Raw genomic sequence first — 60,948 nt, 5'->3', positions numbered from 1 at the left:
TGTCCTGAATAGGAGGCAACCAAGACTGCCCAATCATTATTTGTTGCTGCCAGGGTTTGAACTTGAGGAGAGGTATAATGCACAATTAGCATGAGGTTCTTTCCCAAAATGAGTAATAGCTGCTTTTATCCCCCGAAGTGCAAGTTGAGCAACTGCATTAGGATACCATTCAATGATTTTTGCAGGGGAAGCATTAGGATGGACCCACAATAAGGGTCCATTTTGCCACAAGACTGCTGTTGGTAACTGTGCAGTTTTTAATACGCACAATTCAAATGACTTCGACTCGTCAATGCATTGTAATTGAGCATCTTGTAAGGCCTTTTCTACATTTTTTAAAGCTTGACATGCAGTTGGGGTAAGTGCTATGTGGGAGGAGATGTGGGTATCTCCCTCTAATATATCAATTAAGGGCTTTAATTCTGCTGATGGAATTTGCAAAAATGGTCTCAGCCAATTAATATCTCCCAGCAATTTTTGGAAATCATTTAAGGTTTGTAGTTGATCTTTGTGAATCTCTAATATTTGAGGAACACATTTGTCAGGATATATGAGTGACCCTAGGAAGGTTCCCATTTGAGCAACTTGCACCTTTTCGGTGGCCACCTGCAATCCCCAATGCCCTAAAATTTTTATTAATATAGGGTATGAATCTTGCAATAACTGTGAATTTTTATAGCAAATCAAGATATCATCCATATAAAGTATCAAAAGTAATGATGGAAAATGATTTCTAACTGACTTAAGTGCCAATTGCACATATAGTTGATACATGGTGGGGCTATTTGCCATTCCCTGAGGTAGGACCTTCCATTGGTATCTTTGATCAGGCTCTAAATGATTAATGGCTGGGATGGTAAATGCAAATCTTTGCCTATCTTGAGGGCATAAAGGTATAGAGAAAAAACAATCTGTAATGTCTATAATTATAATTTCCCAATTTTTAGGTAGGGCAGAAAGCAATGGTAGCCCTCCCTGAACTAACCCAAACAGGCACATTTGTGCATTAATTGCTCTAAGATCACGTAATAAGCACCATTTGCCAGATTTTTTTCTTAATTACAAAAGTAGGTGTATTCCAGGATGAGGTAGAGGGCTCTAAATGACCCAAGCGTAGCTGTTCAGAGATCAGTTTTGTGGCTGCTTCTAATTTTTCAGAGGAGAGAGGCCATTGAGGAATCTATGCAGCTTCCTCTGTAAGCCATGGTATGGGCATGGAGCCCTCAACAGCCCCTAGGAAAACCCAGACCTTGTCTCCCATTATTACCTTCTTGAGGGAGAGGTTCAAGTCTACCCTGCTCTCCTTTCCCTAATCCCCTTCCTTCTTCATAGCCCATTTTCTTCATCATTTGAACAGCTTGTGGAGAGTATTCATTAGTCAAGTTCATTCCCATTGCCTGTAAAATGTCTCTCCCCCAGAGATTTAATGGGAGTGGTAAAACATAGGGAGTGAATCGTCCCATTTGACCTTCAGGCGCTTGCCAGCTCAAAGAACGGGAGCTAATAGTGGGGCAGGACTGATAGCCTAACCCTTGTAAAGAATGTGATAACTGAGTAACCGGCCAGGCTTTTGGCCACCAGTGAGAAGAGATGATACTTTTATCTGCTCCTGTGTCTAAAATTCCTTTAAATTGTTTCCCTTCTATAACTAATTCTAAGGATGGCCTTGAGTCAAGAGGCATTATTAAGTAAGCAGAATCATTTCCAGTAGAGCCAATCCCTCTGGCAGCTCGAGGGACACCAGAGGAGGGAAAACAGCCATGTAGGCTTTGCAAAATTATTAACTGAGCTATTCTATCCCCTTTTCTAAACCCTCCCAGGGCATACTTTCCCTTGTTTCTCTTTTCCTTGCGCTCAAGGTCCATGGAAAGGCTTTTTTTCTTAGGTGCACCTTGTTTCCTCTGAACTCCTAATCTCTCTCCCTGCTCTGTCTCTGATAGACTGTCTTGGACCTCCTCCAGGACCCTCTGCCCCGCCTTAATCATTTGCTGACAATCCTCGCCTTTTAAGCACAATCTTACCAGCTTCCACAACGCATGGTCCCTGCTTTAAGTTTGCCATTCTGCTGTTCCCTATCTAGTTGTCCTTTTAGTTTCGCCCAGGAGGCGATAGTTAATGACCCTGAGCACACGTACCACGGTGCTATGCAAACTATGTCTTTAACAAAGCCCTCTATAGTCTTAGTGGCAATCTTCAGGCCACACTGCCTCAAGACCAACCGTAAGGCAGTCACCACGGAGTGGAAGGTTCCCATACTGTCCTTTTATCTAACTGTGTCTGACCTCGACTAAGAATCAGTCAGCAGTTCCACCGGTGAAAGCAGAATGCAACCAAAAGAAAAAGAACAAGCCCCGTGAACACAGACAAAAAGGCCTCTAATGCTGGAGAAAGTTCAAGCCTGAACATACCTTACAGAGCTTATCTAGTCCTGCAGTTCTGAATCCGCCCCATGAACGGAGGGTCCCCTCTGCGCCTGGCGATGGTATGGCTTTCCCATGTTCTTGGCTCCAATTGTCCCGAGCTTATGCCTCGCCAGCAAGAACACACTCAGACAACCGGATTCTTCTGCAGCAAGCTTTATTGCTTCATTAGGAGGAAGACCCCGAACCCCGGAAAATGGTGCTGCTTATATACACCTTGGAGTGGCTTGTCAGCACCTGATTTGTTGCTTGCCAATCACCTCATTGCTATGCCCTGGGATGGGCAGTGACTTGGCACAAATTCACTCTTGCACCTGCGCACATTACTTGTTTACCAGTTAGGCACAGTGGAAGCCAGTACCATCTTGTAATGGCAATTGCTCACGTCTCTCCACAACAAGGCATTATTTTAAATCTCTTGTGTTTGTTGAGGCTTGTTTAGTGACTGACAATATCGTCAACTTTGGAGAAAACTTATATGCTGAGAAAAAGCATATAAACTTTTGTGCTTGGATAAAACATTCTATAGGTTCTATTGATATACTTAGGTACTTTTGATTCATGGTGTCTGTTTATTTCATTATTTTTCTTTAACATTTTTCAGGAGGATGAGTGTAGTAAGCCAGCCTGCGGGTTACATGAACCGGTACACCTGGGAGGCTGGCTGGGGCTGAAAAAGACAGATGGCTAGAGATTAATGGAGCCAAGAGGATTCCCTGTTCAAGGCTCTCTAGTTTATTAAGAAACCATGGTTATAAGGGGGAAGGCCCATCCCCCTTTCCCCCTGCCAGTCCACTCTTTGTGCCTGGAGCCATTCCTTCAGAACTCAGTTGCCAGGCTTCTTGAAGTATTGTTGCCAAGTTGTTAGTACTAGTCTGCCAGAGCTGTTAGCAGTAAGTCACCAGTTCCACAGGTAGTCAGCTATCTCAGGGACATCTTGGGAAGACAGGTTCAGCCTCTCAGCAGGTAGCAGAAGAGCAGGGCAGTTGTCACTTCAAAAAGGAGCCAGGCAACTCAGAAAGCTGCACCGAAGGTGGCCTCACCTCAGTGGCGGCCTGGTGTGTACGAGCCCACTTCAGGCTGGGGGAGCTTACAGATGTGTCAATAGATGAGAATGTGGTGTCGAAGCCTCCCATTTTTAATGTGTGGGGTTATATGTGCAATTTAAATTTTAGCAATGCTTATTGTACAACTGTGAGTGCACTTAGGAGCATAGATGTTCATAATTAAGATATAATCTTGGTAGATTAATACTTTGGTAGGTATGAAATCCCCTTCCTTTTCTCTTTTGATTAATTAAAAAGTCTATTTTATTAGATAATAGAATGGTTACCTCTGCCTGTTTCTTGTGCCTTCTGAATGGAAAATAATGTTTTATCCCCATTTACTCTGAAGTAATGTCTACTTTTTGCTGCTGTTTTTTCTTATATGTATCAGAATTAAGGCTCCTGCTTTCACATCTGCGCTTTAACCCTGTATCTTTTAACTGGGGAATAAAGTCCATTAATGTTCAAAGATATTAATGACCAGTGATGGTCAATTTAAGTGTGTGTGTGTGTGTGTGTGTGTGTGTGTGTTTCCACGAATATGTGCGTGTGTGCAGGCATGCATCCCTTGAGTTTGATTGTATGAAATTTCTTATTTCCTATATTTTCTTGGATGTAGTTATATTTGTTGAGTTGGAATTTTCCTTTGAGCACTTTCTGTAGGGTTGGATTTAATAGATATTTTTTGAATTGGGATTTGTTTTGAAGTATCTTGTTTTCTCCATGTATGATGATTGAAATTTTTTCTGGGTATAATATTCTAGTATAACACATGTGGATTATTAGACATTTCAAGGAATTTATTCAGGCAATTATAGTGTTTGAAATATCTGTTTAAAACGTGTGTTTAATTCTGATAGATGTGCCTTTGTATGTGACCTGGCCCTTTTCCTAAGTCTCTATTAATATTTTTTACTATGTTGTATAGGTTTTGTGTTGTTATTTTTATGTTGTGGGAGGTTATGTTTTCTGGTCCATCCTAATTGGTCTTCTAGAAAACAATGCATATAGGCATCTCTTTCTTTAGGTTGGAAAAGGTTTATACTCTGGTTTTGCTAAAAATATATTTTGGGTCTTGGAGCTAAGACAGTTCTACTTCTATTCCTATTTTTCTTAAATTATGTCTTGTCATGTTGTGCAACACACAAAACTTTTTACCCCAAATTTATACTGTCTTCAAGCAATTCAGGGATAGTAGATGCTGCAGACTTAGCAAATAATGAGTCAATATCCTTCCCAAATTGAAACCCATCCCATGGTCAAGTAATGATACCTGACACTGTTAATAATATCTTATTATGTATGCAGACAGAAGTCTAGATTTGCTGTCCTGAGAGAGTCTCCACACAAAAACTAAGTCAGACAGATACAGAAAACTACATCCAAACAATAGATGGAGCTTGAGGACTTTTATGGAAAAATAGGAGGAAGAACTGGGGGCCTCTGAGGGGGTAGGAACTCCACAGGAGAAATAGAGTGAAATAACCCAGAAATCTTGGAGCACCCAGAGACAGAACCACCAAACATAGAAGTTTCACAGTCTGGATCTTGTCTATTCTCTATGTTCATAGTGTATATGGAGCTAAGTCTTCTTGTGGATCCTAAACAGTTGGAGAAAATGATATCCTTTTGCCTGCTGTCAGATATGTTCTTGTAACTGGGTTAACTTGGTTTCCCTCCATGGGAGAAGATGTAAATAGCATAGCACACTTGATATACTAGAGTTGTTGGATAGCAAGAGGACCCAACTATTGCTCTGAGCAGAAGGAGAAGATGTTATGGGGAGAAGGATTGTGGAAAGAGCATACCTAGAGGGAATACTGAGTAGAATGTAAAAAGAATAGTTAAAATAAATAAATAAATAAATAAGACAGAAGAAAGGAAGGAAGGAAGGAAGGAAGAAAGAAAGAAAGAAAGAAAGAAAGAAAGAAAGAAAGAAAGAAAGAACAGAATAACTTTTCCCATTATATAGGTTGCCTTTTTGGACTGTTGATATTATCTCTTGCCTTATAAAATATTTTGGCTTTATGAGTTTCAATTTCTTAACTGCTGATCTTACTAACAGAACTGTTCATGTTCTGTTAGAAAATTGTCTCCTATGCCAATATATTCACCCTCTTCTCCAGTTTCTCTGCAATAAATAAGATTTAGTGGATCATGTTTTATTTTGATGTATTTGATCCATATAGACTTGAGTTTTTTCACAGCAATAAATATGAATCTGTATTCATTCTTCAACATGCAGAGATCCAATAAGGCCAGCACCATTTGTCAAAGATACTTTATTTTCTTCATTGTATATTATGACTTTTTTGTCAAAAAATCAAGTGTCCCTAGGTATATAGCTTTATGTTTGGGTCTTCAATTAAATTTTATAAATCAATTTATATTTCTCTTCACCTAAACTATATAATATTTTATTATAGCTGTAAAGTATAGCTTGATAACAGAATGTTGATACCTCCAATAGTTTTTTTATTGCACAATATTGTGGTAGTTGTAATGATTTATTTGTGTTGAAATATGACACTGAGAATTTTTCATTTAAGGTGTATAATAAATTGTGCAGAAAATTTGATGTGAATTAAATTCAATCTGTAGATTGATATTAGGAGGATGAAAATTATTTCTGTTAATCTTCCCAAAATATGACAGAGAGATCTTTCCATATTCTGATATAACTATTTTCTTTATTCAGTGAATTGAAGATCTTGAAACATTGGACATACACTTCCTTGGTTACAGTTACAACCAGATATTTTATATATTTTGTAGCTACTTTGAAGGGTGATGTTTCATTGATTTCTTTTACCATTTGTATAAAGGTGGGCTAATAATAATTTTAAGATATCTTTGTATCAGTATACTACCCAGTAACCATTTCTCAAGTGTGGCAGTCACCTGGTTGGATTTTTGCTTTTGCTCATTTATATTATTGTATCATCTGACGATTGTACTTTGACTTTTTTTTTTAATTTTGCGTCCCCTTTGTCTTGTTGCTCTAGCTATAATATTAAGTTATATAGTGAAAACTCCTTGAATGAAAATTCTTGTCCTATGCATAATTTTGATGGAACTCCTTGAGTTTCTTTCCCTTCAATTTATGTTGGCTATTGGATTCTTATATGTTGACCTTACATAGATTGGGTATATACATTTTATCACTAATATCTCCAGGAAGTTTAAAATCAAGTGTATTTGATTTTTGTACAATGATTTTCAGCATTTAATATGATTGCCAAATTCTCCAGTTTGTTTTTATAGTGGATTACATTGACATATTTTTTTTAACATGTGTCTCTGGAATGAGGAACTATGATTGATTATGGTATATAATCTTATCGATATGTTCTAGATTAATTTTGTCAGTTTTTAATTGAATATTTTATGTTAACATTAATGAGGAAAATTGATGTGAAATTCCACTTTTCATCCCTGAGTTTATGTTGTTTAGATATCAGGGCCACTATGCCTTCATAAAATTAATTTGTCAACTTCTCTTTGGTTTCTATTTTATGGACTCATTTGTGTGTTATGATGTTGGAATTTCTTTGAAAGTCTAGTAGAATTATGTGATAAAACAATATTCCCCGGGCTTTTCTTGGATATATGACTTTTAATGACTTCCATTTTCTTATGAGTTAGAGGTATATGAACTGGTTTATCTGATATTGACTTAAATTGGTAAATGTTCTTGTCTAAGTTTGGGTTTTATTGCTGTGAAAAGATACGAAGACCAAAGCAACTCGTTTTATAAAAAACATTTAATTAGTGCTGGATTATAGTTTAAGAGGTTCAGTCCATTACCATCAGTGGAAGAGCACAACAGCATCTAGTCAGGCAGTGGCGAGAGTTCTACATATTTATCGGAAGGTTGCTAGCAGGATACAGGCTTCCAGAATGTTAGAACAAGGATATTAAAGCCCAAACCTATAGTGACACACCTACTCCAACATTTCCATGCCTCCTAATAATACCACTCTCTTGGCAGAGCATATCCAATCACATTCCACTCCCTTGCCTCCATGAGTTTTTTCAAACATATGAGTCTATCAGGGCCATACCTAAACATAGGATAATGCAAAATATATTTAGTCTTTCTTCAAAAGACACCATAGTCTAAAATAGTCTCAACAATGCTTAAAGTCCAATGTTCAAAATCTTCTCAGATTCATCCAATCTCTATAATACCCAAATCAAGACAGGAAACCAGCTGGAAAAATTCCAAACTCTGCATCTCTATGTCTAGTGTCAAATTAGACTTTCAGTCTCCAAGTCCTTTTCATCTAAGTTGAGTGCAACAAACTTCTTTCTTCTGGGATGGTTCCACACTCTGTTACCAGATTTCCTGAGCAGATAGCCTATGTCTCTGGCATCTCTAATATCTTGCAGTACTCAATGGAACTGCAAAGTTCCAGGTCCCTATTTCAACATACGGGAAACACATAGGATCTTTTGGGGTCCACTAAAGGGCTGGCATCCTTTCTCCAGATCAGCCCTCTGCAACGCTTTAAGCTTAGTTTGATTCACTCCACTCCTCCTGCTTTCTTGTTGATCATCCAAAGGTTACAGACATCTACAATATGCTGGTGCCTTCTACTGCAACCAGGATTCACCAATAGCCTCTTATAGGCTCTCATCATGGTGCTAATCTTCAACTTCTTTGGATTACCCCTTCAGTCCTGGAACATCAACTTCAAATTTGGCTGAACCTTCACCACTTGCCTTCCATGGTTGCTCATAGTCCCAATCCTCAGATTCTCCTCATTGCTCCTTCATGACTTCAAAACAAGTACCACCTGGATGAGTCTTACACAATACAATGTACAGCTGGAGCATGAGGTACAACTTTGGCATTTTCTGGAACACAGCTTGTTTATGGGCTCAGAAAATACCACCCAGAAGATTTCACCTAAGTGATGATGATCTCTTCTAAAACAATCAGTAATTTCTTAGTTCCAGCTAACCAGCATTGATTGTCCCGTCAGTCTCCTTCTCATCTTGATTATAAACCGGAGCAAAATGACAGAAGCTGCTGAGTTCTGCTTCTTCCTGGAGCCAGAACATGGTTATCTTGTTATATTACATTATCATTAGCTTACTTTTTTCTAACTCCTTCAATGGATATGTTTAGATGTACTGGAAATTCAGGTCTGGCCTACACCATTCCTATCATTTTCATCAAAGAAATTTTCATTTTCTTACTTGGATAGCCCATTAATCCCCACTTAAAGCATACAATTGCTTTCCAAATTCAAAGTCCAAAAATCCACATTCACCCAGAGAAAAGCATGTTCAGGGCTATCACAGAAATACCCCAATAACTGCTAACAACTTCTGCCTTAGCTAGGGTTTTGTTTGTTTGTTTGTTTGTTTGTCTGTTTGTTTTGTTCTGTTATGTTTGTTTGTTTGGTTTTTCGACACAGGGTTTCTCTGGCTGTCCTGGAACTCATTTTGTAGACCAGGCTGGACTCGAACTCAGAAATTCACCTGCCTCTGCATCCTGACTACTGGGATTAAAGGTGTGCGCCACCATGCCCAGACCTTAGTTTTGGTTTTACTGTTGGGGACTGTGGGGAGCCGCCCGCACATTCACTGTTACAAGATGGCACTGACATCCTGTGTTCTAAGTGGTAAACAAATAATCTGCGCATGTGCCAAGGGTAGTTCTCCACTCCATGTGCTCTGCCTTCCCCATGACGACAACTCGGCCCATGGGCTGCAGCCAATCAGGGAGTGACACGTCCTAGGCGGAGGATAATTCTCCTTAAAAGGGACGGGGTTTCGCCATTCTCTCGCTTCTTCTCTTGCTCTCTTGCTCTGGCTCTTGCTCGCTTGCTCTTGCTCTCTGGCTCCTGAAGATGTAAGCAATAAAGCTTTGCCGCAGAAGATTCCGGTTTGTTGCGTCTTTCCTGGCTGGTCGCAAACGCGTGTAAGAGGGGACAAACACCAAGACCAAGGCAACTAATAATTTTATTTGCTTATATTTCAAATGATATCCACCTTTCAGGTTATCACTCCATGCCAACTCCCATCCATATCTCCTTTCCCCACTCCTCTTTCCTTGCTATGTGAAAACTAAGAAAATAATTTTTACAACTTATCACACAGTAGAAACTTCAAATAAAGTATATGAAAATAAAAAAATGTTTTCAGTTTCCAGCAAATTGGTGAAGAATCATCAACAAGGTAGTATGCAACAGGCATAAATGAAACTTTGTTGAGTGATATGTAGAAACTTCTACTAAGAATTCAGTTAGACACTATGACCCCAGTATAAAGCAAACTCAAATTTCCTGCAACAAGGCCTAGATAGGTCTTGTGTTGTACAGAAAAGTAATATAAAGAAAGCTATACTTAAGTTTGGATACTAACCAAGACAGAGGTAATAAGCATTACAGTATTAAGAAGTGTGGGGCTCTCTAACTGTAACAGAGATATCATGTATGCTAGTTAGGTACTTCCATTGATATATGCTATATATTTTGTATTCCAGACTTTTTCTACACATGTTGCTGTTTTGAATATTTTAGAAACTTTGAGATCTGTGAATATTGAGGGGACAGCAACCAATAGTCAGAAAGCATTGACATTTATTTTATATTTTGCTTATAGACAATTTACCTGCTCCTCATTCTCTATGGTGTGAGGAGTTGAAAACAATCTTTTTAGTCTGATCCTTCCATTACTCTTTCTCTACCTTGATAGACTGAAATCTATCGAACACGACTATATAAAATAATATTGTCCTCTTAAGTGCTTTATATAAGTTCATTTCTCATGAGTAAGAGATACATAAATTACCTAAATATAGAATATTTTTTAAAATATAGGACAACTCATATATCTGTGAACTGATATATTGATCAGATTTTTTTATTTAAAAATCAATTATTAATTATTCTATCAATTTTTATTATTTCTTACTAAGTATGAGTCTAAACTCAAACAATATATTTGTGGAATAATTAGTTCATGTGTCCCCAGTACCTGTGATATATACATATATTTGGGATAGAAGAAAATACAGAGGAAGACATAGATTATGAATGGATGATAGACAGAAAAAAAGTCTGAAAGATACAGTTCAAAGACAGAGAGTCAGAAATAAGTAGAGAGAGAGGAAGAGACATGTAATATGATCTATTTGATACTTAGGGATAGAGAGGCAGCACCGAGATAGATACGTAGAGAGCTGATAAATTACATATACGTACGTGAATAAACACATGAATACATATATATTTACATACAGACATATAAACATACAAATATGCATACATTCTCATATGCATAGTTATGTACAGAGAAAGCAGAGAGACCGATAAACAGAGTAAGAGAAACAATGAAGAAAATAAGATCCTTTTTAAGTTTATTATTGTTTTTATTTCCCCCTCCAAAATCCTTCAAATTATACTCCCTACCATTCTCCTATAAATGGTGGGGGCTCTCCTGGGTATGCACCCACCCTGGCATGTAAAGTGTCTGTTAGGCTGTGTATGCCCCCTGCACTGAGACAACACAAGACTTTCCAGCTTTTAGAACATATTCCATTGACAGGCAGTAGCTCTAGGGATATCCCCCATTTCATTTGTTTGAGGGACACATGGAGACAAGCCTTTTCATTTGTTACACATGTATAGGGAGGCCTACTTCCAGCCCATGAATATTCTTTATTTTGTAATTCAGCCTTTGAGATCTGCAAGGGTGGAGATTAGTTGACTCTGTTTGTCTTCCTGTTGATTTCCTTTTCCATTAGATGCTGCAAAAGTTCCTCCTGTCCTTCAATATCTCCATATATGGTTTGGTGTGGATGTCTACATCTCTCTGAGTAGTTGCTGTTTTGAGCCTCTAAAAGAACAGTTATGGTAGACTCCTGTCAGTAAATATATAACTAAGTGTGTGAGAGTTAGGTACTGTCCCAGAGCATGTGTCTAAATTATGGCTGGTTATTGTTTGGCCATTCTCCCAGATCTGTTCCATTCGCTCTCCCTGTATTTCCTGTATATAGGTTAAATTTTGGATTAAGAGTTAGGTGAGTGTATCAGAGTCCCTATCACACTATTGGGTTTCCTGTCTGGCAACAGTAATCGGTACCTCCACTGTCCATAGACCCAATGCTGTGAATCGCATTTATGGACATCCCCATTGATTGCTGGGTGTTACTATGTCCAAGGACTATGTCACTTGGAGAGGTGCTCTATGTCCTCATCCCCATCAGTTGTAGGTTACCATTCATTTTGTCAACTTCGTTTTAAAGCACATCAACAACAACAAAAAATGAGACAACAGAAGGCAACCAAACCAATCTTGAAAAAGAACAGAACTTTGTGAAAAATTAACATCCCTGATGTTAAGCAGCACTAAAGTGCTGTAGTGATCAAAATATAAGAAACTGGTACAAAAAAGAGACGCATTGACCAATGAACTTGTATCTGAGGCCAAGAAGTAAATCTTCATACCTGTGAACATTTGATTTGATAAATTAACCAAAACCATACACAGAAAAGAGAGAATCATCAAAAAATGATACTGGTCTAACTGGATGTCTGCATACAGAAGAATGAAAATAGATCCATATTTTTCACCCTCCAAAAAGCTCAAGTTCAACTGGATCAATGTCCTCAACTACAGTAACAACCAAAAGGTACACTAAACCTCACAGAGGAGAAAGAGAAAAATTATTGTATTCATTTTAAAAGGGGACAGTTTTGTGAAAAAATCAGCAATGGCTCAGCCTCTTAAAAAAAGTGATAAGTAGGAAACCATGAAATTGCAAAGCTTCTGTAACACTAAGGACACTGTCAGTAGTACAAAACACAAGATTCCACATTGTGAAGGGACAGTCATCAATCCTTCATCTGACAGCAGCTATAATCCAAAAATTATAAAGATTTAAATAAGTTAAACACCATCAACACAAATAACCCAATTTAAAAATGGGCACACCCAGATCTAAACAGAGAATTGTGACCAGAGGAATCTCAAGGGACAAGAAACACTTAAAGAAATGTTAAATGTCCTCAGTCATTAAAAGTTAAAAGTTAAAAAGTTAAAAGTCAGAGAAAGGCAAGTCAAAATAAAATCTTAAAGCAAGGAAAGAAAAGTTCCTAGATTCAAGTCCACAAAGAAAATTTCATAAGTGTTGAGATTCTCAACAGTGCTGCATGAGTAACCGAGATCAAATGAAAGTAAACATAGTATTCTCATCATGCACAAAAGAAAGTAACATAGACGCAAATGACGGGACCATATGTGGTTTAATGAACAATAATCTTAACCACTGCCTTTTTTCGTTCAATTTTGACTAGAATGTGTTTTCTTCTATTTAGATTTAATATCCTAACATGACTGCTTATTGCTTTCTGAACATTACTTAGTGGTCTGTAGCTCTTTATGTATTGTCTCATTATCTGTCTACATTGACAACAGCATGTATATATAGCTGCACTTTTTCTGGTCATATATTGACAGTCATGTTGGTGATATTTTATATAATTTTACAGGTAGCTGCTTCTTATTCAGAGATACAAAACTCATACCAAATGTTCTGGTTTCATGGCTCTTGAAATTTTCTGACCAGTTTTTACCAATTAACCCTGAGCCTTTGTTTCTTAGTATGTTGCAGATATATCAGTATTAATTTGATGTTCCCAATTCTGAATTTTTAGTGACTGTGGTTTTCTTTAATGATTTGAACTTGTTACAGAGAGACATTCCTTTATTAGTGAAGGAAAAAAGATATATGTGTGAATATGAACATCACAATTTACTATGTTTTGAGACAATGTTGTGCTTGGGGCCAGCATCAGTAGCTGACAGTATTTAACAGAGAAGAGATAATAAGAATGAAAGAAATAAGTGAGCTATACAATATATTTAGGAGAATCTTGCAACCTTGACTGCCTGATAATCAGAGTTCCTTTTTAATTTATTTATATGAAACCTTGTAGCTAGAGATCTGTTCCTTTTTTGTTTTGTTTTGTTTCATTTTATCAGTCTTTTAAAATTTATCTTGTTTTAATTTTTAATTATTCACTTTAGTTAGTGCTCACTGCCCCCTCCCAGTTACTCTTTCTCACTATTCCTCTCACTTTCACCTGAACTTCTCCTAGCAAAGATTTGGAAACCGTGGTTATGTTCCCATTACAGCACTTCAAGTCTCCATGAGGCCAGACAAGGCACCCCAACAAGAAGAATATTTCCCACTTATAGTCAAAACCTTTTGTTCCTGTTGTTCCTACACACATGAACACCCAGCTGCACATCTACTACACATGTGCAGGGAAGCCTAGGTTAAGCCCTTATATGTTCTTTACTTTGTGGTTCATTCTATAAGATCCCCATGGGTACAGATTAGTTGACTCCATTGGACTTCCTGTGGAGTTCCAATACCCTTGGGGCCTGTAATCCTTTCTCATATTCTACCATAAGAGTCCCCAATCTACACCACTGCATGGCTGTAGGTGACTGAATCTGGGTGAGTAATCTGCCTGGGGTGAACCTTTAGAACACAACAGAAAGGTTATAGGGAGGGGAAAGAAGGTTGCAGAATCTGGTGTGTGAAAGCCTATGTGAAATGGTTAATTTACCATTAATATGACTTGAAATCTGCAACTACTAGAATAGAGGAATTGGCAAGGGGCAATCATCAGGAAGCAACAGAGACCTGGGATTACAGAAGCACTCAAGAATCAATGGGATTACCTTATATGTGCTCACTCTGTTGGGGATGTGGAACCTGAAGAGGCTACCTCTTGTTCTCAGGAAGGAATCCAGATAATTTCAACCCAAACTATATTTTCTACAAGAAATGAAGACATGGTAGATGGAACAGAGATTAAGAGATTGACCATCATATAAATAGCCCAAACTGAGAGCTGTCCTATGGGTAAGTTCCAATCCACGTAGCTACCAATGATACTATCTTTTACTTGCAGACATGAGCATATTGTGTTCTGACAGGCTATACCCAGAAACTGACTCACTTTTTTTCGCAAAACATATTGTGTATCATTTTTTCACTAACACATGTGTTCTGACATTTCCTTGACCAAAAGTATATAATTATAGTCATTATTTATAAACCTTTATTGAACACAGATATTATTTATAGTGATGTCTGGAGTTATAAGTTTAGTCGTTATCAATAAGTCAGGAAAGAGCAGAATTATCTATTACAACTGTTTCCCCTTAACAAATATATCTTAACACTTAAAAATATTGTGGTATGTTTTGTCAAGGCATAACATCCCATTCCTTGGCAAGGACAAAATCTGTGCACAGAGTGAAGAATGGTTGAACAAGGAAGGCACAACTTGGAATCCATTCCATGAGCATGCACCAAATCCCTGACATTATTACTGATAAAAATTGGTGTTTGCCCATGGAAGGAGTTACAGAGACAAAGTTTGGAGCTGTGACAAAAGAATGGACCACCTAGAGACTGCCATATCCGGGGTCCATCCTATAATCAGCTTCTAAACCCTGACACCATTGCACACACTAGCAAGATTTTGCTGAAGGAACCCAGATATAGCTCTCTCTTGTGAGACTATGCCGGGGCCTAGCAAACACAGAAGTGGATGCTCACAGTCAGCTATTGGATGGATCACAGGGCCCCCAATGGAGGAGCTAGAGAAAGTACCCAAGGAGCTAAAGGGATCTGCAACCCTATAAGTGGAACAATGTTATGAACTAACCAGTACCCCAGAGCTCTTGACTCTAGCTGCATATGTATCAAAAGATGGCCTAGTCGGCCATCGCTGGAAAGAGAGGCCCATTGGACTTGCAAACTTTATATGCCCCAGTACAGGGGATTGCTAGGGCCAAAAAGTGGGAGTGAGTGGGTAGGGGAGTGGGGGGGGGGTGAGGGTATGGGGGACTTTTGGAATAGCATTGGAAATGTAAATGGGGAAAATACCTAATAAAAATATAAAAGAAAAATTGGTGTTTGAAGATAGGAGCCTACACTGCATAGTCCAAGACCCCACATGCTACATCCACTCCAGTAGTGACAAGCGCAACAGGCCCCGAAAAACTGGGCGCTGTCCTGAGGCGAAAAGTTCATGTAAACTTAGTCTCCTGGAACCGTGGCATCCCCTATAAAGAATGCTTCAATGTCCTTGCTTTAGATGGTAAACAGATCTGTGTGCTTTCCCTTAATATTGCTTTATTACAAGTGCTCCTAAGGATTGATATTTTGACATATAGCTAAGTTAGATTCAAGGCAGTCCTTGATCCGACCTTGGACATGGATAGCTAAGTCACTGCCCTACACAGAAATTTAACATTATCTAGAAAGAAGGAAGTTTGTGACCTAAAGAGGAACCAGAGTAGATACTTAGAACTATAGATAGCTGAGTTACACACATACACAAGCAAGTTTTTTACAATGGCCTAGGGGGAAGGTGGACAATAGACTAGAGTAGGAACTATGGCAAGGGCATAGCCCTTGACCCTGGCTTCTAAGATAAAGGGGACATTAGGTGGAGCTGTTTTTGATCCCAGTTGTTAACATTGAGTTTTACCCCAGTTGATTGTTTTAAGTAAGATGTCTATTATTTGTACAAAATAATAATGAATCATGGAGGAATGGGTCATAGTAAAATAGATAGCTATAAGGGATTTTGGATTATGTTTGAGTATTTGTACCAATTTACAGAAAATTAGGTTATAGAAAATTAAATTACTAAAAAAAAAACAAATGATCAATTATCTAATTTATTTTAAAACATTAAAAATTCAACATGAACAAGTTCTGTTACCAGGAATTCTCAGATGAGTTGATGAACCAGAAACATAAATACTACATAATATATGTGTAAAAATCTAAAAGTAAATGTATGTGAGGGTATTCAGGAAACTTACAAAGAGTTGGACATATCACAAATTTTGTCAAACTATTAATGGGGGCAATAGACAGATTTTTCTGGTTGACTCATATTTTATATTGTATAATAAAATATTTTTTCTAAGTGGAACTTCACCACTAAGTTAGTATGTAACACATAATCTGTGAACTAGAATGCGATAGCATTATAAATTTTTTCATTTAAATTACGACAGGTGGTATATTTAATATAAATAATTTCATTCAAACAAACCATTATACGTTAATTAAATTCCATGAAATATTTACAAATACCATGTTGTTCATTTTAAATATGGTATATTGAAAATTAAGTATGTAATAAATTTAAGAAAACTATATGACAATTGAATTGTTAACAAGATTAAATAATAGAAATTAAGAAAATACATTCCAATGGAGTTTTTAAAATAATGTTTTATTATTTCAGGAAGAGCTAAGAAGTCTCATGAAGTTTGGATTTTTTGTTTTGTTTTGTTTGTTTGTTTGTTGTTTTGGTTTTTGTTTTTCAAGGCAGAGTTACTCTGTGTAGCCCTGGCTGTTATGGAACTCACTCTGTAGACCAGGCTAGCCTCGAACTCAAAAATCCACCTGCCTCTACATCCCAAGTGCTGGAATTAAAGGCATGTGCCACCACTGCCCGGCTCTCATGAAGTTTAATAAAATTAAAACAATAAATAAAAAAGAAGAGTTTCTATTGAGAAATGACACAAAGATTTTATGTGATTGAGGTATGGAGCCATCAGGTCTTAGACTCAGGGAAACCATATAACATATTTTAGAATGATATATGAATGATGCCATTTATGAAGTTGTTAAAATAAAAGCTAAATGCTTTTTTTTTTCAACTATGTTTTAGGAAAATTCTTACTTCTAGAGGGTGTTTTCTTCTTGATATGATTAAATGAATTCTTGTCTGGTTTCAACAAGATAATGTAACACTTGGGACCAAATATGAAGGCAAGGAGTGCTGTGCTGGAAGCCAAGATAGAGAAGACTTCCATAGCCACCATGATCTTCCCTTTAGTGCTGTGGTAAACAGGAAGAAAGGTGACCCAGACACAGAAGAACACCAGCATACTGAATGACACAAATTTGGATTCATTGAATGTGTCAGGCAAATTTCTAGACAAGAAGGCCATGGCATAACTCCCAAAGGCCAAGAAACAAAGGTATCCCAGGACTGAGTGGAAGGCAACAACTGAGCCCTTGCTGCACAAAATGATGATGTGTCCATGTTCAGTATGAGCATCTTGGTCAATGAATGGTGGAGACGTTGCCATCCATATTCCACAAATAAGAAGTTGGATCAAGGTGCAGATAGGAATGATGTAATTTGGACCCCTTGATATCATTAGCCACCTTACCATTCTCCCTGGAAAACTGACCTTAAAGGCAAGGACCACAGCAATAGCTTTGGCCAACACAGTGGCAAGAGCCATAGTGAAAGCAACTGCAAATGTGGTCTGCTGAAGGATGCAGGCAGCTGTGTTTGGCTTACCAATGAAGTTCAAAGAACACAGGAAACAGAATGTGAGGTTGATGAGCAAAACATAACTGAGAGCTCGATTATTGGCCTTGACAATAGGAGTGTCTCTGTGCTTCACAAAGATGCCAATAACAAAGGCAGTGAGTGCAGACAAGCACAAAGCTATGCTTGCCAATGCCAGCCCCAAGGGGTCTTCATAGGCCAGAAAGCTCACAGATTTTTGGAAGCAGTTGCTCTTCACTGTATTTGCATAATGACTTTCTGGACACTTCACACACTGGTCTATATCTGGTCAAAAATATAGGTTATCTTGAGATCAGGAGTTCAGTCTATGAAGATTTCTTTTATTGTTAGACATCTCTAACTATAGGGACAGTCACAGAAGTCACTGTATTTTGTTTTCTCATGGACAAAGTAATTAGTACAGTGTTATGAATAAATCTAGATTCAGAAACAGCTTCTTGTTCTTTACATATTTCTTTCCATAGTTATGTTCACATACTATAGGATTTGATTCAAGCTTTATTTAAATACTACCATCACACACCTTCCTTTCCCTACCCTCAGAATTACTCACAACTCCTTGAGCTCCCTATACCTACCTATTAAATTTTAGTAACCATTGAGTCCATTTAGATGTCTATACAACTGAAGGTATCTTTAATGGGACATATTTATACTTACAATACCTACCTTTGTAAAGAACAGTTTTGTATCTTTTCAGGTACCCTTCAACTTCCAATAAATTCCTTAAAAAATTCATGATTATCATTTAAATGTTATTACCTAAATGCTTTTGTTCTCTGTACATACAATATTTCTCTGCCTTTACTAACAATGATGTAACTCTTGTGAAATTAACTACAATACTAAATGACATTGTAAACACTTTCTGCGACCCTGATAGTACTCGTATTGCACATATCTGCTTTAATTTTATTACGGGAAATATAGATTAGAGGAAATAGTTTTGCTAACTTTTTCACATAATGATTTCTGTTATGTGAATCGTAAATGTACTTTTTTCCATAAAATACCTTGTATGTTTAAATTCTGTTCATTCTCTGCTGGAGTTTATGAAGTAGATGCTATTACATTTGATAGTGCTCAAAATCATCCAAAAATATGTTTTCATAATATTTAAAGCAAGCATATGCTTTCATAGATAGAATATTCCTAGATAATGAGTGGGACTTTAGAAAAAAATACTGTTATGGAACTTTAAATATTTTCATAAATACTATGATTAACATAAAATACATGTAGAAAAATTTATAAAATATATTATGTTGATATGGTGGTTTGAATATGCTTGGTCCATAGAGTGGCACTAATTTAAAATGTGGCCTTGTTGAAAGTGTGGAAGTGAACTTTGAGAACCTCATCCTAGATACCTGGAAGTCATACTTTTAGTCATACTTCTAGTCATAGCCTAGAAGTTCTTACCTAAATATATAGAATTTTTAGGTCTTCCTGTGCCATGCCTGCCTAGATGCTGTCATTCTCTGAACTTGAGAATGGTTTACTGAACCTCTGAGCCTGTAAGTCAGTCCCAATGAAATGTTGTACTTATAAAAGTTGATGGTGTCAAAGTGATTATTTACAGCAGCAAAACCCTAACTAAGACACAAGTTAGTACCTAGAGTGGTATTTCTGTGAAAAACCTATCCATGATTTTGGTTGGAAGAATTTGGATTTTGAGATTTTGGATTTGGAAAGCAGTAGAATGAATTAAGTTAGGCTTATTATGCCATCCTTGTAGGAATATGGAAAACTTTGTTGCTGAGGTTAATTTTATCTGTGGAAGCCTGGTTCTAGAGGTTTCAGAGGAGAAGATTTTTTTATATGGGGTTACTCTTGTAATATTTTGGTGAAGTGTGTGAATGCCTTTTGCCCTTGTCTAAAGAGCTTACCTGAGGCTAAGATAAAGAAGTTTATCTTAGCTGAATTAGCAAAGGAAGTCCCAAATAACCGAACAGAGACTTTGATCACTGGTTAAGTCATATGAAGAATATTTTCTTACAAGCATAGCAATCTCAGAAAGGAAAAATAGAAAACATATGTTTTAAGTAAAATAAAGGGGCATCAGGAAATGAAATTAAGCTGAACGCTAATTTCAAGAAGAAAAATAAATAGAGTAGTGATCTCTGAGCAAGATCTCACCAAACCAAATGATTGTTCGTATTTGCAGTTGAGAAGGTATATTTTGGAGTTTTAGTATGGAGTGAACCAGAAATAGGGGGCAATCATGTGAACAAGATCTTAAGGCTAGATGACATAGAATTTTGATCAGGATCATGGCAAACAGTAGCCATGAAAAATTTAGACCTAGACATTATGGTACACTACTTTAATCCCAGGAGACAAAGACAAGCAGATCTCTGAATTTTGAGGCCAGCCTGTGACAGGCCAAGTTCAAAGGAGAGATAAGCTTAAATCCAGGGATGTTAGTATATGCATCACCCCCCAGCATTCTGCAGTCAGAGCCATACAGCTCTTGAGTTAAAGGTCAATTTACAGAGAAAGTCTAAGGACAGCCAAGCTTATGTAGTTATAGACTTGTAAAACAAAAGCTGGAAATAGACTAAGGGTTAGCAATATTCTAGCCCCATCAAGCAGCTGAACTTGGGAGCATTGGCCATGTGTCTCTGGCTGATGAGTCAAAAAGAGAATGATTCCCAGAACAATTTGTTCTGATTAGATGGAGCTATAAATTAGCAATAATTAAGAATAGGTCAGCATCAATGAGGTGAAATACTCTGGGAAGTGTTTTCTGAGAGTAAAAAAGCTCTGTTCCAGAGATACCCAATGTTGTACCACAATTTGCAGCTTAACTTGGTGTTAGAGGCACCCAGGTGTTACTGGATATGAAAGTATGAAGGGGTCATGAATAGTAGCTGATGCTTGATAGTGTGAGAAGCCAGGAAATGGCATTGGCAAATTTAAAGCCTCATTTGAAGTTGATGGCATAGGAATAAAGGGATCATGCAAAAAAAGTTGAGACTTAGCACGATGAACAGGGCCTATGAAAGGCTACTGTTGAAGCCAAGCTGCAGTGCAAGAACCCAGTGTACTTCAGATGCCAATAGCATGGTCTGGTCACCAAAACGAACAGCAAAAGTAGAGTGTATTCAACCAGAACCTAGAGTGATAGAGAACAGTGTTGGAGAAATAATGCAAGACCTTTGGAAGAGCCTAGAAAATCATGTGTAGACCCCAGACTATGATAGAAGAAGCATAATGTTGAAATAGCCTTGAAAAATCCCAAAATGTTCAAGATTCTAGAACCATGGGATATATTCTGAGGAAAGCTACTAGCAGGAATTGGAATCAGCCCAGGTTGGAAAAAAAAAAAAAAGCATTGCAGTCAACTAAGATGAAAATGTAGTGGAGATCTGAAGACCTCACTGACATCAGAAATGGAAATCCAGAGTTTGGAGTTTTCCTAACTGTCTCTTATCTTGCTTTGAGGCTTGCACAGAAGAGTGTAAATTAATCTCTGAAGAGATTTGAACTTGGATTTTGAACATTGTTGAAACTTATAAAATATATGGATATTATAAATTGGATAATACACACTTTTTTAATGCTATGCCTAGCTATTGCCTATTGATTCAAGTGATTAAACATACCTATGGCAACCAGAAAAAGCAATGTCCTTGTTTGAATATTTTTTGTCCTGGGGAGTGGCACTCTTTGTAAGTGTTTCTTGTTGAAGGAAGTGTGTCATTGTGGGAAGGGGCTTTAAAACCCTTGTTTTATGTGCCAAGAAACCAGTCTTTTATTAGCAGCCTTCAGAAGAAAGTAGAGAATTCTCAGCCCTACTGCATCATGCCTAAAGGATGAAGCCAGGCTCCTACCTTGATGATAATTGACTGCTAAGCCAGCACAAATTAAATGTTGTGCTTTTATGAATTGCCTTTTTCATGGTGTTTGTTCAGAGCAGTAAAAACCTATGACAGTGTATTGTACCTACGACACAATATTTCTATATTTTTAAAATATAATTAATAATCAGAGTGTCTTCTTTCATTAATAACATTGAATTGATATTTTAAAATATAAAATATAGTATTATTTTAGTGTACAATTTTCTATGAATAGTATTTTCAAACTTTCAGTGTTTATCTTTTCTTTGACTGCATACAGTTAAACAATATAATTGATTAATAGATACTGGTCTGATTTGTTCTTACTGTGTGAATGGCTCTTTTTATACATACACATGATACATTCATAAATTCACTTATATATGTGTGTGTGTGTGTGTGTGTATGTGTGTGTATGATATGTAAGGATTTCTCTTGTGTGAAAATTTATACAAAGTAATATTTATTATTATTGATAGATGAGAGTGTGGACACTTCATAGGACTCAGAAGTCTCCTTATGAAATTGTAATTGTTTCAAAATTTGTGAAGAATTTTGTTGGAATTTTGGCTGTTGATTGCATTGAAATTGCACATTTCTTTTGGTTAGGAGTCCATTTGCACTATATTAAATATATTGATCTACAAGCACAGGAGATGTTTTCATCTTTTCATATCTTCCTAATTTCTCTCTTCAGATACCTGAACTTTGCATCATACAGAATTTTTGCTTACTTGGTTAGAGGCACATGCAGTAGATATTATTTTTGTTTATGATGAACAGTGTTGTTTCTCTAACTTCCTTCTCAGACATTTTATTGCTTACTTACAGGAGGGTACTGATTTTTTGAGTTAATTTTGTATCTTGCTACATTCTTGAGTGTTTTTTTCAGCTGTAGGAATTCTCTTGTAGAATTTCAGGAATGTAGAGATGGTTCAACTTACAAAAACCCATTAATGTAATTGACTATATAAACAAACTCAATGAAAAAGAGGTGATTATCACATTAGAAACTGAAAAAGCATTTGACAATATACAACACCCCATCATGTTAAAAGTATTGGAGAGATCAGTCTATCAAGGCCCTTACATAAATATAATAAAAAACAATATATATCAAACAATTAGCCAAGCTCAAATTTAATGAAGAGATACTTGAAACAATCCTACTAAATTATGGAACAACACAAGGATGCCCTCTCTCTCAATATCTATTCAATACTTGAAGTTCTAGAGATAATAACGAGACAACAAAAGCAAATCAAAAGGACACACACTTGAAAAGAAAGAAACAAGGTGTCACTATTTGTGGATGATAGGTTAGTTTACATTAGCAACCTCAAAAAATATATCAGAGTTCTTCTACAGCTAATACACAACTTAAGGAAAGTAGCTTGATATTAACTTCACTCAAACAAATAACTAGTCTTTCTCTACTAAAGGATAACAAGAATGAGAAAAAAATAGAAAAACAACACCCTTCACAATACGAAAAAGGTGTACAAATTATCTTGGTGTAACACTTAACAAGCAAATGAAAGATCTATATGACAATAACTTCAAGTGCTTCAAGAAAGCCATTAAGGAACATCCTAGAAAATGGAGACAACTCCAATACTCATAGATTGGTTATATTAACATAGTAAATATGGCCATCCTACCACAAGCAATCAATAGATTCAATGCAATCACCAACAAGATTCCAACACACTTCTTCACAAACATTCAAAGAGCAATTCTCAATTTCATATAGAAAAACAAAAACCCATCATAGAAAAAACAATTCTTAACATGAAAAGAACTATTGGAGGAATTACCACCCCTGAACTCAAGCTGTACTACAGAGCAATAGTGAAAACAAAACAAAACAAAACAAACAAACAAACAAACAAAAAACCATTGTATTAGCACATATATAGACAGGCCATTCAATGGAATATGTACATATGGGCACTTTCTATTTGCAAAGAATCCAAAAACATACAATAAAAAGGAAGAAAGAAGGAAAGAAAGAAAGAAAGAAGGAAGGAAAGAGAGAAAGAAAGAAAGAAAGAAAGAAAGAAAGAAAGAAAGAAAGAAAGAAAGAGAGAGAGAGAGAGAGGAAGGAAGGAAAGAAGGAAGAAAGAAAGAAAGAAAGAAAGAAAGAAAGAAAGAAAGAAAGAAAGGAAGGAAGGAAGGAAGGAAGGAAGGAAGGAAGGAAGGAAGGAAGAAAGGAAGAAAGAAATCAAGCAAGCTTGAATAATGCTGGTCTAACTAACAGTCTGTATTTAGGAATATGAAAATAAATCTATAATTATCATCTTTCAGAATACTCAACACCAAGTAGATAAAGGAATTGAGCAAAATCCAAAGAATTCACATCAGACGAATCTCAAATGACTAAAAGGCACTTAAGAACTAAAGTCTTTATTGATCAGTGAAATACAAATCAAAAGGACACTGAGATTCCACCTTATACCAGATAGAATGGCTGAGATCAATAACTCAGGAAAGACCACATGCTGGCCAGGATGTGGACAAAATGAAACTCTCCACTATTAATTTTGAAATTGTAGGAATCATTCATTATATAGAAATCCATCAACGTAATCCACTATATAAACAAACTCAAAGATAAAAAACACATTATCATCTTGTTAGATGCTCAGAAAGCATTTGACAAAATCCAACACACATTCATGATAAAAGTCTTGGAAAGATCAGGAATTCAAGGCCCATACATAAACATAATAAAAGCAATATAGAGCAAACCAGTAGCCAACATCATACTAAATGGAGAGAAACTTGAAGCAATCCCACTAAATTCAAGGACTAGGCAAGGCTGCTCACTCTCTCCCTACCTAGTCAATATAGTATTGAAGTCTCAGCCAGAGCAATTAGACAACAAAAGGAGATCAAAGGGATAAAAATTGGAAAGGAAGAAATCAAAATATCACTCTTTGCAGATGATATGATATTATTTATTTTAGTGACCCAGAAAATTTCACCAGTGAACTCCTAAACCTGATAAGCAACTTCAGTGAAGTAGCTTGATGAAAATTAACTGAAAATAAATCAGTGGCCTTTCTCTATACAAAGGAAAACTGGCTGAGAAAGTAATTAGGGAAACAACTCCCTTCACCATAGTAAAAAATAATATAAAATACCTTGGTGTGACTGAAACTAAGGAAGTTAAAGATCTGTGCAAGAACTTTGAATCTTTGAAGAAAGAAATTGAAGATCTCAGAAGATGAAAAGATTTCTCATGATCATGGATTGGCAGGATTAATATAGTAAAAATGACAATCTTGCAAAAAGCAATCTAGAGATTCAATGTAATCCCCATCAAAATTCCAAATCATTTCTTCACAGAGTTAGAAAGGATAATTTGCAAATTCATGTGGAATAACAAAGAAACTAGGATAGCAAAAACTATTCCCAACAAAATAAGAGTCTCTGGTGGATTCACCATGTCTGACCTCAATATGTACTACATAACAATTTCAATACTAATTGCATGGTATTGGTACTATGACAGGTCTGTAGATCAATGCAATATAATTGAAGACACAGAAATGATTCCACACACCTATGGTAACTTGATCTTTGACAAGGGAGCTTACCTACCCAGTGGAAAAAAAGAAAGCATTTTCAACAAATGGTACTGGCTCAACTGGTGGTTAGCATATAGAAAAATGTGAATTGATCCATTCTTATCTCCTTATACAAAGCTCAAGTCTAAGTGGATCAAGGTAGTCCACATCAAACCATGGATACTGAACCATATACAGGAGAATGTGGGGAAAAGCCTCAAAGATATGGGCAGAGGGAAAGAATTCCTGAATAAAACAAAAATAGCTTGTGCTATAAGATTGAGAACTCAAGAATTTGGACTCCAGAAAAACAAATAACCCTATTTAAAATTGGGGCGCAGAGCTAAACAAAGAATTCTCAACTGAGGAATACTGAATGCCTGAGAAGCACCTGAAAAATGTTCAGCATACTTAATCATCAGGGAAATGCAAACCAAAACAACCCTAAGATTCCACCTCACACCAGTCAGAATGACTAGATCAAAATCTCAGGTGACAGCAGAGGGTGGTGATGATGTGGGGAAAGAGGAAGACTCCATCATAGATGGTGGGATTCTAAGCTTGTTTAACTACTCTGAAAATCAGTTTGGTTCTTCCTCAGAAAACTGGACATAGTAGTACCAGAAGATCCAACAATACCACTCCTTGGAATATACCAAGAAGATGCTCCAACTTATAATTAGGATATATGCTCCAATATGTTCCTTATTTATAGTAGCCAGAAGCTGGAAAGAACACAGATGTCCCTCAACAGAGAAATGGATACAGAAATTGTGGTACATTTATACAGTGGAGTACTATGCAGGTATTAAAAAATTAATTTATTAAATTCTTAGACAAATGGATGGAGGATATAATCCAGGTGAGGTAACCAAATCACAAAAGAATACACATAATATTCACTCACTGATAAATGGATATTAGCCCAGAAACTCAGAATATCCAAGATATAATTTGCAAAACATATGAAACTCAAGAACGAAGACCAGTGGGTGGATACTTCAATCCTTCTTAGATGGGGGAACAAAATATCCATTGATGGAGTTACAGGGATAAAGTTTGGAGTAGACACTGAAGGAATGACCATCCAGAGACTGTCCCACCTGGGCTCCATCACACAATTTTGAAATTTCAAACTGGTACAACCACTCTCAAAATAAATTCCTCAGAAAATTGGAAATAGACCCATTCATACCAAGATACCCAGCTATACCACTTTTGGATATGCACACACACACACACACACACACACACACACACACACAAAATGGCCCAATATATCAAGGGACACATGCTCATCTATGTTAATAGTGGCCTTACTTGTAAGAGCCCAAAAGCTGGAAGTAACACAAGTCCTAACAAAGAAGAATGGATGTGCAGAATATGTGGCACATTTAAACAATGGACTATTACTTAGTTATTAAGATCAAGGGTTTAATGAGATTTGAAAGATAATATATGAAACTACATAATATCATCCTGAATGTGGTAACCTAGATGCAAAAGGACATACATCATATGGTCTCACTAGTAAGTTGATATTAGGCAAAAAGGGCAGAAAACCTAGGATACATCCCACAGAGTTTCAGAAGTTTAGAAGGCAGTAAGGCCAAGATAGAGGTGAAGGAATGTGTTAATGAACTCTGGGAGGGTTGCCACAGAGTGTTAACTATGATTAGATTGCAAATAAATAAACAAATTCATTAAATGTGTTGTGTGCTATAGATTTAGAATATTTGTTCATTTACATAATTGAAGGAAGTATAAAAGCAGCTAGGAAAAAATCTTGGTTTGAAGGCAGCAGCATAAAAAAAAAAAAAAGGTGCAGATGTTACATGGACTTTTAAAACCTAAAGCAAGTCCTTAGATGTGCACCTTCCCCTAAAAGACCATAACCCCAAGTCTTTTCTAATAGGTCCACTAACAACATAAAAAATTCTATAAAATTCTAAGCCAAGAGAAGCCAGAAAATTATCAAAAACCTTCAGTGTAGAGAATACCACAAAAATAATTCTTTTTCATTGATCACAGAAAAATTGTTCACATAAACTCATAACACACAAGAAAATGTTTTAGATACTTTAACCCAGGCAAATTTCAGTATAGATATTGGAGGTAGTCATTAAGAATTCCATATCTCCAGAAAATGAGTTATTAATATTTGATAGCTACAGGGCAGATATTAAGCTTTATACTTCAGTGTGCAGAACATGGTTGATTAACAACCATTAAGTGACATACACACATGTAAGTATCCTTTAGTATCATGAACTGTATTAGATAGTGTAAGTACAAATTATGGGAATGAGGGAAGCGTATGAATGATGAATGTGATGAAAACACATTGTATGAAATTATCAAACAAATAAAAATGAGAAATGAGCTGTTAATTATCTCTAAGAAGGTGCAACAGATCTGAACCTTATATGATTCTTGAAAATCATTGAAATATATTTTTAAAATATCTGTGATACTTAATTAAAATGTGTTAAATAGAAGAGTAAATTGAAAAACATTGAAAAGTACAGGGGAATGTACTGAATCTTCCAGCATCAATATTGGTACTGGATTAAAGATATAAATCAAGAATAATATGAAATGGCTGTTTTGACCTATTTCAAGGGGATGGTGATGAATATGACATTTAATTTCCTATAAAAAAGAAATAAAAATAACACATATTTGACTTTTATTTAGATATTTTTAAATTGCTAGCACATTGTAGAAAACAGTGGAGAAATAGGAAGTTTTCCATAAAATCTGCATTTACCTGTCTCATTAGAAATCTCATTGTCTGCACAAGGAGTACACTTGTAGCAGCAGATGGCCTTGCCCTCCAGGGTTACTTTCCTGAATCCAGGCCCACAACTCTCACTGCACACAGAATGAGGTATCTGAGAAGAATGAATATTGTTATTTAATGCTTAGAGTTTTTTATGAAAAATGAAAAAAAATAATTTTTGAAAGTCATACCCTGAAAAGCACACCTTTTATTAATAATTAGACTTATTTAAAAGACTATTTATAGTAATAAGGGGCGGGGACTGGGGTAGCTAACAGAAATTCCTATATGCCTGGAAAGCAAGAGAAGCTCAGGATCCATTGGGGATTACATTAGTTGATATACCGCACAAATCAGAGAGAGAACCTTTAGAGACCATATTCATAGGTTAGACAAGGCCCCTGGTTGAAGGATAGGGGAACCAAGACATCTCAAAAACATTAACCAAAGTTTGCTCACATCTAAATAAAATACAAGGTCAAAGAGTTGAGCAGAGACTGACAGATGTCATACAGAGATTATCCCACCTGGTGATACCTCCTTAATACAATCACCAAAAAAGACACTATTGCTTATTCCGAGAAATGCTTGCAGACAGGTGTCAGATATAGCTGTCTTTTGAGAGGCTCTGCCACTGACTTACCAATACAGATGAGGATGCTTGCAGTCAACTGTCTGACTGAGTATAGGGGACCCAATGGGGTAGTTAAGGTCTGAAGCATCTGAAAGGGTTTGCAACCCCATAGGTAAAACAACAATATCAATGAAATAGAATCCACAGAGCTCTCAGGGACTAAACCACCAACTAAAGAATACACATGGAGGGATCCATGAGTCCTGCATAACATGTAGGAGAATATGACCATATCTGGCATCAGTAAGAGGAGAGGGCCTTGGTCCTCTGAAGGCTTGATGCCCAGCATAGGGGAATGACAGCTAGGGTGATGAAGCAGGAGTATGGGGGTAGGAGGAGCACCTTCAAGGAAGCTACAGATTGGGGATGTGAAAGGGGGTATACAGATGAGAAACTGAGAAGGGGAATAACATTTGAAATGTAAATGTATAAAATAATCAATAAACATTTTTAAAAGGAATTAAAAGAATTAAAAGATAATGCCCTTGAGAAGGCAATAGTGTTTAAATTTTGGTTTGACAATTATCACAGTATTAAAAAAAATTGGGATCTTGCAGGGTGTGGTGGCACAAGCCTTTAATCCCAGCACTTGGGAGGCAGAGGCAGGTGAAGTTGAGTTCGAGGCCAGCCTGATCTATAGAGTGAGTTCCAGGACAGCCAGGGCTACACAGAGAAACCCTGTCTCAAAAAAAAAAAAAAAAAAGAAAGAAAAAGGAGGATCTTAATGGATTAAGAAAATTTTTGTGAAATATTAGTGACTAGGAACATAATACTGAAGCCTATGGTGTCCATTTAGCCTAATACTAGCTTTGTATTTTCTGACACCTCTGTTGAGCATCTCAACTTCCTCCAATATTGTGAATGTTGATTTTCAATTTAAGAGTACTTAAAATTATTATGGAAGAAAATAAACATATATTTTTAGGAAGAAATATATAGATCAATTTAGCTAAAATGAAACTGAAGAAGAACGAAGACCAAAATGTGGACACTACCCCTTCTTAGAATTGGGAACAAAACACCCATGGAAAGAGTTACAGAGACAAAGTTTGAAGTTGAAATGAAAGAATGGACCATCTAGAGACTGCCATATCCGGGGATCCATCCCATAATCAGCTTCCAAAACAGCAATATGAACTAACCAGTACCGCCCCCCCCCCCCCCCGTCCAGTGCTAATGTTTCTAGCTTCATATGTATCAGAAGATGGCCTAGTCGGCTATCAATTGAAAGAGGCCCATCGGTCTTGCAAACTTTATATGCCTCAGTACAGGGAAACGCCAGGGCCAAGGAGGGGGGGGGGGATTGGTGGGAGAGGGGGGACTTTTGCGATAGCATTGGAAATGTAAATGAAGAAAATACCTAATTAATTTTAAAAAAAGAAAATACTCAGTTAAAATTTAACTGTCACTACTTATTGTAAGACTATCACAATTGCAGAGAAGATAGAAGAGAGCTGCAGTATTAATTGCTTCCTCTATTCAGAGAATGATATATCATTTGTACATTCTTTCTTATGAAAACCATGCATATTCAAATATAATGTCACGCATTCTCACATTGGTCTGTAAGGTCTTCAAATTATTATTAAACATTCAATGAGATAGCACATATTGACAATCGATGGACAATTAAGAATTGCTAACGGAGATATTATATGATATTTTTAAAGAAAAATATTCCACATAACGCAAGTCCTTTTAATGTTTATCTCCTATATGGTGACATTATATTGAAAGTTATTGAATATTTAGGGGATTCACACTTGGTTATGAAATTAGAACACTAGTTGAAAATAGAAAAATTAAAATGTTTCTTTCATTCTAGGATACTAATTTTATTTACTGTTAATACTTCTGGATAGAAACATTTTTTTTTCCATTTCCTAAGCCTCTCTCCTGTATGACCACTTGTTGTCTTTCTTCTATCCTTTGTAGACTCTGATACTTCTAGAACCATAAACAAAATATAGTCTGTCTTATAAAAGTCATTTTTGGTCACCGTATTTGAATGAAAAATGAAAAATAAATTTAATATTGTTATATGATTTTAATCCCCAAAAGAGATTTTCCTCCAGTACATTAACATACGAGCCATTTGGAGATAAATATTTCCTTCTGCCACCTGTCCCATCCCTCATTTATGACAAATGGAGGAAACATAATCCTCATATGAGTGATCAATGGGGAACACTGTATACTTCCATTGATCATAAGGAAAATTTAAAGCCGGTATACTAGAATTACTTCAAACTATTTTATACTTACACTCCAGTGTAATGGAACTTCAGTCACTCATCATTATATCACAGAACAGAACAGTATTAATAATATAAGCACAAACCATTTAGATAATACATATCCCACCTCTGAAAATATTGCTGGCCATTGTATCATCTGTTCAGATAAAGACAACTGTTGACCCTGGGGACCATTTGCAGAAAAGGATCCTATTTTCACTTTTAATCCAAGACCCTTTGGTAAATTCCAAATGTTAAGAATGTCATACTCTGTATCTATTGTCTGTCTCCAATCTAAACTCCTTTTGTCTTTCATTTCAATATCCTTCAGGAAAGTGTTAAGCTTAAAGAGAAACATAATTTTATATTTCATTGCGTATAAGGTTAGAATAAATTCTGCTGTAAATATCAACATTAATGAAGATTCAATTAATGATGACAGTGAAAAGGATGTGCAGAGTACCATTATTATTGATCTTCAAGTAAAAACTTAGAACGAAGCTCAAGTAAGCCATCAATGAAAACTGATCTATAAAAAGATAAACTTTTTTGAAACATAGCAAGACTCCTTTACCTTTAGAATATGTTCAAAGCTACAGTGTCCAAAATGATGATACTGATGTCAAGAAATTAAATTAAAGGCATCATTTCTATATAAACAAACCATCAATGTTTCACATAAGTGTCCACGTTTTAATTTCTCTTGTAACAAATATATAAAGCAATGAGTATATCAATTGCCTCTATTACTGTAAGAAGACTGCATAGCTAGTTATTGATGAAAAGAACTTGAGTTTTTTTTAAGATTTTATTTATTTATATGTAAGTACACTGTAGCTGTCTTCAGACACTCCAGAAGAGGGAGTCAGATCTCGGATGGTTGTGAGCCACCATATGGTTGCTGGGATTTGAACTGCGGACCTTCGGAAGAGCAGTCGGGTGCTCTTACCCACTGAGCCAACTCACCAGCACAGAACTTAATTTTCACAAAGCATATTTGTTCCTGGTATCTTGCACATGATTTCAAAACATCATACATTTGATACTATCTTGACTTCTAGGTAAGATTAGAAACACAAACAATTCTTCATTGTGTACAACATAACTGAATTTTACAATACCTAAGCTAGTGTTATTGCAAATCTCTTATATCAGAGTGCTGACAATAAAATACAGTAGAAAGGTTATTACCTGCCATGGAAAGAACACAATCTCTTTGCAATTTTCATATGGTTGAATTTGAAGTTGCTGAAGGCTCATCTCATGGAGGCTTTGAGCCACAGCATACACACCATTGTAAATACTTGTGCTCTCTTCATTCATGGCCAGATCAAATATGTGACTAGGTAATATATCCAATGAAGCATTGGTTTGACAGTTGTCCAAAACATGACAGTTAATGTCAAAAATGAGCACTTGAAGAAGAAATACCACAGCTTAGGAAGATAAACATCTTCTGGGTATTTACTGGGATTAACTGTTTTAATAAATTTGGTAAATTCAAAATTCTCTCTATAATTGTGCTTAAAAATGATGCTTCCATGAAATGAGTCTAACATGAAATAATCAGTTGTGTCAATAACATGATGTTCAACATTCATGATCCAGACATTCCATGCCAATAACCTTTGCTCAATATCCCTCATTACACCTTCTAGCGAATCAATGTCACCATAAATAATTGTTACATTTGTCTCATCCATTTTTTCCCAGAATTTGGCAACATATGTATTCCATGTGTCTGAGACCATTTTTACAAAAGCTAGGCAGATGCCATTTCTCTCCATCTCCTCCCTAAAATCTGATAGAATTTTATTTCCTTTGTGGTCATCGGGGAGGATGAGAACAATCCATGACCACTTAAAGTGAACCATCAATGAAACAATGGCAAGTGAAAGAGATGTGTCCTTGGGGACCATCTGGTAGAGAGACGGATAGTGACCATGGTCACTCAGGAGAAGATCATAAGGTCCAAAAGTAATCTTGAAGCAATTTGGAAAGAAGGGAAATTATTAACATCTAAATAAATTTTATTCCTTAAGGAATAGAAGAAGACAGGAGAATATTTTAAAGGAACATTACAAAAGCTACATTTTTGTTAGGCCTGTAAGTTTCAAGGACTTACTTGTCTTCATTTATTCATAAATATTTCTCTTACAAGCAAGATAAACCTGGATTGCACTCCATATTCTGAACATTGCTTTTATGTTTGGATAATTGATCAACTATTCTGTCAGTTTAAAAACAGCAATAACATGAAGAAAGAGAACTGACTCTCAGTTCCCAAATTTTCTCACCTGTGGAAATTTAAAGAGTTGAAGCAATGTCCCAATTTGGGCAGATGTTATCCATGATGTTCCTGTGAGTGCAGCAGAGAAATTTCTCTTTTTACAATTGTAATTAGGGAAATAATTTCTCTGACCAAGAGCTGTGAGCCAACTAAAAGTAATATCAAGATTGTACTTCCCAGGGAATCTGACATTGTAGAAATCAAATCCAAGAGATATGTTGGGTAAAAGATTGGGATTCCCATTGATCTCCTCAATGGCAAATTGCAGAGCAAGAATATACTGGTAGTTCTTAAAGTTATACCTGTGTAAGTGGCATAAAAACAATAAGATAATGGTCAACTTTACCATACACATCTACATATTTAGTACAGTAAATTATATACTTTAATTTTTAATCTTTAAAATATGTAATTTAATTTCTTCACCATGAACAGAAGAACTGGATGAGGTAAATATGTTAGGTTTAGGCAGGCTCCTTTAACATTACTACTCATTATTTATTGATTCTCAAAGCATATATTATTTATATTTCATAGATTTATTCTTTATACATTTTGTTTACCAGTCAGGAATCATTTTGCACCAAATATCCCATCTTTTGAAATGTAGATCTTTGGCTTTCTGTCATCTTAACATGTGAAAACTCACTATTTTACTATCTACCTAACAAGTTTTTAAAGAAATTATCTTAATTTAAAAATCTTTTGAAATTCATTTCATGGCATGTGACCATGGGAACTATTTCTCTGATATAATATTTTGAGTATTGCAGCATGGATTTACTAATTTCTTAGAGAAACTAAGGAAAGACTGCTTCTAAATGTGAATAGATGACATTAAATAGTACAGTACCATGCCCTATATATTTTTATCATTGTATTTATGATGTTTTCATGTGTGATTACATGTATGCATGTCTCTTAGAATGTACAGATCTATATATATATCAATGCACTTATGCATTTATGCATTTCATTCATTTAATGTTTAGTTGCTTCCTTGGTTTACTCAGTAACACAGTGTCTATGACTTGACTATAAGTTGTGCAAATCACAATTGATCTTGAATTCAGAAATACCCACCAGTCTCTTTTTCTAAACTACTAGGAATAAAGTCTTGTTCTAGTATATTTGCCTGCTGGATTTCTTTATTTTCTTCTCACATATACCTAGAACTCTTCATCTGAAACCTGTAGAGATTCTCCTGATTCACTCTCTTACCCTCCGTATGATCGCTGGATTACAGGCATGTACTCATATTATTTTGGGAGGTATGAATTCAGTTCATCACAGTTGGTGTTTTCTACTCTCTGAAACATCTTTTTACCTGTTTAATTATACGGTTTGTTGAAAAATACCCTTTACTCTGAAAGGCTCAAAATCCACACTTACAAAATAGTCTTACTTAATGTACCTGTTAAAGTGGATCACTGAAAAAAAATGTCACTAATTTTTCATTATATAATTTTTCTTATCCCCCAGTGCTAAAAATTTATGGCAAAAGCTGTGGAAAGTAACTAAGAACCAGAGGTTAACAATAACCTTAGGGAAAAAAATGAATTCTCCAGACAAGTGGGAAATTTTATTTAAGATCTCAGCCTAAATATAATAACATATAATGATCTGTGAATGTTCAAGTGAATCAAAACAAGCGAGGAAAATTGAGGTCAGCATGAAGTCCAAACCATATCTAAGTGGGAATTCTTAGTGAGTGATTTATTGCTATAAGGAGACATAATGACCATGGCTATTCTCATAAAGGAAAACAATTTACTGGGGCTAGCTTACAATTTCATAGTTTTAGTCTATTATTGTCATGGTGGGAACCATGACTGTATTCCTGCAGAAATGGTCTTCAAAATTCAAGTGACAGTTTTATATCCAAATCCACAGGCACCTAAAGTAGAAACTAGAGCACACTGACTAGACTAGTTCTTCTCAGAACTGTAACTCTACCAAAAAAGTGATAGACTTCCTTTAACAAGTCCATGCCTACTCCAACAAAGACACATATCCTAATAGTGCCACACAGCATGGTCAAACATCTAAACAGAATAGTGTATGGAGCCATTCCTGTACAAACCACTACATTCTATTCCTTGACAATGATAGTCTTGTAGCCATAAAATAGTGCAAAATAGATTTAGTTCATTTTAATTTCCCATAATCTAAAACAGCCTCAAGTTTGTTTGAAGTCCAAAGTTCAAAGTTTCCTCTGAAATATGTGTAACAATGCAATATAATCACTTGAAAAATAAAAAATAAAAATGTAGATTACATACTTCCAACATATAATGGAACATAATATCATTTAAATTTGAGAAAAAGGGATGTAGTCAGAAAATAATGTACCAAAGCAAAATCAAATACAAGCTGAGCAAACTCCAAACATTGCAAGTCCATATCTGATTATAATTTATCTTTACCTCTCCAATCCCTTTCATTTCTATTGACTTCATAACACTTCTTTCTCTTGGGCTTTTTCCATTCCCTGCTATCAGTGCCTGTGGGCAATTATACCACAGCTCTGTCATCTTCAACATTTAGGCTTCTCTTTTGGAATTTGCCAAAATGGATCCTCTATGTCTCCTTACACATACATCCCTGTTATAATACTGACCTTAACTAATGTCCTTAGTTACAGAGAAAGATGCCAGAACTACTTTTTTTAATCCTGAACTCTTAATTCCAGAACTATTTATCAGTTTTCTATTCCTGCTGTTTTCTTTTATTTTCTAAATTTGTATATCCTGAAACTCCATCTGTATACAAGACGAGTGGCCTTAAACTCCACTTCACAAATCTGAAGCATAGATGGGAAGAATTTTGCCCAGAGATTTTCAACCCCCCTCCTTTTTTTTTCATTGTACATTAGACTTTCCTTAAATATCTGTATGTGTTTGAACAAAGGAATTAGGTCAATGGCAGTTTTTAGTACTATTTCTCCTCAATCAGTACATTGTGAATTATTGTTACTCAGATTTATCCATTTCTTCATATGCTTAAATATTAATGACCACATGCAATTCAATAAAAGGCTGTGTTGAGAATTACTTTGCCAATGAAACTAATCAATAATGCTACACTTTAGCTTCAAGGTAATGTCTTGAAAATTAAAATGAAGCATCATTCTTTTCCAACATATCTAAAGAAAAACACTAATACTCCTCTCCTCCTCTCCTCCTTATCTACTTGAGTCAACAACACATATCTAATTACATTCGGCAAGATTTTTTTCCACATACTTCCATGGTTGGCTCATTAACCAGCACATAAAGTATTTCATTGCTTTCCCTTAAAAAAGTCCCAAAGTCAATCTTCCTCAAAAAAAAAAAGTAAGTAAGTAAATAAATAAATAAATAACCAAAAATCAAAAATACAAAAAACAGAAAAGCATAGCTCTTCAAAGTAATAACCCTTTCTCTAATATCAACATTTGTCTTCCTTGCATTTTTTGGATGTGAAGACTCACAACGACCATAATATATCTTATGAAGGAAAACTTACACTTTCAGAGATCTTTTCCATTTAACGCTGGTGGGAAACATTGCATTGTGCAGTCAGAAATGGTCTTGGACAAGGAGCTGAAAGTTATACATCCACAAGAAGCAGAAGTGAAGGCAGGGACAAGACTGAGCTTCTTGGAGTTACAAATTAACATTTTATAGGGACAAAGTAACTCTAAAAAGGCCACACCTACTACTAAAAGGCCACTCAGTATGGGCCAGGCATTCACATACATGAATCTCTGGGTCCCATTTCTACTAACAACATAAAAGTATTGCCATTTTTATCTTCTGGAAGCAGAATCAGGTTTCTTCAATAATGTGATTTCTTCTAAACAAATCTTATTCTGGGATGGCTGACCCTCAAAGATAACAAGGAAATACACTGTGTTCTTGATTAAGAATTGTATTAAACTTTGTCAGGAGCAGTTTTTCTGAGTGTAGAGGTGATTTCATGATGTTGTAAGATTTTTCTAATTTACCTTCCAAAAACTATCAAAAGTATTTTGTTAATGAATTAAATTTATCCTTAGCTTCATGCCTTGGACCAGAAAGCATAGTAGGAATATGAACATGTCCAATAGAGAAAAGGCAATTTCTAAATTGAAGCAAGGTTTGTAATTCTGAAAGTATGGGCTAAAATTGCAAAATAGCTATTAAAAAGTGACAAAAACTTTTTTAAAAGGCTTGTCCTTAGTATTTAAAAGCCAAGAACTACTGCCATAAGCTCCACTGGTTATGTAAAGTTTTCTTGTGTAAGTAAAATAGTTTTAAGTTCTTAATAATTGAAGTAACCTATTTGAGAAGGAGCAAGGTATAAATATCTCTGTGGAGGTTAAGTCTTGTACTGCAGGGGTTGCTTGATGCAGCTGTTGGATAGGTTTCCATTGCCAAATGGATTGGTTGTCTGAGGCTGTTGAAATACCAATATTGTTTTAGGGGCCTGAGGTAGGTTCCTCACATTTTCCCTGGTTTGATAAGATTCCTATAGTATTAGGGATTACAATAGTACCAAATAAGGCAGTGACATTTTTATGAAAGCTAGTTTAGAACTCTTTATGACAGTGGTACCCTTTCATGCCAAGTGGACATTTAATTGGATTTCTGTCCTGAGTCGGGCCAGGAGCATTAAAATTTATGGGACGTCCTGCCTTACTGAGACATTGTTTGCTGTTATATCCAAGCTTTCTCCCTAAATAAATTTGTGAGCCAAGCCAGATTTAGTAATTTTTTTCTTTCTTTGATTAATAAGATTTTGCATAGTGTTCTGTCCTCCTGAAATTATTGTAATAAATATACCTTGAAAATATGAAGTAGAAATCTCAGCAAATGCTTTAAATGCATTTCCAGACTTTTAAATTGTCTTTAAAAGAGTTTGTAAAGCCGGGCAGTGGTGGCACACACCTTTAATCCCAGCACTTGGGAGGCAGAGGCAGGTGGATTTCTGAGTTCGAGGCCAGCCTGGTCTATAAAGTGAGTTCCAGGACAACCATGGCTACACAACAACCATGGCTACACAGAAAAACCCTGTCTCAAAAAACCAAAATAATAATAATAATATTATATATAATAAAAAGAGACATTGTCAAGTGGGTGTAGCATTTTCAAAGGACATATGTTTCAAAACAATATCTTTTGCTTCAGAGCTTATATCAGTTGAGCAACAGAGTTGTCCTCAGTAAATTTTTTGGTTTATTTATTATGTTATCAAGCCTTTGGAAATGGGATATCTCTACTGTGCAAGCATCTCTATGCTTCTTGAGTATCAGCTGTAGTTTTTACTAGAACTTCCTCTATAACTTTTTAAAAAATTATTTATTCCCAAGCCTTGCGTATTAGACCTTTGTCATAGATATAATTTAATGTAAAGTCATTTCAAGAAGATCACCTGCTACTTATTAGCTTGTGCTGTGATAGCTCCAGACAAAACTTAAAATTGGGGATGAGAAATATGGGGAAAGAGGGTGGGTACTAGACTATTTGGGGCTCTGGAGAATGTGATCTCTGCACCGAATTTCTAATAAGTGTAAATATATTATCATTATTAAGATTTTCAAGGATTTTTTTTATGGTGTGGAGGAGGACTTTCTCAGCAAATAAGGGTGTCATTTTTTTCAGAGACTCCAAGTTTGATTCCCAGAAATAATATTAGACAGCTCACAAACATCCAAATCTTGAGAATCTAACACAAGAAATAGATTCAGTCGGTTTGAAAATGAAAGGGTCACATAACCACACATGAACAAAGACACAAACACACACAAAAAGAAAGACTAAAGGTAGTCATAATAATATCAATATGGTGGCAAGCAATACAGGTACAGAAACCGAAAAAAGCAAGATCAAAAACCTGGCATGCTCAGTATAGGAAAATTGCTTATACTAACTACTTGAGTATATCTATGAAATTAACTAAAACCCTATTTTGTTAATGCATGCTTGTGTTTGAAATTAACTTAATTTTTACTTGAAAGATGAACAAAGTTATTTGATATAAAAACTAAATGATAAAAATAACAAATATATATTTTAAAGGATAGCAGACAGATAAAATGTAATGAAATAATTTACGACAGAGGAAAAAATTGATAATTAGGATGTTTAATTTGAGAAATAATATCAATGAGATTTTCTCATGTATAAACATTATATATTCAAATAAATACATATAAAAATTTAAAGATACATATCATTTTTGAGAATTATCTATATGCAGGGAATTAAATAAGAATCAATACAAATTGAGCAGATTAACTCCATATCTACAGTCACAGGACAATGATCAGAGTCAACTTCTATAAAACAGTCTTGATCACTCTCATTTGCATACTTAATTTTTAAAGCACATGATTTATCATAAATATATTTTGAAAATGAAAACTATTTTTATCATTTATATTACTGAGATTTTAAAATGATTGAATAATTTCCCTCTTTCATTCTCTCTAGGCAAAATCTTATGCACTTTCTTTTTCATTTTAATTTCATGGAGTCTTCTTCCATTAATTGCCCAAGAGAACTTGAACTTACTAGACATGCATACATACACATGCAAACGCCCACTCAGAGGTACACCCACAAATAATCAAACATACACACAAACATACATGTATCCTCACACACAAAAAACAAACAACAGAAGCATCCCTTTGAGTGCACACATACACACACACACACACACACACACACACACACACACACAATTGTAGGTAACTAATGAATGCTGTGAAATAGTTTACCCAATGTTTAATATCCTTCCACAGGAAATATAATTTTCCCATGAAATATTTTATGTAAAACCACTCCACATCTGTCTTATTGGGTACAGAATGAGAATGATTTAGTTGGAAGCACACACCCACTTCTAGAAGATGAATGGTAAAATAAACCTTACCGTGCTGACAAAAACGTACCATCAGTCCTTACCACAGTGAGAACTTGCCAAACTTATGCCACAAGTCTAAAATATATACTATATGGTGCTCTTTTTTTTGTATTTTTAAATTTGATTGACTATAATTCTGCAGGTTATGTCTTCCTTAGAATATACACAGAGAAAAAGAGAGCTCACAAAAAAGATGTTACTATGAAGGACAAGTACAAATGCGATGAATGAAGGCAAGAGGTTACAACAGGGCAAGTACCAAAAAAGAACTTTTGTAGTTAACTCAAATAAAAGTAAGGCTATGAAGGAATTGTGTTTGCATTAAAAATCAGTTAATGTTTTTGTACTGAAAAACTGCATTTCTTAAATTCAGAGGAAGAGTGAGATCAATTATAAAGCCATATCAGAATCACATTATAGTTAGGAATGGGGCCATATTTCCCTCCTGTTCATGTAAATGAGAGAAGACAGGGTAGAAAGAATTCAGAATGACATTACCTACATGAGAAATGTTTGAGAAAAGTGGTTTGCCTTTTAATACAGAAATTGCAAACAATGGTGCATAGCTCCAGTAAAAAAATTAAATCTATTAAAAATACTACTGCCTAGAATGGAATTCATATGATATATCAATTTTATCAAACTATGAAGAGTAAAACCAGACTAGTTGGTCATATATCCAGAACTACAGCCTTTAACAGTGAAATGCTTGCTGCTGCACAAAATATGAGAAAAGCATAACCATACACATTGGTACCCTAACTACTGAGAGTAATGGGCACCAGAAAAGTGGATTTATAAGGAGCATTATTTATGACAAAATAGAAAAGGGCCTACCCAAAACCTAAAGTTGCCCAATCAACTACGCATATGAGAAAATAGCATGATTTCTTTTGAGTCAACATATGATCCCCTAAAAATTTAGAAATACCATTAAAGAGTGTTTCCAAATAACAAAGTTTATATACCCATATTTGATGTTTAAATGATTCAAAATTAATGTGTCCAACAAAAAACAATTAAGTTTTAATTTATATCTAAACATTTTCCCCCTACACTTTCTTTGATTTAATTGCTTAATACCTCAAAAGATTTTACCAAGCACAGAGTATTGTCTCATAGGGCATAATTCACCTTTACACTTTATTTAATGTTTTCAATTGTTATTTTGACAAATTCCCTTTTAGAGATATTAAAGCCTCTCCTTTATTTCTTTTGGTCATTTTCTGCTTCTCGATTTCTAATATATTATTCTTGTATTCACAGAGATACATAAGAATTATGGTTCTATTCCCATGCCATACTACCTATTCCATACATACATAATAAGGTATTCTTGGGAAAGTAATTTGTCTTGGATAAAAACATGTTATTTACTTTATTAAGAAATACACAAGAATATTTTTGTTTCCCTCAAAAATACCTGTCTGACACTATCCATTAACCTGAATTATTTAACTAAAGCTAAGAAATAGCACCAAGATGAAACTCTTTTTTTTTTAATTAGGTGTTTCCTCATTTACATTCTTATATTCACAAAGTGTTGGTAGACACATATATAAAAATGAGAGTAAATGCTGCAAACCAATGGACTAAACAGGTAAACACAGGTAAGCTGCCTGAGATTATAATTTAAATTATCACACAGACACTTATAAAAAAACATGAGATAGATGAAATATTTATGTAGCATAGATGTATTCTCTACTTGTAAATGTGATGTTGTTAACTCTGGAATGAGCTGAATGTAATACACATAACCTCTTCACTCAAGTTTTACAACATTCACATAGAACTTAGAGCATTTAGTGACATCATCTAATACCACAGATTCAAACAGTACTTCCAAAATGCTAAGAACAGGAAGGACAGGCTTAGAATAAATCATTCTTCTTTGAAATCATAACAATGAAAACTCTTCAGTCATTGTGGCATAAAAAAATTAACAAATAAGAGATTATGGATAACAATTAAAGAAGAAACTAAAGTGAGCACAGTAGAAGTTTCCATTTTCTTTCCCTCTAAGTGAGGAAAATAATCTGAAAGGAAAATAAAACTGATGAGAAGATTTTTAAAAATCTAAAAGTGAATTTGTCAAAATAAAATATAAAAGTTTAGTAAATTTTAATGACTTTACCACTTAAGATATAAGAATGCTGAACTTGAAAAATAAATAGTTGAACTTACTGTATTTTATTGTCCAAATAGTAATATGGGATAGTTGAATGTGGCTTTTCCTTCCTAGTGTGGAATGTGTGAAGTGGGAAAAATGCACCAATCATAACATCTCCTTCATGGTGAAATTCTTCAGAGATTTTGTAATAACTACTACTGATATTATAGATCAAAGCAGAAACACATTTGTTTATTTGCATGAACCAGAAGACAAAAATCCAAGTGAACATCCTATTAGTTCAAGGGTCTGCTTGATGGAGAACAAAGAGTGTCCAGTACATATATGCTTGGTTCATATTTTTGTGACTCTACATGTTTTGTATTTGTTGATGACTCAGTCTGTCACACTAATTATTCCAAGGGATTCAGAATGACTTTGGGAATTTTGAAACTGCTTTTTCACATGGACTCTGCTGCTGAGGTCTTTTATTCAAGTGCAAAACAAGTTTGGAATTATTTTTGTTCACATTCTTCACTACCCAAAGGCACCATGACTTCAGCAAAGACTACAAACAGAAAGAGCTCATGGTTGATCTTCTCTTGGGATGAATTTCCTAAAAATATGAATCAAGAAACCTTTAATATGAAAAACAATTTAGGCTGTTCCCCATAGGTTACCTCATAGGAGGCCAACTAACTGAAAAGTGAAAAGGCTAAAAAGTAAGCATTGCAGGTATAACCACTCAAAATTGATACATTGCAGAGTTTTTGGTGGCAACTAAAAAGTGTGAATTATAGAAAACAACTTCTAAGACATTTGGTACAATAAGCATTGGTGTACATTATCCCAACCTTTTTCTGCTTTTAGTATAAGAAAAGGAAATTATCTCTAATATCCTTAAACTTTGCACAAAAATTAAACTTTTGAGAATTGTCAAGGTAAGAATTACTATTACAATGTCTAGATCATTTGTATTTACAGCTTTCAGTAAATTACTTCTATTCTATCTTATTTAGTCCAAAGCTCTGTAAAGGGATTATGTAAAATGAGCAAAATTAAAACTGCATTTCTTTTTTTTTCTAATAAAAGAAATTGTATTTACTTAGAAGCATTCAGAATGTTAACAAAGGAACCACATTTATTTTCTGCAATCATAGAACGTTATTCAGTTAACAGAACAACAGTTATCTTCATATAAGCTGCATCAGAGACAACTGAAGATGAAAAAAATAAAACCAAAAGAAAAGAAAACATAACAACACAAAACAAAAACAAAAAACAAAAACCATTAAAAAAAAACTACTGTCTCCATATATAACTAATTTGTGCTTTGCACCAATAAGGACCTGCTTTAAATTTCCATGTCAATCTACAACCCCCAGACCCCCAGACTGTATCAGGCATGCTTAGTGGCTATTGAAAGTACCACCAGGGCAGGGCTATTTAAAGATACATTCTTGTGTTTTAACCACACACACACACACACACACACACACACACACACACACAAAGACACTGTTCAGTTTAAAAACAACTCTTACACAGCCTTACATTTCAATTTGTTTTCTTTAAAAGGAGTGAGTTGTGTGCAGAGGGATTAAATGCTTAATAAACAATAAAAAAACTGCAAATGAACCAACTTATTCATCATCACGTTCTTCTTCATCTTCCTCTTTTTCCTCCTCTTCCTCACCCCCTTCATCATCTTCCTCATCTTCCTCTTCCTACTTTTTCTTGCTCTTTTCAGCCTTGACCATTCCCTTTTTCTCTGCATCAGCTTTTCCTTTAGCTCTGTAGGCGGCAATATCCTTCTTGTACTTCTCCTTCAGCTTAGCAGCCTTCTTATAGGACTGCTTGTCATCTGTTGTAGTGTTGTTCCATATCTCTCCTAGTTTCTTTGCAACATCACCAATGCATAAACCAGGATGCTCGCCTTTAAATTTTGGGTGGTACTCATAACAGGACAAGAAGAAGGCTGAAGGAGGCCTCTTGGGTGCATTGGGGTCCTTGAACTTCTTTTTGGTGTACCCTTTGGGGTGGGGTAGGTTTTCATTTCTCTTTCATAACAAGCCTTGTCAGCCTTTGCCATATCTTCAATTTTCCCCTTTTCTTTTCCAGACATGGTCTTCCACCTCTCTGAGCACATCTTGGAGAACTCTGAGAAGTTGACAGAGGCATCCAGGTGCATTTTTTTGTGTTCCTCCCGGCAGGTTTGCACAAAGAATGCATATGAGGACATTTTGCCTCTTGGCTTCTTAGGATCTCCTTTGCCCATGTTTAGTTGATTTGCCTCCGCGAGGTACAGTGTCACCCAGTGCTGATTAATGTTAACTCTGGATTTAGGAATCTCTATCATTAATCTACTTTTCAAATCCATCAAATACCTGTGAGGGAAAATTTTCATCTGAGTAAGAAGGATGTTTGACCAAGTAGCTTCTGCTTTATATAAGAAGAGAGAGACATAATGACTCCTGGGACAGTCATCCAAATTTATCTGTGTCAGTGCAGACATCTATTTTGGCAGCCATGCCCAGAACTTCTGACTGTGAAGCAGAAATTTTTAGGAATCTCCTATCTTTTCTAGGAAATATGGGGTAATTGCCTATTCAGTATCTTGCTTGTCCACAGTTTGTACTGTATACTTTCATCAGTCAAGATAAAGGGCACTTTATAGCCTAGTGGGCAATTCTCACACATTTGTAGCAAACTCAAGAGATAAATTGACTTTTGCCCATAATTTTCTTTGGAGCAAATACAGAGTGCTGCCTTACTTGATTTGTCTATCACAAAAAGCACATTTATTAAAATATCTTAAATGCCACATTCTCAAGGTCACTGAGTGTGTGAGAACTACCTACCTGTATAAAGTCTATCAACATTAAAAAAAATCTTTTTGCTTGTTAGTTATTCTAAGCATAATATGCAATACATGTACAGCAAATAATGTTAGGCTTATCCACATATTTCAGTGAGCATGGCCATATCATTTGCTCTTAATGCAATAAAGGATTTTATCATTTGTAAGATGACTGACTTCCAACAAGAATTTCTTAATTATTTCTAACAGTTTATAACAGTAGATTTTTTTCTTTATCCAATTTTTAATTAGGTATTTTATTCATTTACATTTCAAATGATATCCAGAAAGTCCCCTATACCCTCCCTTCCACCCCCAGCTCCTCTACTCACCCACTCCCAATTCTTGGCCCTGGTGTTCCCCTGTACTAGAGCATATAAAGTTTGTAAGACCAAGGGGCCTCTCTTCCCAATCATGGCCCACTAGGCCACTTTCCGCTACATAAGCAGCTATAGACAGGAGCTCTGGGGGTACTGGTTAGTTCATATAGTTGTTCCACTGATAGGGTTGCAGAACCCTTTAGTTCCTTGGGTACTTTCTCTAGCTCCTCCATTGAGGGCCCTGTGTTACATCCAATAGCTGACTGTGAGCATGCACTTCTGTATTTGCCAGGCACTGGCATAGCCTCACAAGAGACAGTTATATAAGGGTCCTTTCAGAAAAATCTTGTTGGCGTATGCAACAGTAACTGCGTTTGGTGGCTGAATATAGGATGGATACCCAGGTGGGGCAGTCTCTTGATGGTCCATACTTTCATCACAGCTCCAAACTTTGTCTTTGTAATTCCTTCAATGGGTGTTTAGTCCCCAATTCTAAGAAGGGTTGAAGTGTCCACACTTTGGTCTTCCTTCTTCTTGAGTTACATGTGTTTTGCAAATTGTATCTTTGGTAATCTAAGTTTCTAGGCTAATATCCACTTATCAGTGAGTGCATATTGTGTGAGTTCTTTTGTGATTGGGTTACCTTACTCAGGATCATACCCTCTAGATCCATCCATTTGCCTAGGATTTTCCTAAATTCATTGTTTTTAATAGCTAAGTAGTACTCCATTGTGTAAATTTTCTGTATCCATTCCTCTGTTGAGGACATCTGAGTTCTTTCCAGCTTCTGCCTATTATAAATAAGGCTGCTATGAACATAGTGGAGAAACTAATCTTATTACCAGTTGGAACATTTTCTGGATATATGCCCAGGAGAGGTATTGTTGGATCCTCCAGTAGTACTATGTCCAAATTTGTGCGGAACCGCCAGCCAGACTGATTTTCAGAGTTGTTGTACATAGCAAGTTCTGGATACACGGTCACACCAGAAAAGCAAAACATGGATCTAAAATCACTTCTCATGATGGTGAAGGAGGACTTTAAGAAGGAAATGCAGGAAAACACAGTTAAACAGCTAGAATCCCTTAAAGAGGAAACACAAAAAGCCCTTAAATAGTTAGAGTAAAACACTACCAAACAGGTTATGTTATTGAATAAAACCATCCAGGATCTAAAAATGGAAGTAGAAACAATGAAAAAAGGTCACAAAGGGAGACAACTCTGGAGATAGAAATCCTAGAAAAGAAATCAGGAGCCATAGATGCAAGTATTAGCAACAGAATACAAGAGATAGAAGAGAGGCTCTCAGGTGCAGAAAACACCATAGAAATCTTGGACACAATCAAAGAAAGTGCAAAATGCAAAAAGGTCCTAACTGAAAACATTCAGGAAATCAATGAAACAATGAGGAGACCAAACCTACGGATAATAGGAGTAGATGAGAATAAAGATTTTCAACTTAAAGGGCCAGCAAATATCTTCTAAAATCTTCTATAATCTTCAAAAAGATTATAGAAGAAATCTTCCCTAACTTAATGAAAGAGATGCCCATGAACATACAAGAAGCCTGCAGAACTCCAAATAGACTGTACCAGAAAAGAAATTCCTCCTGACACATAATAATCAGAACAACAAATGCACTAAATAAAGAAGAATATTAAAATCAGTAAGGGAAACAGATCAAGTAACATAGAAAGGCAGGCCTATTAGAATTACTCCAGACTTCTCACCAGAAACTATAAAAGCCAGAAGATCCTGGACAAATGTTATACAGACACTAAGACAACACAAATGCCAGCCCAGACTACTATGCCCAGCAAAACTCTCAATTACCATAGCTGAAGAAAACAAAGTATTCCATGACAAAACCAAATTCACACAATTATCTTTCTACAAATCCCCCCTTCAAAGGATAATAATGGGAAAACACCAATACAAGGACAGAAACTATGCCCTAGAAAAGGCAAGAAAATAATCCTTCAGCAAACCTAAAAGAAGACAGCCACAAGAACAGAATCGCAACTCTAAGAGCAAGAATAACAGGAAGCAACAATTGCTTTTCCTTAATATCTCTTAATATCAATGTACTCAATTCTCCAACAAAAAGACATAGACTAACAGACTGGCTACACAAACAGGACCCAACATTTTGCTGCTTACAGGAAACCCATCTCTGGGAGAAAGACAGATACTACCTCAGAGTGAAAGGCTGGAAAACAATTTTCCAAGCAAACAGTCTGAAAAAACAAGGTGGAGTAGCCATTCTAATATTGAACAGTAGCTTTTTAAGGGTTTTAAATTCAAACTCTTTTATTATCAATTTAAACATGTAATCATGGACAAAGTCTATAAGGAAACTGGTCACTTAAATGAACATAAAAACAGGCACAATAAAGAAACTAAAAAAAGCTGGGCATGGTGGCTCACGCCTTTAATTCCAGCAATTGGGAGGCAGAGGAAAGCAGATTTCTGAGTTTGAGGGCAGCCTGGTTTAGAGAATGAGTTATAGGACAGCCAGGGCTACACAGGGAAACTCCGTATCACTCCCTCCCCCCCCCAAATATAGTCACTCCATGGGTTAAATGGAAATTCTAAGTTGCCAAAACTCTCTTCCAGGAATTCATACAGAAATTCTTGGATCCAGCATTGACTATGACATGGCAACAAGTACCAGTCCTATATTAGTTGAAGGGACACAAGATTCTCTTCTCAAAGATAAAAGAGAATTACTCTCATTTTAGCAAGAATCCACCTTCTTAAACCTTCTGGTGGATTTGGTCTCCTTGTCTAAATCAATGACTTTGGGAAAAGATTTTCTTGGGAACCAAAAAAAAATCTATGTTTTTACTCATGTAAAATATTTACCAGTTTTTTGATGAGCAATTCTCAAAGGCATAAGTAGTTAAACATACACCTTACATTAATTATTCTTAATCTAATTAGATCTTTATGACAATAACTTTTCAATCATCTTCTAAAATCATTACTAACAAGAAATTTTAGACTTATATTACTTTCATATTTTAAAAATGAGATACTATACCTTTCTTTTCTTTTCCTCACATAATTGCCCCTAGTTTCACACCCTAACACTAGACAAAAGAAAAAGGAGAGAGGAGAGAGAGAGAGAGAGAGAGAGAGAGAGAGAGGCACACAAAGAGATCCATGAATGCTTTCATTCTTGACCATCTAAAAACTGCAAGCAACCTTCCTATATGACCAAAATCTGGCAACAGTAACCATCCTTTCCACCTCTCCCACTAATGAAAGAAATGTTCTCTACACAAAGTTTCCTCTTAGGTATCAACAACAACATGTTTGTAGACACTAAGAAAATAGGGATATTGGCCAAGTCTTAGAAGATGTGGCTCTTTCATGTAGTGTACAACCCTTTTGGTAACATCTGTAACCAGAAAAAACAAGCCTATCTGATGCAGTCATAGAGTCTGGAACACCTATGGCTAGTGTCTTTAAAACTGTCTTGGATGCAGATTTTGAGGAAATACCTCTACCAGACATAACTCTGGAAGAGATGATGGTCTTACCATGTTAGAGAGAATATTGTCAGGATGATATTAACTTTCTTGTCTGGTGCTTTTGTTCTGAAAATCAACAATGTTTTAAAAGTACCATTGTTGGACCTTTTTTGTATATATATATATTAATGAAAAGTGTGGTATGCACAAAGCAACTAATGCTTCCTCTGAACTATGCATGAGCATGTGAATGGCATCTATCCATCTTTTTATGCCATTTTGGACTGCATAAAGAAACTATAATAGTGAGTCATATCCCCAAATGTACCTTATGAATGGATGACCTGTAATAGTAAATCAAGAAAACCAGGTTACCAAAAAGATTCATTAGCTACTGTATAGATGGTTATGTTTCCTCTACTTATACCAATGATAGTTGTGGTTGTTCTGAAAAAAAAAAAAGAGCATTATGACGTGAATAGTTAATATAAATACCATAACCAGAATGAAGTTTTAAGCATTCAAAGGTTTTTTCACCTCTTTTTCTTTTGAGCTATTCCCATGTAATGGATTCAAATTTCAGATCTTCATCTGCTTTGTTGATTTCTTTTTCATCCTCTTTGTAGTTTTCATGGTAGGATTCAAGAGCTTTAAGACTCACTGAAATTCAAAAGATTTTAGGTTAACAAATCATTACTAAATGTATCTCTAGGAGATCTCATATCCCTGTTTAGATTTATTATTATCTCACTTAAAATACAATTAGATTTTTCTACAATAGTTTGTCTGTAGGATTGTACAGAATCACCATAATATGATTTATGTTATAATATGTAAAAAATGTTTAATCTTACCACATACTTAAACCAGAAAACTGTCAGGCTTAATATTTAAAGGTATTCTCATTATATCCATCACTAGCTCTTGAGGTTTTAATACAAAGGTGATCCAAAATCAATTAATATTTTCCAGTAATTTTCTAAAATAACTAAGTTTAAAAATTAATCTTCTCAGCCTGTTTATTCTTTGTATAGAGAAAGGCCATTGACTTGTTTGAGTTTATTTTATATCCAGCTACTTCACCGAAGCTGTTTGTCAGGTTTAGGAGTTCTCTGGTAGAATTTTTAGGGTCACTTATATATACTATCATATCATCTGCAAAAAGTGATATTTTGACTTCCTCTTTTCCAATTTGTATCCCCTTGATCTCCTTTTGTTGTCGAATTGCTCTGGCTAATACTTCAAGTACTATGTTGAAAAGGTAGGGAGAAAGTGGGCAGCCTTGTCTAGTCCCTGATTTTAATGGGATTGCTTCCAGCTTCTCAACATTTATTTTGATGTTGGCTACTGGTTTGCTATAGATTGTTTTTATCATGTTTAGGTATGGGCCTTGAATTCCTGATCTTTCCACGACTTTTATAATGAATGGTTGTTGGATTTTGTCAAATGCTTTCTCTGCATCTAATGAGATGATCATATGTTTTTGTCTTTGAGTTTGTTTATATAATGGATTAAGTTGATGGATTTCCATATATTAAACCATCCCTACATCCCTGGAATAAAACCTACTTGGTCAGAATGGGTGATTGTTTTAATGTGTTCTTGGACTCAGATAGTGAGATTTTTATTGAGTATTTTTGCATAGATATTCATAAGGGAAATTGGTACTACCGGAGGATCCAGCAATACCTCTTCTGGGCATATATCCAGAAAATGACTCAACCGGTATGTAGGACACATGCTCCACTATGTTCATAGCAGCCTTATTTGTAATAGCCAGAAGCTGGAAAGAACCCAGATGTCCCTCAACAGAGGAATGGATACAGAAAATGTGGTACATCTACACAATGGAGTACTACTCAGCTATTAAAAAGAATCAATTTATGATATTCCTAGCCAAATGGATGGACCTGGAGGGCATCATCCTGAGTGAGGTAACACATTCACAAAGGAACTCACACAATATGTACTCACTGATAAGTGGATATTAGCCCCAAACCTAGGATACCCATGATATAAGATACAATTTGTTAAACACATGAAATTCAAGAAGAATGAAGACTGAAGTGTGGACACTATGCCCCTCCTTAGAATTGGGAACAAAACACCCATGGAAGGAGTTACAGAGACAAAGTTTGGAGCTGAGATGAAGGGATGGACCATGTAGAGACTGCCATATCCAGGGATCCACCCCATAATCAGCATCCAAACGCTGACACCATTGCATACACTAGCAAGATTTTATCGAAAGGACCCAGATGTAGCTGTCTCTTGTGAGACTATGCCGGGGCCTAGCAAACACAGAAGTGGATGCTCACAGTCAGCTATTGGATGGATCACAGGGCTCCCAATGGAGGAGCTAGAGAAAGAACCCAAGGAGCTAAAGGGATCTGCAGCCCTATAGGTGGAACAACATTATTAACTAACCAGTACCCCGGAGCTCTTAACTCTAGCTGCATATGTATCAAAAGATGGCCTAGTCGGCCATCACTGGAAAGAGAGGCCCATTGGACTTGCAAACTGTATATGCCCAAGTACAGGGGAAACCCAGGGCCAAAACGGGGGAGTGGGTGGGTAAGGGAGTGGGGGGTGGGTGGGTATGGGGGACTTTTGGTATAGCATTGGAAATGTAAATGAGCTAAATACCTAATAAAAAATGGGAAAAATTAATCTTATATAATTTGTAGTTTATGTTATTGAATTTTCTGCAGATATATCTTATATGCTAAGTAGTTGTCTTTTGCAATCTTAAGAAAGACAAAATTCTTTTACTTCAATTAATAATATTAAATCTATCATTATTGTAGTTATTCTATAATATACCATCCATTGCATGATAAGGTATAAATCTGGAAAACTTTTATTATTATTCCCAATATCTTCTTTTTAAATTAATATGAAAAGAATGGCTAAAGATTAAAAAAGTCTTACGTTAAAACTTTTCATGGATATCATTTCATTTTGTGTGCACAGTTAAGAGTATTTTTATTTGTCCTGTTATCTTAAGTATACGGTTAAAAAAAAAAAAGCAATGTTTTAACTTAATCCCTAAAATAAAACCTTATATAGACACCAAAATAGTTAAGGATAAGTCATATTGCATAGAACAAAGAGAATGGATTTGTTTATAACTTTTAATTTAATTAACATTCATCATTTTAAAATTTATTTAATGTTAAATACATGAGACTTCTAAATACAGGTGGACTCACCTGTATGTACAGTCTCCTGCACTTCTTGGCCCATCTCTTCTAGGGCCGATAACTTTTTCTTAGTTAAGGGTCATTATTCTATGTGACCATATTTGGTAGTTAACCATTTTAATGTTATGGGTCAATGACACACTTCAAACATTTGGAGAGTCAGAACATGCCATATCCTTCTGATCGACTGTATTTAATTATATTTGATAACAGGTTTCAATCTCTATTAGGAACATTCCCTACTTTGTGGCTTCTATATGAAGTTGAAGAAACATTAGTCTGTTTTTCCCACTGTTATAACAGATTCCTTCCACCTAATTCCAAGGGTATATCTTCCACATATAACTTTCATCTCAATGCCTGAACTTCTGGACAATACATTTAATATATTTTAATCTTTGTTTTATGTGAGGGAATATCCAAATTACCAGCAGAAATGTAGACACTTTTTGAGGTGGACAAGTTGAATTCCCTGAGTCATGTGAAATTATAATTACATCAGTCCTTGTATTTACTAGGCCCTCAATCTGGATTCCATATAATTGTAATTTTAATTTTGGTCCCAGATCCCATTTTATCATTTAAAGCTCTTATAGTTTGCCAAAATACATTTCTCCTGAAACCTTAAAAACTATGTTCCACTTATTAGAATTGTTCTGCTCCTTTTAATGTCTTACTTGCAGTTACATTTAGAGCACATCAGTCTGTACTATCAGGCAATAATCTTTCAAGTTGCTCTCTAGAATAGTCTCCCCATGACTGACAGAATAAATAGCTCATTTCATTTTTGTGAGGTCAGAGCAAGTCTCACAGTCTTTTTGGTAATAGTAAGAAGTGAATTTCCTCATATTTCTCTGATGAACTACATTCAGAAACACTGTGTATCTTTTTCACATCTCTTAGGTAATCCAGGAAACATTGTCTTTGAATTATCATTAGCATTAATATTATTCTTAGGTGTTATAGAAATATAAAACATAGAGACATCTATACAAAGATATTGTTGGACAGGAAATGAAAAATTATTTTCTACGTTATACAATGTAGATAGCTTAGAGTTTCACTGCTACTAATGGATACCATGACTGCAGCCATTCAAATGAGAATTTTTAATCAGGGCAGGCAGTGTTCAGAGGTTGACTCAGTTATTGTCAAGGTGGAAACATGGAGTGTACAGGCATGTCTGATGCAGAAATATCTGACAGTTCTACCACTTCATCTGAAGGCAGCTATTTAAAGGTTCACTTCACAGCAACTAGTATGAGGGTCTTAAAGCCCCACACGTAATGACACACCTAATCTAACAAGGCCACACATATACCTACAAGATGATACCTCCTAATAGTATCACTTCTTGGGGCATAGAAATGATAATATGATTTACATGAAACTATAAGTTATATCATCTATGTATGACTTAGTTCCACTAAAAATTATTATTACTTTAGTTAGTTATTTCTCTATGAATTAACTGGAGGGTTTTTATCTATAAATACCTCAAGACCTGGGTTTCTCAGCAAAACATCACTGTTTTACCTGTGAAAATCACTAACAGTTGTAAAGAGACATTTTGAAGTAGCCAAGTGGGATTTTAATAGCCTAGTAAAATTATTGTTATATTCGCCCTGGTATTCACTAGGTTTTTAATATCTTAAATGTAATTTTACTTTTGACATAGGTCCCTTATCATTTATACCAGTTAGCCAAAATACATGTTTTCTGGTACCTTTAAATCTCAATTTTTATCCACTGGAGCGGGATACACATCTATTACTAACATTTATCACAGCAAAATTACATATAAATTGGGTGGTTCAAGATTGCACACAGTGGCATACAGGGGAGATGAAAAATTTAAGCTTCAGTTTCATTATTTCATCCTATGACATTTACCCTATACATACTTTCTTATGGAAGTTTACAGTTGGTTATGGAAATAGAGAGAGATGTGCAGATAGACTAACACTGTCTGAGGCAAGACATATTACAGAACTTCTGAATAGAGGAAAGTAGTAAGGAGTATTATACACTAACAAACGTCAACAGATTTGCCTACAGTGTCACTGAAAGCAAACTGAGGAAGGCCTATCTATGATGAGTTACAGATAAAGGAAGACAGGCAAAAGAGAAGGATACTCTGGTAGGCCGGTGATCTCTGTGTCCTCTTGACTGTTGACATGTATAAGGACTTGCCTCCTTAACCTATTTGTCATGATGTACTACAACCTGCAATTCTAAGCCCACTAAGTACTTTTTCTCCTTTCTTCTTTTGTTAGAATCTTTTTTGATAGCAACAAAAAAATGAGACACCACCCTATAAAGCAAATCTGAGATAAGAGTGTAAAGGTCTGACATTTTTTTGCTCACTCCCATGAAAGACTGCATATCATCCATCATCACTTATTCCTCTCCTCTCACAATAGACAAGTATACAGGCATGTAATGAGTCCCCATAATACAAAGAAAACATTAGACTGATCTTAAAGAAATGATAATTGTTGTGAGTGGGAGTTAATGAATGTTCAGAGGATCATTAAAGATTTCTCTTTGAAATTTCCTAAATTTACAAAGAAAAATTAAAATTATGGAACATGAAACCTCATAGTTTTATTTCATTATATTGTACATTTATGTATGTTATGAATATTGTTCTTGGGTTTGTGAATAAGCAAAAAAAAATCACTGATGGTTGTTACTCCTAGTATATCTACAGTTTCAGATTTTTGATTTAATTGGTTCTTTAATGGAGAAAGACTCTTTTAAATACTTGATTATGAGATTTTCTTTGTTGTATAAATGAAGGAGAAATTGTACATGTAGACACAATTTAAATTGAATTATTTTATGATGTATTTTAACTTGTTTGTTTGTGTGTGTGTGTGTATTTGTGTGTGTATGTGTGTGTATGTGTGTGTGTTTGTGTGTGTGTATGTGCTCCTTATTGTAGAGATAATAAGGCAATTAGGCGGAGGCAGTTCTGTACATCTCTGGGATTTATGTAACTATATTTTGTGCTTAGGCTCACGAACAAATAATTTTAATGCATTATCAACCATACTCTCATCAAATTTCTTTCTTTTAGAAAAGAAAATTCATATTTATTTCATGTGAGTGAATGTTTTACAAGATGAATATAAGTGACCATCGGCATTCAGTACTAGCACAGGTGAAAAACAAAAGGCTTCAAATCCTTTACAAGTTTCTTATTAAATGAATCAAATTGAAGTACAGAAATGAATAAAGGATTTTCAACTGAGGAATCTCAAATGACTGAGAAACATGTAAAGAAATGTTCAACATCCTTAGTCATTTGGGGAATGCAAATCAAAATAGAACTGAGATTCTACCACACACAAGTCAGAGTGACTAAGATCAAAAATGCAGGTCACAGCAGATGTTGTTAAGGATGTGGAGACTTAAGAGTACTTCTCTTCCATTGCTGGTAGTATTATAAGCTAATAAAACCACTGTGGAAAAGAGTCTGGCAGTTTCTGAGACAACTGGAATTAGTTCTACCTGAAGACCTAGCCATATCACTCCTGGACATATACCCAAATGATGCTCTATCATATAAAAAGGTCATATGGTCCACTATGTTCATAGCACTCTTATTTGTAAAAACCAGAAGTTGGAAATAAACCAGATGTCCCTCTACAGAAAAACGGATACAGGAAATGTACTACATATAGCTAAATGGAGTACAACAGAGCCACTAAAATCAATGACTTGATGAAATTTGCATGATACTATCAACCTGAATTAGGTAATTCAGACCAAAAAATTACACACATTGTATGTACTCAGTAATATGTATATTTTTAACCCAAAAGCTTACAATGCCTGTAATAAAACCTATAGACCATATGGAATGCTGAAGGTAGAGCAGTGGGTGGATGCTTCAGTGTTATACTTAGTGGAGAATAGGGCAACTATGGAAGATGGAAGGAAATGAGGACAAGGAGGGTGAATGGAGGAGCAGGAAATAAGGGTGGCATTATCAGATACTGGAAAAGTGAGAGAGGTACTGAGGGTCAGGAAATAGGACAAAAATTAGAAGCAGGGGGGATGAAGAACTAGGACAACACTTGAGGGTCACAAATACCTTAGAATCTGGAGGCTCCTAGGACCCAATGGAATTGACTTTAACCATAATGCACAAGGAAGGGAAAGATAGAACCTGTAGAGACCACATTGAGTAGATAGACATGGCCCTGGTCAAGGGATGAAGTCATCCACCCATCTCAAAGTTTTTAACGCAGAAATGTTCCTGTCCAAAGAAAGACCTAGGAGAAAAAATGGAACAGCAACTGAAGGTGGGGTCAACCCGGGACTGCCCCACCTGAGGATTCAACATGTATGCAGACAACAAATCCAACACTATTACCATGGTCTAGAGGTGTTTGGTGACAGGAACCTGGTGTGGTGGAGGGGTTAACAGTGAAGTAGGATATCATTTGAGATGTAAAGGAGTAAAGGAGATAAATGATTATTTTTAAAAAGTCAGTTATGTTTTTTTATAAATCACTGTAATAGAAACAAGTGATCTAATTGAGCCATCTTGTGAACTTTCCTGTCATTTTAAGGCAATATTTGGTAACTTTAAAATATTGGGTAGATTTTGTGAAATTTTTCTTTTTTTTTTAATTAGATATTTTCCTCATTTACATTTCCAATGCTATCCCAAAAGTCCCCCATACCCTCCCACCCACTCCTACTTTTTGGCCCTGGCGTTTCCCTGTAATAGGGCATATAAAGTTTGCAAGTTCAATGGGCCTCTCTTTCCAGTGATGATCAACTAGGCCATCTTTTGATACATATGCAGCTAGAGTCAAGAGCTCTGGGGTACTGGTTACTTCATAATGTTGTTGTACTGATAGGGTTGCAGATCCCTTTAGCTCCTTGGGTTCTTTCTCTAGCTCCTCCATTGGGGGCCCTATGATCCATCCAATAGCTGACTGTAAGCATCCACTTATGTGTTTGCTAGGCCCTGGCCTAGTCTCACAAGAGACAGCTATATTAGGGTCCATTCAGCAAGATCTTGCTAGTATATGCAATGGTGTCAGCGTTTGGAAGCTGATTATGGGATCTATCCCCGGATATGGCAGTCTCTAGGTGATCCATCCTTTTGTCTCAGCTCCAAATTTTGTCTCTGTAACTCCTTCCATGGGTGTTTTGTTCCCAATTCTAAGAAGGGGCAAATTGTCCACACTTTGGTCTTCGTTCTTCTTGAGTTTCATGCGTTTAGGAAATTGTATCTTATATCTTGGGTATCCTAAGTTTCTGGGCTAATATCCACTTATCAGTGAGTACATATTGTGTGAATTCCTTTGTGATTGGGTTACCTCACTCAGGATGATACCCTCCAGGTCAATCAATTAGCCTAGGAATTTCATAAATTCATTCTTTTTAATAGCTGATTTTAATAGCTCCATTTTGTAAATGTACCACATTTTCTGTATCCATTCCTCTGTTGGGGGCATCTGGGTTCTTTCCAGCTTCTGGCTATTATAAATAAGGCTGTTATGAACATAGTGGAGCATGTGCCCTTCTTACCAGTTGGAACATCTTCTGGATATATGCCCAGGAGAGGTATTGCAGGATCCTCCAGTAGTATTATATCCAGTTTTCTGAGGAACCGCCAGACTGATTTCCAGAGAGGTTGTACAAGCTTGCAATCCCAAAACCAATGGAGGAGTATTCCTCTTTCTCCACATCCTAGCCAGCATATACTGTCACCTGAATTTTTGATCTTAGCCATTCTGACTGGTGTGAGATGGAATCTCAGGGTTGTTTTGATTTGCTCTGATGATAAGGATGCTGAACATTTTTTCAGGTGCTTGTCAGCCATTCAGTATTCCTCAGGTGAGAATTCTTTGTTTAGCTCTGAGCCCCATTTTTTAAATGGGGTTATTTGATTTTCTGGAGTCAACCTTCTTGAGTTCTTTATGTATATTGGATATTAGTCCCATATCTTATTTAGGATAGGTAAAGATCCTTTCCCAATCTTTTGGAGGCCTTTTTGTGTTATTGACGGTGTCTTTTGCCTTGCAGAAGCTTTACCTTTTCATGAGGTCCCTTTTGTCAATTCTTGATCTTACAGCACAAGCCGTTGCTGTTCTATTCAGGAATTATTTGCCTGTGCCCATATCTTCGAGGGTTTTCCCTACTTTTTCCTCAATAAGTTTTAGTGTCTATGGTTATATGTGGAGTTCGTTAATCCATGTAGATTTAACCTTATTACAAGGAAATAGGAAAGGATCCATTCACATTCTTCTACATGATAACCGCCAGTTGTGCCAGCATTTGTTGGAAATGCTGTCTTTCTTCTACTGGATGGTTTTTGCTCCCTTGTCAAAGATCAAGTGACCATAGGTGTGTGGGTTCAGTTCTGGGTCTTCAATTCTATTCCATTGGTCTACTTGTCTGTCACTATAACAGAACCATGCAGTTTTTATCACAATTGCTCTGTAGTACAGCTTTAGGTCAGGCATGGTGATTCCACCAGAGGTTCTTTTATCCTTGAGAAGAGTTTTTGCTATCCTAGGTTTTTGTTATTCCAGATGCATTTGCCGATTGCCCTTTCTAATTCGTTGAAGAATTGAATTGGAAATTTGATGGGGATTGCATTGAATCTGTAGATTGCTTTTTGGCAATATAACCATTTTTACTATATTGATCCTGCCAATCCATGAGCATGGGAGATCTTTCCATCTTCTGAGATCTTCTACAATTTCTTTCTTCAGAGACTTGAAGTTCTTATCATACAGATCTTTCACTTCCTTAGTTAGAGTCACACAAAGGTATTTTGTATTATTTGTGTCTATTGAGAAGGGTGTTCTTTCCCTAATTTCTTTCTCAGCCTGTTTATTCTTTGTGTAGAGAAAGGCCATTGACTTGTTTGAGTTAATTTTATATCCAGCTACTTCACCGAAGTTGTTTATCAGGTTTAGGAGTTCTCTGGTGGAATTTTTAGGGTCACTTATATATACTAACACATCATCTGCAAAAAGTGATATTTTGACTTAATCTTTTCCAATTTGTATCCCCTTGATCTCCTTTTGTTGTCTAATTGCTCTGGCTAGGACTTAAAGTACTATGTTGAATAGGTAGGGAGTAAGTGGGCAGCCTTGTCTAGTCCCTGATTTTAGTGGGATTGCTTCCAGCTTCTCACCATTTACTTTGACGTTGGCTACTGGTTTGCTGTAGATTGCTTTTATCACGTTTAGGTATGGGCCTTGAATTCCTGATCTTTCCAAGATTTTTATCATGAATGGGTGTTGAATTTTTTCAAATGCTTTTTCTGCATCTAACGATATGATCATGTGGTTTTTGTCTTTGAGTTTGTTTATATACTGGATGGCATTGATGGATTTCTGTATATTGAACCTTCCCTGCATCCCTTGGATGAAACCTACTTGGTCAGGATGGATGATTGTTTTAATGTGTTCTTAGATTAGGTTAGCACAAACTTTATTGGGGATTTTTGCATCGATATACATGAGGAAATTGCCTGAAGTTCTCTATCTTTTTTGGGTCTTTTTGTGGTTTAGGTATCAGAGTAATTGTGGCTTCATAGAATGAGTTGTGTAGAGTACCTTCTACTTCTATTTTGTGAAATAGTTTGTGAAGAACCAGGATTAGTTCTTCTTTGAAGGTCTGATAGAACTCTGCACTAAACCCATCTGGTCCTGGGCTTTTTTGGTTGGGAGACTATTAATGACTGCTTCTATTTCTTTAGGGGATATGGGACTGTTTAGATCATTAACTTGATGCTGATTTAACTTTGGTACCTGGTATCTGTCTAGGAAATTGTCCATTTCATCCAGGTTCTCCAGTTTTGTTGAGTATAGCCTTTTGTAGAAGGATCTGATGGTGTTTTGGATTTCTTCAGGATCTGTTGTTATGTCTCCCTTTTCATTTCTGATTTTGTTAATTAGAATGTTTTCCCTGTGCCCTCTAGTGAGTCTGGCTAAGCGTTTGTCTATCTTGTTGATTTTCTCAAAGAACCAGCTCCTTGATTGGTTGATTCTTTGAATAGTTCTTGTTTCCACTTAGTTTATTTTGCCCCTCAGTTCGATTATTTCCTGCTGTCTTCTCCTCTTGGGTGAATTTGCTTCTATTTGTTTTAGAGTTTTTAGGTGTGTTGTCAAGCTGCTAATGTGTGCTCTCTCTAGTTTATTTTTGGAGGCACTCAGAGCTATGAGTTTCCCTCTTAGAAATGCTTTCATTGTGTCCCATAAGTTTGGGTATGTTGTGGCTTAATTTTCATTAAACTACAAAAGTCCTCAATTTCTTTCTTTATTCCTTCCTTGAACAAGGTATCATTGAGGAGAGTGTTCTTCAGTTTCCACATGAATGTTGGTTTTCTATTATTTATTTTGTTATTGAAGATCAGCCTTAGCCCATGGTGATCGGATAGGATGCATGGAACAATTTCAATATTTTTGTATCTGTTGAGGCTTGTTTTGTGTCCAATTATATGGTCAATTTTGGAGAAGGTACCATGAGGTGCTGAGAAGAAGATATATACTTTTGTTTTAGGATAAAATGTTCTGTAGATATCTGTTAGATCCATGTGTTTCATAACTTCTGTTAGTTTCACTGTGTCCCTGTTTAGTTTCTGTTTCCATGATCTGTCTATTGGTGGAAGTAGCGTGATGAAGTCCCCCACTATTATTGTGTGAGGTACAATGCGTGCTTTAAGCTTTACTAAAGGTTCTTTAATGAATGTGGCTGCCCTTGTATTTGTAGCATAGATATTCAGTATTGAGTTTTCCTATTGGAAGATTTTACCTTTGATGTGTATGAAGTGCCCCTCCTTGTCTTTTTTGATGACCTTGGGTTGGAAGTCGATTTTATTCGATATTAGAATGGC

The 60,948-nt window shown here is 35.8% G+C and overlaps 2 pseudogenes; both read right to left on the bottom strand.

Moving 5' to 3' along the window:
- Vmn2r-ps120 (vomeronasal 2, receptor, pseudogene 120) lies at positions 17,182-42,506 on the bottom strand (annotated as a pseudogene).
- Gm6759 (predicted gene 6759) lies at positions 43,861-44,492 on the bottom strand (annotated as a pseudogene).

This window comes from Mus musculus, chromosome 17 (assembly GCF_000001635.26).
Source record: "Mus musculus strain C57BL/6J chromosome 17, GRCm38.p6 C57BL/6J".
Lineage (NCBI taxonomy): Eukaryota > Metazoa > Chordata > Mammalia > Rodentia > Muridae > Mus > Mus musculus.
Note: the sequence above shows the minus strand (reverse complement) of the source record. Positions and strands in the feature narration are given on the sequence as shown.